Source organism: Lethenteron reissneri, chromosome 69 (assembly GCF_015708825.2).
Source record: "Lethenteron reissneri isolate LAM-NWPU_2019-01 chromosome 69, ASM1570882v1, whole genome shotgun sequence".
Lineage (NCBI taxonomy): Eukaryota > Metazoa > Chordata > Hyperoartia > Petromyzontiformes > Petromyzontidae > Lethenteron > Lethenteron reissneri.
The window spans coordinates 11,167,918-11,228,646 of NC_083847.1; the positions used below are offsets into that span (position 1 = coordinate 11,167,918).

The window sequence follows — 60,729 nt, forward strand, 5'->3', positions numbered from 1 at the left end:
GTCGTGGAACTACCCACCACACAAGGGATTATGCTGCAAAGTTCTGTAGTTGAACCTGTGTCAACAACAGACAACCACTACAGAAGGGAACCCCTCATTGAAAGTACCCCTAGCATCCCTGTCGAACAGTACCAGTATAATAGACAGGACCACAGAACTTGTTTCATCAGGAAAGTGTTCCATTACAGGCGGACACATACAAATTGAACACGGTGTCTGCTGTACAAACTGAACTGGCATATGTTTTTTGTAAAGTCCATAGATGCTGAAAGATGCCAATACCAAGCTGGACAGGTATAATATGTGGTGGTCAAGGTTGACACCAAGTTGACACAGGTCACACAGGTCACACAAGCTAGGGGAGGTACGTACCGGTCTGGACCGTCCGGACCGGCAGGGACGAGAGGTGGTTGGAACCGCTCTGAGGGGGGGGGGGAGAGCCAGGGCCCCGAGACACCCCCGCCCCTCAGAGAGAGGGATATATAAGACGGCTCCCGGAGAGCGGAGGGGGTCCATCTCACCAGAAGCTGAAGGAGGTGCGGGGAGATCCTGGACCCCAAGCCTCGAGGATGCCGCCCCGCTGGGACTGAGTGGGCTGAGTACTGTAGGCTAGGGAAGGAGAGTAATTGAGTACTGTAGGCTAGGGGGAGAGTACTTGAGTAGCTGTAGCTAGGGAAGGAGAGTAATGAAATAGAGCCGGAGGCTGTACCTCCCTAGGTTGTGTGGTTGGGGTCTGTTCCCCAGTGAGTCCGGAGGACTAGTTGTATTGGAATAAAAGCGTGTGGCCTCTACGAAGTCTCTGTCTCATTCAAAATACTACACATACATACCTCAAGGTGATGGCACTCTGCAAAAGTCAGCACTGTATTATCTTCCAGTCATTGAGGCTTCACCGACAGAGATGTTCAACAGTAAACACAATTCTGAAGCGAAGTGTCCAAATTATAATCAGCTAGAACTGGACCTATAGTGTTAGTTTTTGACAAAAGCTATATGCCAAAGCTCAGCAAATCCCTGGAAAGATGATGACTTTACTCAGCGTAAAGCGATTAGACTAGGTGAATTTCACACATGCATGTCCTACCTGAGCATTCTAGGAAAAAGGTTTGGAGATGCAGGACTGCAAGACATACTCATTGAGTCCAAAGTTGTTGCCCAGGATCCAGTGGTCATCATTACAACCGCAGCATGAGGGCACACAAACTTCTGTATGATAGTCTGCAACGCATGAGACTCCTCACCTTCTTAGATTCTCTGCCACAAGAGGATATGGATTCATCAATGAGATCAAATGTGCATTCCCGAAACAGAACAATGGTTGTTTTGTGTGTAAATGAGATATTTGACTAAATGTGTTCGAAATATGAAGACTTTGTTAAAAGAAGAAGTGCAGAAAACCCAATGTTTGCCTTCTGGAGTTCATACATCGACATGGTACAGATACTCCTATTTGTGAGAGCAACACGAGAATCAGATTGGCAGCTTCACCTGTCAACAGTGCGCTTGATGGTGGCATGGTTTTTTGTGTACAATCGTGTAAATTATGCTAGGTATTTATCTTCTTACTGGCTGGAAATGATCAATTTGCCCCTCACACATCCTTTTGCCACAGTGAGCTCAGTGTTAAAGGCCAGTGGACTGTCCAACGTCAAAGTGTCCATGGATTTGCCTCGATTGCTTGTGACCAGGCCATTGAGCAAACATGCAACAGAGATTCCAAGACAAAGGGTGGTTGGACAGGGTTAACACAGAATCGGGCTGAAGTATATCGCTGGATATTATTCTTAGGTTTTTTTCGGTAAAGTCACGTAGGTAAAAAACATTAAAAAGCAAAATAAAATAAAATAAAAATCACGACGTTTCGGAGGCAACACAAGCTTCCGTCTTCAGGTGGTACCGTCACAGCCACGACAGCTGTATCAAGTAAATGAGAGATTGCAGAAGCTACCACTCCGTTTATATAATGGTTGGAGAAGGTGGTGGGGCAAGGGCCGCATACTTTTATTAATTTGGTAAGGTGAGGCTTAAGACTAAGAATAGACTGCATAACAAAGGCTGAGCCTTTGTTATGGAGAGGTGCGGTTTGTGACTCAACCTGTAACAGGGAGACCACCACTAGACATGGTAAAACTGTGATGGTTGTCTGTCAAATAAGATTGGCAAATAAGTGTAGTTAATCTGTTTTGCATGGTTAATCACATCTTTCCAATGATTACTCAGTTTGTAACCATCATCACGGTTGAAATTATGTCTGTGTTTGTATATTTGTATGGCTTCGTGTACAAACCTTTGATGGTAGCCAGGAGGTTTGCAGAGAACCTTGGTCTCGGAAAATACAATTTCATGAGAGCCCACCGAGTTGTAGCAATGATCGGCAACGGCCGAAGAATCAGTTCTGCCGTGTTTCAGATCTGACTTGTGCTCGCGGACACGATCAGAAACATGACGTTTCGTTTCTCCAATGTAGCAATCACCACAAATGCAACTCAATTTGTCGACTCCAGGATACTACTGTATAAGTCAGGAACGACATCCTTCACAGATGGAATCAAATCACGGATTTTATGCACTGTACTGAATCGGACTTGGATCTTATGTTTGTTTAGAATTTTGGAGATCGTTTTGGTCACGCCTGCTATGTATGGCAACGTGATAGTTTTGGTCGGAGTTTCATGTGGCTGTTTCTGTATGGTGGAAGAAACAGCTTGACGGATAGTGCGGTCAGAGTATCCGTTCATCCTGAGGGCCCGATGTACCTGACATGGTGCTCTGGTCCCGTTCGCTCAAGAAGGTCTTCATCATTGAGCTCACAGTACCCTGGGAGGACTCAGTAGATGAGGCTTATGAGCGAAAACATCTGCGCTATGCCGATCTAGCTGCCGAAGCACGGCATCATGGCTGGAACACAGAAGTCCGACCAGTGGAGGTGGGCTGCAGAGGTTTTGTGGCAACATCTACAACCAGACTGCTTAGAGACCTGGGAATTAAGGGCCAGAGCCAGCGTTCGGCAATCAGAGCTGTATCGGAGGCGGCAGAAGGCAGCAGTCAGTGGCTCTGGATGAAGAGGAAAGACCCCAGCTGGGCCCCAAAGTGAGAGGGCCAGGAGGTATGCAGTCACCATGGGATGTTGGCTATCAACAACAAGGCAACTCCTATGACTAATTGGGAATGGGACGCAAGCGTAGGATTGATCACCCTGTCGCTGGCCGCCTTTGGGGAGGGTGTATAGTATGAAAGGCCGAAACACCCTAGGACCAAAGGTTCACTACTGACGATGCGCTCCCCAAATTTCACCAGGCTCACTGTTCATGAACTCTTGGAAGTGCTTGCACAAAGGATAGTAACATCTCATCCTGTGTTCTTTGGAATCTGAATATCTGGACTTGTCCAGTGACTGCTGAGAAAGATCAGCTGACAACAGGGGAAAGTCCTTGTGGCGGCACGGAGAGACGGCTGACAGGAGGGAATAGACCCCACTGGGACAGTCATGGGTTAGCTTCCCATTTCTGTAGTTTCCCATGCTTCGCAGTATGTTGGAAACACCCGCTTAGCTACAGAAAGTCAACATACGAGAATACCCCTAGAGTCTGCGAGAGCGGGGGCGGAAGATGACTCATCGACTGACAACATGGTAACGACTGGACCGGAAACGACTACGAGTAATGAGAGCACAGCACAAGAGAACACCACAGCAACTGTCACAAGTTCCGCTGCAACAGCAGGCCACAAACAGATGCAGGTATGTGTCTGTGGTTGGAGGAAAGTTACATCACACCATGGGTTGAGGATCCACCAGGGGAAGAAGGGGTGTTTGGGTAAAGAGAGACAGAGGCCTCGCATTGATTACTTTCTGCGAAAGCGATCAAATCAGTCGAATGAAGCACAGCAACTGGACGCAAACCATAGTTTGCAGTGCATCAGTACCACTGTCATGGAGGACGTAAACTCAAGCACCGAAGTAACAACTGAGGTGGAACCAACAACAGGAGTGGAACTCACCCAGCCTCCCAGACCTGCAGTCGAGAGGAGACTACCAGGGCACAGACCGTATGTGAAGTGGCCTGGCGCCAGTGACAAGAAGTTGTGGGAAACAGTGAATACTGACCTTACCTTGACCCTCGAGAAACTTCGAGGCACAGTGGAGAAGAAGTTGGAGAGGATGGGGGACATCATCTATGAGTACGGGGCAGAAAGCTTTGGAGTGCAAGAAAAAGGCGGGAGAAAGGTTCCAACCCCCACCAGTTTCCAGGAGGCACACAGAAATCAGCGCCTCGTTCAAGAAAGGAGACAGCTTAAGAAACAGTGGAAAAGCCTCTGAAGTGGAAAAGGAGGGCATAGAGGCACTTCAGGCTGACATCAAAACCCGGTTGGCATCCCCCGTAGAGCAGAGAACCTACGGAACGCAGAAGGAAGAAAGAACAAACTAGAACTCGATTCTATAAAGATCCCTTCAAGTTCCTTAAAAGTCTCTTCACGAAGGAAAAAAAGTGGAGTTCTAAAACAACAAAGAAAGACCTAGAAGAGCACCTGAGAACAACAAACTTTGACTCAAAGCGACATGAACATCTGGCCATCCCTCAGATATCCCACCATTGAACCCCCGGAACATCATATTGAGACCAGCCCTCCGACATGGAAAGAGATGGAAAACACAGTTCGAAGGGCAAGAACAGCATCAGCCCCGGGGCCAAATGGAGTCCCGTACAAAGTGTATACGAACGCACCAGACGTCCTGAGGTTCCTCTGGAGGCTTATGGGAATAGCTTGGAAAAAAAGATAATACCCAAAGTGTGGCGTAGGGCAGGCAGGGTCCTGATCCCTAAGGAGAAGGATGCAGTGAACATCAGCCAATTCCGCCCAATCTCCTTACTGAATGTCGAGGGTAAAATCTTCTTTAGGGTCATTGCCCAGAGGATGGCCGAGTACCTGCAAGGAATGCGTACGTCGATACATCTGTACAGAAGGCAGAATATCAGGGTTCTCTGGCTGCTTGGAACATTCCAGCATGATCTGGCAGCCAGATCCAAATGGCCAAGGTGGAGAAAAGGGACCTCCATGTAGTCCTTCCTCGACCTCGCCAATGCATTTGGCTCTGTGCCCCATGAACTCCTGTGTCTGCCTTCAGATTTTTCCACATACCGGACACCATCACAACCCTGGTGAAGTCGTACTTTCAGGATCTGCAGTTCTGCTTCACCACCTCAGAGTTCACACCACCTCATGGCAATGCCTGAATGTAGGTATATGGCGGGATGTACCATTTCTCCATTGGCATTCATAATGGCATGGAGGTTATCATCAGATCCTCAAAATGGGTTTGCTGGTGGACAGCGAGTCGACTCTGGTTGTCGCCTCCCTCCACTCAGAGCCTACATGGACGACATTACACATTGACCACCACTGTCCCATGCACCAGGAGACTGCTCAGAAAACTCGAGGAGAACATCAGCTGGGGCCCGTATGAAGATTAAACCATCCAAGTCACGCAGCATCTCGATTGTGAAGGAGTACTCTGTGACCTGAAAATTCTTCATCGGAGATGACCAAATCCCAACAGTGTCTGAGCAGCCGGTAAAAAAGCCTTGGAAGGTGGTAGATTCAAGCCTGAATGACAAAGACAGGTGCAACAGCTGCGCAAAGAATCAGTAGTAGCCTCAGTCCATCGACAACACCCAGCTACCTGAAAGTTAAAGGCTGGTGTCTGCAGTTTGGTCTCCTACCCGGGTGTTGTGGCCCCTAGCAGTGTATGAGGTTCCAATCTCAACAGTGGAGAAGATGGAAAGAGGAGTCACGAGGCTACTTAAAGAAGTGGCTCGGAGTTCCACGATGCCTTACCACCATAGGCCTCTATGGAGATGGTGTCCTCAAGCTGCCCCTCACCAGTCTAACCGAGGAATTCAAGTGTGCAAAAACCAGGCTCCAGATGACACTGAATGAATCTCGAGACCCAGTGTGAGCAACAACGCGCCGACCTTGGCAACTGGGCGCAAATGGAGGCCAGGAAAAGCAGATCCAGGAGGCAACAGCAGCCCTCAGACATGCTGACATTGTGGGTCATGTTCAGCAAGGGAGAGGAGGCCTTGGGCTAACTAGCCGTGCTGCTTGGAGTAAGGCCACTGCACCAGAGCGGCGGAAGATGGTAGTGCAGGAAGTACGCCATCAGGAGGAGGCTGCAAGGTGGGCCAAGGCAGTCTCTCTTGCTAAACAGGGACAGTGGACTCGATGGACAGTGTGGAGAAGAGGAAGATCAGCTGAAGGATCTGTGGGCCATGGAAGCGAGGCGGTTGAGCTTTTCCATCAGAGCAACATATGACGTCCTTCCAACACCAGTTAATCTTCACCAATGGTATGGTGAAGATCCGGACTGTGCCCTCTGTTCCATGCAGCCAACCTCAGGCACATTCTCACAGGGTGTAAAACAAGCCTCACCCAAGGACGCTACACTTGCGTCACAACCAAGTCCTTAAAAACCTTGCTCCGCCCTGGAGGACAAGCGAACTGCCACTAACTCCCTACCACCCCCAGCAGCATCACACCCCTTACGGACGACCTTTGTCCGCGAAGGGGCTAAACCACCAAAGAGCGGCTCTACACCAATAGAGCGAGACCAGCTGCGCTTGGCCCGCGACTGGAAAATGCTAGCTGACATTGGCCGCAACTTGTGTTTCCTCCGGAGATCGCAACCACCACCCTAAGACCTGACATGGTGCTCTGGTCCTGTTCGCTCAAGAAGGTCTTCATCATTGAGCTCACAGTACCCTGGGAGGACTCAGTAGATGAGGCTTATGAGCGAAAACATCTGCGCTATGCTGATCTAGCTGCTGAGCACGGCATCATGGCTGGAACACAGAAGTCCGACCAGTGGAGGTGGGCTGCAGAGGTTTGTGGCAACATCTACAACCAGACTGCTTAGAGACCTGGGAATTAAGGGCCAGAGCCAGCGTCGGCAATCAGAGCTGTATCGGAGGCGGCAGAAGGCAGCAGTCAGTGGCTCTGGATGAAGAGGAAAGACCCCAGCTGGGCCCCAAAGTGAGAGGGCCAGGAGGTATGCAGTCACCAATGCTTGACTCAGGGGATGAGGACGCCCCTGCCATGCATAGTCCCATGGGATGTTGGCTATAACAACAAGGCAACTCCTATGACTAATTGGGAATGGGACGCAAGCGTAGGATTGATCACCCTGTCGCTGGCCGCCTTTGGGGAGGGTGTATAGTATGAAAGGCCGAAACACCCTAGGAACCAAAGGTTCACTACTGACGATGCGCTCCCCAAATTCACCAGGCTCACCTGTTCATGAACTCTTGGAAGTGCTTGCACAAAGGATAATAACATCTCATCCTGTGTTCTTTGGAATCAAAATCCGTGATTTATTCCATCTGTGAAGGATGTCGTTCCTGACTTATACAGTAGTATCCTGGAGTCTACAAATTGAGTTGCATTTGTGGTGATTGCTACATTGGAGAAACGAAACGTCATGTTTCTGATCGTGTCCGCGAGCACAAGTCAGATCTGAAACACGGCAGAACTGATTCTTCGGCCGTTGCCGATCATTGCTACAACTCGGTGGGCTCTCATGAAATTGTATTTTCCGAGACCAAGGTTCTCTGCAAACCGCCTGGCTACCATCAAAGGTTTGTACACGAAGCCATACAAAATATACAAAACACAGACATAATTCAACCGTGATGACGGTTACAAACGGAGTAATCATTGGAAAGATGTGATTAACCATGCAAAAAATATATAACTACACTGATTTGCCAATCTTATTTGACAGACAACCATCAGTTTTACCATGTCTAGTGTGGTCTCCCTGTTACAGGATTGAGTCACAACCGCACCTCTCCATAACAAGGCTCAGCCTTTGTTATGGACAAAGGCGTCAGCCTTTGTCCATAACAAAGGCTCAGCCTTTGTTATGGACAAAGGCTCAGCCTTTGTTTATGCAGTCTATTCTTAGTCTTAAGCCTCACCTTCCAATTATAAAAGTATTCGGCCCTTGCCCCACCACCTTCTCCAACCATTATATAAACGGAGTGGTAGCTTCTGTAATCTCTCATTTACTTGATACAGCTGTCGTGGCTGTGACGGTACCACCTGAAGACGGAAGCTTGTGTTGCCTCCGAAATGTCGTGATTTTTATTTTTTATTTTATTTACTTTACTTTTTAATGTTTTTACTTTACGTGACTTTACCGGAAAAAAAACCTAAGATATGAATCATTGCAGTCACGAAAGCTTCAAATCTAGAATCGCTGGATATTGTCGCAACATGAAAGGGCTGCCATCGCAAGACAATGTGAGGCAATGGCAGGTAAATCTCCCGATATAATGAAACGAAAAGACCTTGACAGCACACGAATTCATGCTGATGAAAGGGCTGTGACCAGAATAATTTCCACCCTAGATTCCAGCTGAATCCTTTTGACACACACCAAGATGGCATTGTGTGTCTTAGCTCTGGGACAGTAGCAGCTGAAGAAATCATGTGGGATTTTCTCGCAGCTCTGGAAAAGGGGGAAAATGTTGTCAAAGAGTTTATGGACCAAAGACTGTTATCACCATCAGTTGACATATTTTCTCCCATCAAAACACAAAAACTGAAGGCCTTTAGTGACCAAGCAAAGACAAAGAAGAAATCTACAGCAGGCAAGGAAGTGATTCTACGTGCCGACAAGAAACTATTCTCCAGATTACTCGTCATAGGTCAAAGTAGAAAAATTGACCTGCGGGAAATTCTGTCTTACTCCTTGGGAACTGTGTCATATCCTTTAGGCAGTGCTGATGGTTCACTTGCTAAAACAAACAAATCAACTCTTATGGATTTATTGGAAACCAAAGGTGGAGACTGTTAAGTTGACAAAGTTCCGACAGATGGAGCTATTCTCTTTGATGGCATGGCAGTCATTCAAGCCATTCGGTCAATACCAAGTACCTTTGGGGAGCTTGCAGAGACCATACTGCAGTACATAGTCAAACTTGCTCTGAAACACAACTGTACACGGATAGACTTTGTGATTGACCAGTATCCAAAATGAGTATTAAAAACCTAGAACGTTTCGATTTAAAGCTTTCGTGACTGCAGGGATTCATCTTCTTGGTTCTTTCGGTAAAGTCACGTAGAAGGGAAGTAATAAAATAATAAAAATAAAACATAATAAAATAATTCTCATGACGTTTCGGCCACAACGCAAGCAGCCGTCCTCAGGTGAAGACCAGGTCTGTCGGGGAGACAGCGTCTGAATGGAACGGTCACGTACAGCTGGTGGTGGTACACAACTGGTGAAAATTTATGGACGGGATCAGAAGACACCAACACAATGGAAAAAGTTTCTATCAGATGTGTGGCGAGAGGCTGATCTTACCATTGTGGGAAAGGACTTAAGCTTGTACATAGCACATGGAGACCTGTGTCATACTCTCAGTGCTGTTGAAGATCTGACATGTGATCATGAAGAATGTGACACCGGGGTGTTTTTACATGCACAACATGCTGCACAGGAACATCAAACTGTCGTCATCAAGAGCCCTGATACTGATGTGGCAGTGATTGCTTTAAATCTGCAGCCAGATTTACCATGTAGGTTGTATTTTTTCACGGGGGTTGGCAACAAAACAAGGCTCATTGATACTCTTAGTTATTTCGGTAAAGTCACGTAGGTAAAAATTAAATAAAAATTAATAAAAAATAAAAACAATAAAATTACCTGTCACAGCAAAAAATCTGTGACAGTTTCACCTAAAGACGGAAGCTTGTGTTGCCTCCGAAACGTCGTGATTTTATTGTTTTTTATTAATTTTAATTTCATTTTTACCTACGTGACTTTACCGAAAGAACTTAGAGTATGAATCATTGCAGTCACGAAAGCTTCAAATCTAGAATTAAGGCGCATTGACTTAGCTAAGGTGTCGTCAGCTCTTGGCACAAGTGTCTGTTTGGCACTTATTGGGATCCATACCTTCTCAGGTTGTGACTCTACAAGTGCTTTTTATGGCAAAGGCAAAAGAAAGGCATTTTCTGTTGCTTGTGAGAAAGAGGAATATCGGACTGCTTTTACAAATCTGGGTAGCAATTTTAACCTAGACCAGTCTACCTTTGAGCTACTTTGCACATATGTGTGCCACCTGTATGGCCAGTCATCTGCCGAAAATGTGAACGATGCAAGATATAAAGTATTCTGTATGGCTTCGTCAGCTTTTCCATAACTATCCATGCCCCCGACAAGTGACACCCTGTACCAACACTGCAAAAGGGCAAACTACCAAGCAGCCATAATGAGACATTATCTGAAAAGGCATAATGTTTGCCCCTTCACCCGTTGGCAATAGATGGCACCTCGATGATGGTGAGTTAACAGTGACCTGGTTGACTAGAAATCCTACCCCTGAAAGTGTGTTGCAGGCAGTCCACTGCAGTTTGCAAGCATAGCAAATGTGAGACTGGAAGATGTTCCTGTATGTCTGCAAGACTGTCTTGTACTGATTTATGTCGGTGTCAAAGTTGTGCAAATGTTTCACAGGAACAGAAGACCTACATGGGATGATGGCTCTGATAGTGATAGGGATGATACCGATGAGCAAATATGCGCTGTTATAATTTAAGGTGATTTTGAGCTGTAAAGAATCTGTGGTAGAATTGTATTTTTTTTTGGCAGCATTCCAAAACAAGGGGACAGTGTAGCATTTCGAGTCATTTCAGCCAACTTGGGCCAAAGTGTGCTTATATTTGTATCTTTCTGTGATTACACAGTATTACACAGTACCTACTGTGATGTACAAAACATCACAGTTTTGCTAAATTTAAAATGTTTGTTTAATTTTGCTTAGTGCCAATCCATGAAGCTGAAGCATATTTTCTACAAATGTGCCATATTTCATGGTCTACATTCACACTTGAGTATATAATGCACCAAAACCTGTCTCAATTGTTTAGGTACATGTATAAGTGTCAGTTTGAGAGATATTTGGTGTTGCTAAAATGTATATAAATAAAGTTACAAACAAAACCAGCAGTATAAGATTTTCGTTTTTTCCAATTCACAATTATATACATTTATGGATTTTGAAAAAAAAACTGCAGGGTATTTTGCGGAGAACTTTTAACAGTCGAAAATGGTTTTGTCTATGAAAAATTCATTTAAAAAGTAGTTCCCAGGTGTGGGAACGAAAATCATTTTCTAGCCACTTTTTCCTAGTTCACCTTACGGCCTAATAAAGCAGATCAGCAGACACGACATCTTTTATTTATCGATCTCTCCACAAAACAAAGCAATGTTTTACAGAAACTATAACTAGCAACAGACTTCTGACAGTGCGTCATTGATTCAGTGCAAGCCACCTGTGGACCCTAATTGGTGCGCAGCGTCTCAACAGCAGCCGGGCTTGCTTCAACTGATAGCTTCAAACATCCAGATGTTAATCAGTAAGGAGTATTTCTAGTCCTAGTTAGACGAAATTTGTGTCAACACATAATACCAAATTATAATTCGTTTTGTAGAGAATGTATCTCCTCTTCGTGTAACTTTTAAGTGGTATGCCTTGTAATTGATGAATGATCAGAGTGTGTTCCCTATTTCAAAGACAATCAGTTGCTCCAGAGGGAGATGCTTCCTGAAATCACAAAAACCCCTTTGACCTGTATCACAAGAACAACGGGTCTCACCTGAGTTATCTGTAAAGGTTACTTCCAAAACACACTCTTTGTCCTAACATCACTTATTCAATGTTTGACCCTTATAGACAAAAGGTTACATGTACGCACACCATCAGACAAGTATTCATTCAAAATTATTGACAGGCATATTAACAAAATTGAATTACTGCACTGAAATATACTGCATTAGGTTACATCCGATTAACAAGAAGCTAATTTAAAAAATATGCACCGTCTACTTAACAGTGTATGTACAACATACTAATGCATCATTCAAATTAAGTCGGCCATTGCATGCTGGCATCTGAGTCAAAATTTAGCAACTTCTAAACATTACCTACAAACTCCACAACTAAGATGCCACATCAACCATTTCCCCCGACTGACAGGCTCTTGTCCACATGCAGGCCGCTGCTACTTGGGATGCTCTTCGAGTGTTTGAGACTAAATACGATACAACACTCAGAATTGCTGAGGCGATTAAGCAAGCACCATATAAATGCAATTATGATAACATAGCGAATGCTTGGGAGCTTATTGGCTCTCGCTCCTGGTTAGAGATCTACCCAATCCACAGGTCCACAAAGACTGGCCGCTCTTCTTCTGCAGATTGAATCTAGGAACCGAGTGTTCAACTTCACATTCTTGTCATTAAAGGCCTGTGACAAAGGTGCATCTATTGGAGCGACATCGTCTCTGGCTTATATATCTACCGGGTCTCCATTTGACTTGGTATTGTCTCGGAGGAAGTCCACCCACACCTCCACTTCCACAAACTGCTGGGAGTTTCCTCGTTCTGCCTCACAGTCAGAATTCTCCTCCTGCTTCACGTTGCCTCCATCGATGCGAAGGTCCGATTTTGGAGTTGAATCTTCATCTTCACATTTTACCTTCACTTCTTCGCTCTTCACCATCACTTCTTCACATTTCACCTTCACCTCTTCATGTTTCACCTCAATACCTTTAAAAGTGTCCAAGCTGGAATTTTCTTCCGGTTCTTGTTTGATGAGGGGTGGGCTCATTGCAGCACTTTGACTTTCACAAGCTGATTTCAGACTCCACTCCTGGTGGATCTTCTGATGCTTGTGTGTTCTCTGGTGTACATGAAGATTTGATGACTGTGCAAACGCCATCCCGCACGGAGTGCACCTGAAGGGTTTTTTCTCCCGTGTGTGTTCTCTGGTGTATTACAAGAGTAGATGAATGTGCAAACGCTTTCCCACACACACTGCACTTGAAGGGTTTCTCTCCCGTGTGTGTTCTCTGGTGTTCTACAAGAGTAGATGAATCTGAAAACGCCTTCCCACACACACTGCACTTGAAGGGTTTCTCTCCCGTGTGTGTTCTCTGGTGTTCTACAAGATCAGATGAATGTGCAAATGCCTTCCCACACACACTGCACTTGAAGGGGTTCTCTCCCGTGTGTGTTCTCTGGTGTGCCTCAAGAGCAGATGAAAGTGCAAACGCCTTCCCACACACACTGCACTTGAAGGTTTCTCTACCATGTGTGTTCTCTGGTGTTCTACAAGAGTAGATGACTGTGCAAACGCCTTCCCACATATACTGCACTTGAAAGGTTTCTCTCCCGTGTGTGTTCTCTGGTGTTCTACAAGAGTAGATGACTTTGCAAACGCCTTCCCACACACACTGCACTTGAAGGGTTTCTCTCCCGTGTGTGTTCTCTGGTGTTCTACAAGAGCAGATGACTGTGCAAACGCCTTCCCACACACACTGCACTTGAAGGGTTTTTCTCCCGTGTGTGTTCTCTGGTGTGTTACAAGAGTAGATGAATGTGCAAACGCCTTCCCACACACACTGCACTTGAAGGGTTTCTCTCCCGTGTGTGTTCTCTGGTGTTTTACAAGAGCAGATGACTGTGCAAACGCCTTCCCACACACACTGCACTTGAAGGGTTTTTCTCCCGTGTGTGTTCTCTGGTGCTGTGTCAAATTTCCAGGATGATCCGTGCTGTATGAACACCGGTCGCATTGTTGCCTTGTCCGCACCGAGCTGCGCCGAGTGCCTTTGCTCCATCAGACCAATTCTGCAGAGGAAGCGACAGAGGAAGCGTCAGTTGCAGACAGAAAAAAATATATCCACACCATCTACACGTCAGTATCGAGGCACAGAGGAATGCATATACACAGTCACACGTGACTTACACGTCTATACTTATTTATATATTCATGATATGGTGAAAAAGTTTCCCAAATTCATCACACGGGCTGTTATGGCACACAATGAGAGGGCAAATGGTCACAAATTTCGGCTGTCTGGCTACAAAAGGAATATTTATGAAAGCTAAATTCAGTTGACATAGCAAAAGGTGTTGAAAATAATATTATTTGTGTTATGCAGAAATGCATAAATTAATGTTCAATCACAACTTAGAGGTGTGTTGTATATACAGACCTTTTCCAAAAATTTATATGAAAAATAATTCGACCCATTTTTTTTTATCCTTAAATAATAAATAAATGAAACCAACACTCAACTCCGCTACCCCTCAAGCCACACCAAGCATCTGGAGGTAAAAAAAAAGCATTAAACAACAAACTTCGGGTCAAAGAGGGGTTAGGGACTATCTGGAAATCTCCAGGCTGGCAGATGACCACATGACATGACCTCCCCGGACGTTTTGGACAGTTCACAAACAAATCTCCAGAGCACATAGCAGAGACAAACGGACGTTACAACTCGCATTTTCTTTAACGGTAAAAGTTTGAAACTCGGCAAAAAGAACAAATCGACGTTATAGACTGCAGTCTATATTAGTAGCTTTATTATTACTTATTTTATTTCACCCTTATTCAACTCGTATATCATTTTGTATTGTATCTTTCTATCCATGTGTAATAAAGGACTCTTTCACTGTGTCTGTCTCCGTTGTCCTTTATTCGGGTTCTTACAACTTGTCCCACACGGCCCTCGCTCAGAGCCTCCCCGCTTGGCAGCTCGACAGCTGCCGTCGCTCCCGTAGCCTTTCTCCACTCCGATGCAGCTCCGCTGCAGGTTTCCTTGTGCAGTCCTTCAGCTGCTCTCACTGCAGCTCCACCGCTGCTCCCCGTTCCTCCCGTGCCCGGTCACCGCTGGCCGACGGTGCCGAGTCTCACCGCGTGGCGATCTCGCCACTCTCCACTCTCCGCCCTGCGTGGCCTCACCCTGTCTCTATTCCCATACTCTCCTCCCATCTCTTCCGGTTCTCTCCCTTAAGAGCTTACCCCTCTCTCTCATGTGACCTAACCCCTCCCCCCGTGACGTCATATCCGCGAGGCCGTTTACGCCCGCATTACACCACCCTCCCCCGTAGAGAAAATTCCAGCCGTCCTCGGATGAACAACAACAACAAGTAATGCGAGCGACCACAACCATCATACATGCGAGGACAACGAAGCATACAATAACATAACAATAACAACAAGAACACGAACAGTATAAATCAACGAAACGTAATGGACTTCGACCGCGTGCGGGTCGCCGGCCCGTCCCGGACAGGCGGCGGCCCTCCTGCAGACCGGGAACGTGACGGGGTTTTAAGAGCGACAGGATCAAATCCTCCTGTCGCTATTGGAGGCCCGCCAACGTCCCGGTCCCGTATCCCTGAAGGCCCAGAGTCCGGGGTGTCCCGCAATTGTGTCTGCGGTGGGGTCGGAAGGGCGGCGGAGCTCAGTGTCCCTGCAGCCGTGGTGGGCACACCCCGAGCAGAGTCCCCTGTCTCCTGCAGTGTCACGGCCGGCTTGTCTGTGAAAGGCACGACAGGCGCTCTTGCAGGGTCAACAGGCACAGGCAAGGGTGAGTCGGCAGCAACAGACCCTGACAAGGCAACATCAGGAGATGACGCATCCGTTCGAGGGGCCACATATGGTTTCAAGCGAGACGTGTGAACGTACCAACGCCGAGATCCAAACCGAACGCGTGCAGACTGTGGGTTGGGAACCTCGATGAGGCGAACAGGCCCTTGCCATGGTTTATATAATTTAGGAGAGGTCCCTGGCCGCACCTGTGGGCAATGCAGCCAGGCCATGTCCCCCACCTTCCAGGGGCACTCCCCCTTAGAGCGTCGAGCGCACCGTTCGTTCCGGGCCTGGGCTTTGGCCGTAGCCATGCAGGCCCCTTCCCGCGCCTCAGTGACACGGCGAACGGTGTCCTGAATGTAATCAGGAAGAGGCTTAGTAGGTCCCCTCACTCCTGTTCCCAACTGCACATCCATCGGCGGCACGTTTTCGCGACCGTACATAAGGAAAAACGGCGAATATCCTGTAGCCGCATGCGGCGTCATCCGGTATGCCGAGAGTACCCCAGGGATATGCAAATCCCAATCTGATTGTTTTTCACTCACCGTGTGACACAGCATGGCGGACAAAGTCCGATTTAGCCGTTCGACCATACCATCCGTCTGTGGGTGGTAGGGAGATGTCCGTATCTTTTTAGTTCCCAGAGCCGCGCACACTTCCCCCAACAATTTAAAAGAAAAATTTCGGCCTTGATCTGTGAGGAGCCTCTCCGGCGCCCCCTTGTCCATAACGTACCCAAATAGAAAGGCGTCTGTAATGGACGCCGCCGACTGGTCGGGCAAGGGCCAGGCCATCGGCCAGCGGGAGAGGTACTCCACCCCAACTAGCAAATATTTATTACCCTTAGCGGATGGCGGGAAGGGTCCCAAAATATCTAATGCCACCAGTTCATTAACTCGAGACACCTGAATAGACTGTATCGGCGGCACATATGGGTGTTTAGGCGGCTTCCGTCGGGCACAATCGGGACACGCGCGAACGTGACCGACGACATCTGTTGTCATGCCGTGCCAAAAGTAATCTCGCTGCAACGTCAATAGGGTCTTCTGCACCCCCAGATGTAAGAGCGTGTCGCAATGCAGAGTCCTAATCAGTTCGTACCGCAAGGATGCCGGTACAACCAGACGCCAGCGTTCCTGTAACCCTTCCCTCCACATCAGCAGACCATTGCGGAGAACGGTTTCCGGTGAACCCCCCCGAACCCGGTCCCCCACTCTCCTTCGCAGCCCGATTCCGTAAGGTCACCAATGAATCGTCCAGCATTTGTTCCCGAATCCACACAGCCCTTGGAAGATTCAAAACCCCATCAGCCGGTCCCGGCCCCATTGGAGCCTCAAGCACCTCGACCGCCAACGCAACAGGCTGAGGGGGATGCTGGATCGGCGCACAACTATGCGTCCCGGACGCGCACGCGCAAGGGGATCGCTGCAGCAACCTAGAGAGCGCGTCCGCATTTGCGTGACGCACCCCCTTCCGATGGTGAATTTGAAAGGAGAATTCTTGCAGCGTGTCCAACCACCGCGCCAGCTGGCCAGATGGTTGGTCCACCTTGAGAGCATACTGCAAGGCCACATGATCCGTGCGCACAATAAACGAACGGCCGTAGAGATACGGTCGAAATTGGCGGAGAAAGTAAACAATAGCCAAAAGTTCTCGGCGAGTGACGCAGTAGCGGGTTTCTGCGGGAGACAAAACCCGGCTACCGTACGCCACCACGCGCTCCACACCGCCTTTGGACTGAGACAACACGGCCCCAATGCCCGTGTCACTCGCGTCCGTATCCAGAATGAAGGGGTGATCAAAATCTGGATAATCCAACGTCGGCGCCGTAGCCAACCGATCGCGCAGGCCTTGAAACGCCGCCTCCTCTGGCGGTCCCCAAGCAAATTTCCGTCCTTTACCCATAAGGAGGTGCAAGGGCCTCGCGATCGTCGCAAAATTAGATACAAACCTACGATAATATGAGGCAAACCCCAAAAACCGACGCACATCCCCCACCGTGGCCGGGGTTGGCCAGTCACGGACGCACGCTTTCTTGTCCGGATCCGTGGCAACCCCGTCAACACTAACGATATGTCCCAAATAGCGCACGGACCATTGCAGTAGGTGACATTTCTTAGGTTTGAATTTCAAATTAGCGGAACGCATCCTGGCGAACACCGCCTCCAACCTCAGTAAATGTTGAAGACGATAATATCGTCTAAATATATCAGACATGTCTCCCACTGCAAGCCCGTTAATACCAGTTCCATCAACCTCTGAAATGTGGCGGGGGCAGCATTCAACCCCATCGGAAGACAATTAAATTGAAATAACCCCTGCGGCGTACGGAAAGCAGTCTTTTCCCGCGAGAACTCGTCAAGGGGAAGCTGCCAGAATCCCGAAGAGAGATCTAGCGTCGAAAAGAACTTCGCCCCCGACAAGGCATCGAGGGAGTCGTCCATACGCGGCAAGGGGTACGCATCTGCCACGGACACTTTATTCAATTTCCGAAAATCCACACAAAATCGCAATTTCCCGTCTTTCTTTTTAACCAAGACAACAGGCACGCCCCATGGGCTGTTAGATGGAGATATTATGTCCGCAGCCAACATGTCATCCACTGCCCCTCGAACATGATCTCGCTCCGCCGGACTCATCCGATGCGAGTTCAACCGAATAGGGGCAGCGTCCCCTGTGTCAATATGATGAAAAAGCAATGAGGTGCGTCCCAAGTCCAAATCGTTTGAGCTAAACACGTCAGAATAACTCAACAATAACTTACGAAGCGCGCAACGTTGGTCCCCGGAAAGGGAAGGATTTTCCCCGCACAATTCGGCGATCCAGCGATTATCTGCGGCTCCAGGGCCCGAAACACCGGCAACCATGACCTGGCTGCCCAGATAATCCTGGGCCGTAAACGCCGTAGTGGCATGTGCCACAACCGTACCAGCTGGCACACACACGTTTTCGGTACTCCCATTAAGCAACTGCAAAAATGGCTGCTGGTCCGGCCGGACAATAGTTTGCGCCCCGACGAGCGCCAATCCGCCCGTTATGGTGGCGGACGGCGACAACAAAACCCCAAATGCACCTTCACGACAGGCACAGGTTTCCGATATCGCAAAGGGATAAGCATCTGTGAGCCAGGTGGAATGTCCACAGATACCTCGGACAGCGCCTGCACCTGGCCGACCGGAGCAGATCGCCCCCAGGGCGACGGCAGAAATGTAATTTTACGACCCCCCGGTAATTCAATACAATTTTCATTAATTCTAATTAGAATGGGCATTTTGGCCAGAAAATCAGTTCCCAACAAACAAGGAACCGCAAGGGACCTCGAAATTAACACAATTCCCGAGGCCGACACTCCCCCGATAGATATATTGGCGTCCACCTGGCCCACAATGCCCATACTACCCCCGTTCGCCGCGACGCAGGAATCGTAAACCGGATGCACGGCCTCTGGTGGGATGCCCAACAGATGGAAAATTACATCCGATATAATGGTCGCGGACGCCCCGGAGTCCACTAAAATACGCACGTCAACCCCCTGTATAGAACCAGGTATAGTGGACGAACCAGTAGCGGCCGCGACGACCCGCCCTGCCAATTTACGCCACTGCGTTACCGAGCGACATGGCCCAGTCAAAGGCCTCTCGTTATTAACAACACCCGGATTGCGCGACAATGGTGATGAATGAGGTGTCAAGCCTTGCCGGGTGTCTGGTGCGCACCGACTTGCCTATCCTGGAGGATCCTTCCACGGCGCGTCCGCTGTCGAGGCCTCCCGCTGGGGCGGACCTGGGATACGGGCCAGCAGTCCCTGGCGTAATGGCCCTTACGACCGCAGCGGAAGCAGTCGATGTCGTTACGCCGCGCCGCAGGCCCCCCGTCCCGACGCTCCCGCGTCGGCGGCGCAGATCGCGGCCCCGGTCTACTGCGGGCTGACCACTGAGCAGAGGCGGATGTCAGCTCCTGCGGGCACCCCCCGTCAGGAACGTACACCGCCTTCTTGGGATCCCAACCCACGGCACCTCCCTCGATGATGGGCCCCCCCGTCCACGCCGTGACTTGCTTCCAACGGCGCAGATTGAACTGGGCATCCAGACATTTAGCGGCCGCCCGGGATGTCAGCTTTTCGTGGCCGCACACCGGCATAGGGATCCCCAAATCCCGAGACAGCTCGAGCATTTATCCCAAAATGAGGGGTTCGAGTAGGTCAGGCTCCGTCTCCGGGTATGCGGCCATGGCTAACTCCAAGACAGCACCCCTGTATGCCACCGGCGACTCCTCGGGTGCTCGCTGGCGTTGAACAAACCGGCGATGAGCATCATCCGGTGGCTCGTATGCATCTGCCATCTCGTCGAAAACTCCTCTCAACGTTTTCTTCTTCTCGGCCTTTATAGAACGGAAGAATCGCACCGACTCGTCGTCGAGAAGAGTTGGTAGAACCGCCAATGCCTCAGCGTCAGTCCACCTTGCAGAGTGCACCGCCGCCAAAAATCTGCAGGCAAAAGCACTCCAATCGCCACCGATGGAGAATTCTTTAACGGTTGTGAGATGACGACTGCGACTCCTTGTTGCGCCGTCCTCAGCAGATGACTCATCACGCGGCATATTCAAAATGGCGTCGCATCGCAACGTGTCCAAGATGGCGGCTCCCCGCCATGGAGAGCGCAAGATGGCGGCTTCCCGCCGTTCTTCCCCTGCCACGCCCAAGATGGCGTCTTCGTGCCGCGTGGCAGATGGCGCTGACAGCGCAGGCAAGGCGGCGGCCTGCAGACCACCATCGGCCCTCCCCGACGCCATCCTCGGCGTGACGAGCTCGCACAATTGCGCCAGCACGATTTTCAAGGTCTCCAGCTGCGCCGCCATCTGTCTCCATCGTAAGTCCGCGTCCTCCGGCGCGGACGGGTCCACCGACGCGGCGACATCTTGTACACCCGGACCCGTACTCGTTCCCGCACGGATCTCCTCTTCCATCGCAGGCAGGTCCACCGCCTGAGGAAGGTCGTCGTCGTCGGATGATGTAGCAGATGATGGCACAGGAATATTCTTTCTTCTGAGCTGTTTTGACATGCCGTTTCACTTCTGACACCAGTGTAATAAAGGACTCTTTCACTGTGTCTGTCTCCGTTGTCCTTTATTCGGGTTCTTACAACTTGTCCCACACGGCCCTCGCTCAGAGCCTCCCCGCTTGGCAGCTCGACAGCTGCCGTCGCTCCCGTAGCCTTTCTCCACTCCGATGCAGCTCCGCTGTAGGTTTCCTGGTGCAGTCCTTCAGCTGCTCTCACGGCAGCTCCACCGCTGCTCCCCGTTCCTCCCATGCCCGGTCACCGCTGGCCGACGGTGTCGAGTCTCACCGTGTGGCGATCTCGCCACTCTCCACTCTCCGCCCTGCGTGGCTTCACCCTGTCTCTATTCCCATACTCTCCTCCCGTCTCTTCCGGTTCTCTCCCTTAAGAGCTTACCCTTCTCTCTCACGTGACCTAACCCCTCCCCCCGTGACGTCATATCCGCGAGGCCGTTTACGCCTGCATTACACATGTAACTTCACCAAGAGAACCAGGGAATGTGTATTCTGGTAGTCAAGAAAATGAGGGCTTGGTTATATCTCCAGCCTCAGGATATCAAAATATAATTCTAAATAAAACACCGATCCCTGGTGACACAGGCTTACAACAAAGCTTGGCAAAACCCTCGGAATAATAGTAACAACGAGGGGCATTACGAATCTTTGTTAAACATGAACCAAATGATAACCACGAGATATTAGACCATGGGTCACTCACAAGAGATACAAGAAATAGGTCCAACACACACAAGACCAGATCATATATATTCCATGGAATCAAAGCCTCCCCGGCCACCTTTGTCTTACAACAATTTGACACAAACACATGGCAGCCATAAATACGTATCAAGGGTGTCTGGCCTCGAGATAACAAACACTACGAAGGGGGGGGGGGGGATGCAAACAAGCATAAACTTAGACGGAAAACAGCCCGTCCGGGGTCATCAAGGGAAGGGGGGGGGCATTCAGGAGCGGCCGCGGAGAGAGGACGGTGACAGAGGGCATCTGTTTTTTTCTCTAGCAAGAGACGCACAGAGAGGGGAGGGAATTTCAGATATAACCAACGACACAGAACATGCAATTCAGTCTTGCAAAGGGGCAAACTCCGGGGCATGGCCTCGAGATCAACCATGGGTGTCATGTCTCGTGGAGAGAAGGGACGATGTGTTGTTAAGAGCTGAGTTCGGCATGAACTGACAAGAGTATCGCTGAAAGTTTATTCTACATTCATCCTGTTTTGAGTCGCTTGTGGAATGGAGGGTTTGCGATAAGTTGTATTGCACCAAGCTATCAGAGTTGTGTAAGAGGTGTGCTAATACAATTTACAAGTTTTGAGAGTCAGTGATCCAGCCAGCGATGAGCAGCTCACAGCAGGAGCCCTCTTGGAAGAAGGGCGGAGAGCACGAAAGTTGAGCAACGACAAGGCGAAGCCCCGAAGTGAGGGCGGGAGAGGCAAAACTGAATGCCAGTGCAAAACTGGCAGCTGCACGCCAAGGGCGAAGGAGAGAGAACGGAGCAGTGGAAAGAGCCTGACCCAGTGCAAGCCCTGAAGTAAGGGCAGGTGTCTGTGTGAAGCTGGCAGCTGCACGATCAAGGAGAGAGCAAGAGAGAGTGACGAGCGGCGACAAGCAATCAACCTGGAGAAAGGGTGGAAAGCGGCAAGCATCGACCAAGCGAGCATCGCACAGGACCAGCAGCAGAGGACAAGCTGCAAGCGCAATCGTGCATCGCCAGAGAGCACGGAGCAGGAGAGAGAGCGCACAACCAGCGCCACCAAGCAAGAGTGTCGGCACCGGTAACCAGCGGACGAGCGATGAGAGCCATCGTGCATCGCCAGAGAGAACGGAGCAGTGGAAAGAGCCTGAGTCAGCGCAGCCCTAAAGTAAGGGCGGGTGTCTGTGTGAAGCTGGCAGCTGCATGATCAAGGAGAGAGCACGGAGCAGTGGAAAGAGCCTGACCAGCCACCCGTGAGCAAGAGTGTCAGCGCCAGCGAGAGCGCCGTCGGTTCGACCCACACACACACCGACCAGCACCAGCTGGGAACCAAGGCAAGAGTGAGGAGCGGCGACCAGCAGACAAGCTGCGCACGCTATCTGACGACGGAATCATCGCGCACCGCCGACGGCAAGCATCGCGCCAACTCAACCAGCAGTGGAGACAGCTGCAACGCCAAGAGGAAGAGCGCCGTGTGTTTAATACACACACACGTACACACAGCTACACACACACACACACGCCGTCCCAGCGGTCCTGCTGGGAATCCGAGGTATTTTCAGCACAAGGAACGCCGTATAGCGTAATCCGCCAAGTCAACAAGTGGCAAAGAAGACACATGCACACAACACACATATCGGGACGAATAAGATGAAAAGCATTTACTGCCCGTTGAGTTACGTGGATACGGTCGTTCAGAAGTATTCGTTGATTGCATAATCTTGCCAATGAATTAATTGACGTATACTTTTGCTTTCGGGAAATGTTTCTTTATTGCCGTTCGTATGAATATCGTCTCATGCATGTTTAAGGACGTTTTCCTATCGCCGTATATGCTCGCGTTACTGTGAGGAATTAATCGAATGTTCTGTTACCCAGTTGACAACGTAATCATTGAGGGTTAAATGTACGGATCAATCAGAACATCTCCAGGGGTACTGTGTTGACAATTCCAAGCATAAGAGTTCGAATATTAGAGTATTATGTTTTTGGTTTAAATTTAAATTGCTTAACACAAAAGAGTCCGAGTGGTGCCTTCCTAAGTTCATGCATAATAATCTCAATTATGAGAACTGTATCCTGCGGTGAGATTTTAATTTGAAGACCTGACACAAAACACGAAGACATAATCAGTAAATGTTAAAACGAGAATAATTGTATTATCCCGATTCATAATACGACCCTAGACAACGAAGATAAGCATAATTATCATAACTGCATACATTAGCATAAGTGTATACATTTGCATAACTTTATATGATCACCTCCCTAATTAGCATAATTTCGGGTAATTACTGATTTTTCCTATTTTCATTTAATTTGGATTATCTTTTATTAATTTTTCAAGACCCAACATATACAACAGGTATGAAGCCAGCCAGGCTCACGATGTCCTTGAATGCTGGGATGAACAGATCTGACTTCAGCTGCATGTGTGTGATGTGTTAACTTCTTGACTGTTTCCATTCTTACAAAGAGTTCCAGAGGAAAACAAAAATAATCTATTGCTTTGATATAACCTCCGTGTTCAAGAGAGTTAATAGACTTTACTGCAAACACAAACTTGACACTGTCATGCACTGGCATGGTTCACAGGTGGTGGTGTGTCCAGACACACGCCTGGCCACCTTCATCCCCTCAGTATTAATGCTTCCTCACTCCACCAAGTAATTCATTGAGGATCAATCAACATCGCCGAGGCTGCGTGTCTCTCTCTCCCTCTCTCCCCGTGGTCGCGTAGATTTCCCTCCGGATCCCCCGGTTGTCCCCATCTCCACATGCAGAGAGTGAACACCGCCACGCGTCTAGAGTGAACACTGCCACGCGTCCAGAGTGAACACCGCTACGCGTCCAGAGTGAACACCTCCACGCGTCCAGAGTGAACACCGCCACGCGTCCAGAGTGAACACCTCCACGCGTCTAGAGTGAACACCGCCACGCGTCCAGAGTGAACACCTCCACGCGTCTAGAATGAACACCTCCACGCGTCTAGAATGAACACCTCCATGCGTCTAGAGTGAACACCTCCACGTGTCTAGAGTGAACACCACCACACGTCCAGAGTGAACACCGCCACGCGTCTAGAGTGAACACCACCACACGTCCAGAGTGAACACCGCCACGCGTCTAGAGTGAACACCTCCACGCGTCTAGAGTGAACACCGCCACGCGTCCAGAGTGAACACCGCCACGCGTCCAGAGTGAACACCGCCACGCGTCCAGAGTGAACACCTCCACACGTCCAGAGTGAACACCGCCACGCGTCTAGAGTGAACACCTCCACGCGTCTAGAGTGAACACCGCCACGCGTCCAGAGTGAACACCGCCACGCGTCCAGAGTGAACACCTCCACGCGTCTAGAGTGAACACCTCCACGCGTCTAGAATGAACACCTCCATGCGTCTAGAGTGAACACCTCCACGTGTCTAGAGTGAACACCACCACACGTCCAGAGTGAACACCTCCACGCGTCCAGAGTGAACACCGCCACGCGTCCAGAGTGAACACCGCCACGTGTCTAGAGTGAACACCACCACACGTCCAGAGTGAACACCGCCACGCGTCCAGAGTGAACACCTCCACGCGTCCAGAGTGAACACCGCCACGCGTCCAGAGTGAACACCGCCACGCGTCTAGAGTGAACACCTCCACGCGTCTAGAGTGAACACCTCCACGCGTCTAGAATGAACACCTCCACGCGTCTAGAGTGAACACCTCCACGCGTCTAGAATGAACACCTCCACGCGTCCAGAGTGAACACCTCCACGCGTCTAGAGTGAACACCTCCACGCGTCTAGAATGAACACCTCCACGCGTCTAGAGTGAACACCGCCACGCTGTTGACGAGCCTTACGAGAGAGAGAGCGAGGCTCTACCTCGGTACACAACAACAACCACCACAACCACAACCACCACCGCCACAACAACTACCAGCACCACAACAACCACCACCACCACAACAACCACCACCACAACAACCACCACCACAACCACCGCAACCGCGATGAGAATTTCTCACCTCGGATTTCAGTGCACAGGCGGAGCGGCAACTTCCTGGTCCCTCGCGACGTCACGCGGCAGCAGGTGGCATGACGTCACTTGCGGGGTATGATGACACTCCCCTCCCACAATGAACGGCTCTCAACTCGCGACGACTTTCACGATTGCATCATGTTAATGAACCGCCAGTTACCGGGCGTGGCTTTGCCCAAATAAGGATTGGCACTGGGACAGATATCGGCAGCGGCCGAACGGAGGTGACGTCACGTTCAAGAGCGCGGTGGTCGGGGTAGGTGACATAACGTCACTAGCGAGGCACACCTCCTCCTGGCGTTTGACGCCGATGAGGTCACGCTGCGCGGTGACGTCAGAGTGCGGGGTCAGAGTTCAAGTTTGTTGACAGAAGGGGAAAGGCAGTGTCGACTCGTCCTCAAACGAGTACCCGGTGCGGTGTGTCAACATCGCCACTAGGGAGACAAAGGCGGCCGGGCGTGGTGCTGGCCACCCACCACCCCCTCGTGTGCCGTGACGACCTCCATCGGTGCTGCTCGCTATGAGCAGCACTTTGTAGATGTTGTGGCTTAGCTCTCCAACACATCGCTGGCGACACGATGACATTTTCACGTCCGTAAAAAGAAAATCGCCATACTAACCGATGCCGTTTTTTGGCAAAATTGTCCCAATTTTCCTAGCTTTATTTTTCAACGAAAAGTGCATTCCTTGGTTGTGTTTAGCCTGAGTAGCCTATATATTACGTTAAAAAGTGGGGAATTTCATGCATGAAATTTTCGAATATCAAAAAGTTAATCGGCATACTGTGCCGATTTTAGGCCAAATAAGCCCAACTTTCACAGCTTTATTTTTGGGCGAAAGTTAATTCCTCTATTGTATTTACCCGTAGTATGCTATGTATTAGATTAAAAGTGGAACATTTTATGATGAAATATTCACGTCCCATTATAGAAAACCTATGCCGTTTTTGGCCAATAATGGCCATATTTTTACAGCTTCATTTTTCAACAAAAGTGCAATCCTCGGGTGTGCTTAGCCTTAGTATCCTATATATTACGTAAAAAAGTAGTACAAAGGCTCTGACATGGCTGTCTTTGATAATTGTTTTTTTACCCTTTCATCTGGCAAGAAAACTGACACCTTTTTTACAAGGAGTCATGTTTGCATAGACCACAATACCTGCAGTCATAATGCAAACAAAAAACATAACTCTGATAATGTATGCAACTGTCCTTAAAGTTGATTGGTCCACACCCGAGACAGCTTTCCTTAGAGCCTAGTCTCACATGGTGTTGGTGCACCTTTTGGCGTCATGTGGTCCAACACCATGTGAGACTAGGCTCTAAGGAAAGCTGTCAGGTGTGGACCAATCAACTTTAAGGACAGTGCATACATCAGAGTTATGTTTTTTGTTTGCATTATGACTGCAGGTATTGTGGTCTATGCAAACATGACTCCCTGTAAAAAAGGTGTCAGTTTTCTTGCCAGATGAAAGGGTAAAAAAACAATTATAATTTTTTTACTGGCAAATGAGGTTACAATTGTGTAAATGGCTGTCTTTGCCTTACAAAACAGACGGGCAAAGTATGCATGACCCAAAACCTTTTTTCCAACATACATCAGCAACAATGAGGCCATTTGTTGAATTTTTGACTTCCCCATCCATGACCGTCCCCCCACAGTCATTCATTTGGCACTTGACCTCCAAAATGGTCAACGCATCTACGTCACCAAAGGAAATGCCCAACAACAGGCCCTGTCCAAGTGACCCATTTGCTGCCAACCTACTTTACCATTAAGTTCCCTCCTACTATACATGGACTGCTAAAAAATTTGAAGCGAAGTGCTGCTGACGGTGAATCGGATGCCTTAGGACGAGTCTACACAGTTCATCCCAACAATCAGCAGTGCTACTTTCTCCCAATGCTTCTCCATGTTGCCAAACGGCACAACTCTTTCCAAGACCTATAAACAATGTTGTCTGTCAAACATACAGGGAAGCTTGCAATGTTCGTGCAATTCTTGCGCATGATCACCATATTCATAAAGCTATGACAGAAGCTTCTGTTGGTCAGTCCCCTTTCCAACTGACATTGCTCTTCTGCACAAATCTTCAAGTTTGCAGCCCATCTAACCCCATGGGACTCTGGCAAAAATACAAAGAGGGCATGAGTGAGGACATCCTCCACGGAGCTCAATAACAAAATACAAACCTGGACGACAACTTTTCTGATGTCATCTTCAAACAGGCCCTCATCCTCCTTCATGACAAACTGCACTCCATTGCTGGAAAATACTTCACGTCTATGGGACTACCAACACCTTACAGCAGACATGGGCAAAGTACGGCCCGCGGGCCGTATACGGCCCGTTGGGCTTTTTAATCCGGCCCGCTGAACTTATCCAAATATTATTATTATTATCTCATATATAAAAGTCTCCGCGCGCTCGCGCTTGTGGGGGATTTGGCTCTCGGACGATGGGCTGAACGTAGAAAAAATTTGACGGGCGACACGCCCCGTCCGTAAACTTTAAAGTAGTTTAATTAACGCATTTGTGCCGTTTCTATTATTAATTACTTACTTATTGCGCTCCGTCGACCCTACCAAGTGACGCCAATTGCGTGGGGGGGCGGACCCTGCCAAGTCATGCGCGTTCGCTTGAGCTCACGGGGGACATTTTATTTTACGCGTTTAACATGGAATAGATATCCACATCACGCTGTCGATTTCTCTTCACAGTGTGATGTCCTCTTCCCCCCCCCCCCACCCCAATGCGTGCAGTTACTGATATAAAGTCCTTACATATTAATTTCATATTATTAAAGCGGTTTCATAGTATTATTCTGGCGAGGGCGGGGGTAGCGGCCCAGCTCGCAGCCTGGCAATGTCTCACCTCCTCCGGCTTGCCAATCTAGGCGAGACCGCGGGCTCTGCACGGGACGAGGCGTCACCACGCCAATGTAAAGTACAATTTTATTCAATCTTTCGCTAAGAACTCAGGTTTATTGTTTACTATTATTAAAAAAATACGTTTACAAATATTACAATGATAATGTGTGTGTGCACATAAGAACTCTGCTTCATTCTGTACTATTATGAAACTAATAAGTTGCCTAATACACTATTACTATTATAATTTTCGTGTGCAGAAACTACATGCGTGTGCCTAAAGTCGATGTCTGTGTGTGTGAGTCCATATGTGTTTGTGTGCGTGTAAGTCGATGGGTTTCTATGTGTGTGGGTCCATGTCTGTGTGTAAGTCCATGTGTGTCTGTCTTTTTCAAACGGACAACGCCCCGTGTGTGTGTACGTACAAGTGTTTGTGTGTGTGTGTCAGTCCATTTGTGTGCGTATCTGTCGCTGTGTGTGTTAGTCCACATGTGTGTGTTAGTCCATACGTGTGTGTTTCACTCGATGTGTGAAAGTCAATGCGTGTGTGTGAGTCGATGTTTGTGCATGGCTCCATCTGAGTGTGTAAGTCAATGCGCGTTTGTGTGTCTGTGTGTCAGTCGATGTGTGTGTGTTAATCCATGTGTGTGTATCTAAAGTAGATGTCTGTGTGTCACAGTCCATATGTCTATTAGTGTGTATAGGGCAATGTGTGTGTCAGTCTATGTATGTGTGTGTAAGTCCATGTGTTTGAGTCGATATGTCTGTGTGTGTCAGTCCATGGCTGTCTGTGTTAGTCGCTTTGTGTGCATGGCTCCATGTCAGTCAGTGTAAGTCCATTTCTTTGCGTGTCTGTAGGTCCATGTGTGAGTGAATGTATGTGCGTTATTGACCTGCTCAAGGCCTATGATACCATCAGTAGGCCTGGCCTCTGGGTTGTTCTTCATGATTTCGGAGTCCCTGAAACTTTGCTCATGATCCTTAAGGACCTTCATGATGGTGAGCGGCCCCGCGTCAAACTACATGGCCGTCAGTCACAGCCATTCCCTCTACACCTTACGGTGTGACAGGGAAGTCCTCTGGCTCCACATTATTCAACATATCTTTTGACCACGTAGTTCGTGAAGCCTTCAATGGCTGTTCCCGAGGAATTACCATATGGTATATACCTCCCATTGTATATGGTATATACAATGGGAGGCTGATCGATGCCCAGGTGCGGTCAAGGGATGCCTCCCTATTGCTCAACCAAGTTATGTATGCCGATGCTCTGGTGATTGCTGCTCACTGCGGCTGAACCTGGAGCTTGCCACGAAGAGGTGGGGCCTTACCATCAGCCCCACCAAAACTAAGCACCTGCCTGGGTATTTTGTACCATGGAACAATCCACCCCCACAACTCACAATTGGTGATGCGGTAGTTGTGGAGAGATTGCCAAGATTCCCATACCTGGCCAGTGTGCTCATGACCAGCTCCAGTTTAACAGCAGAGGTCTCACTCCAAATCAGTCGAGCGCCATTATCTTTTCATCAGCTGCGTTATGCTGTGTGGAAGCTACCTGATCTTCCGCTCCGCATGAAGCTCCAGGTCTTCTCGGCCACGGCAATTCCCTCCCTTCTCTACGCTTGCGAAACGTGCACCCCCCTAATGGAACATCTTCGCCAGTTAGAAACATTTAGGCTGGCCTGCTAACGATCCCTTCCTGGATTTAACCATATATGTGTGTGTGTGTGCGTCTAAGTTGATGTGTTTCTATGTGTGTGGGTCAATGTCTGTGTGTAAGTCCATGTGTGTATCTTCGTTTTTTGCCCGAGCAACGCCATGTACTTACCGCTAGTTATCAAATAAAATGTTACCTTCCTCCTGTAATGCCCCCATTTCCCCAGTAGATGGCGCACCTCGAACAACAGAGAAAACTAACATTGCCGCATCAAGGTTGAGAATCGTTCAACAAGATGATTGTTTCGTCTGCTACATCAGTCGGTCGATTCTGAGAGAGAGAGAATATTCGTATGAGCAATTCATGTTTCTATTGAAAGTAAGTTAACAGTAATATTTGGGTACAGTATTGTTTTTGGAAGCATTCACCGTAATATCGTATGAACGTTTACTTCACCGCAATCATCGTATGAATGATGCGAGAAGAGATTAACGGGTTCTTATGTTAGCGATTTACGTACTCGGCGCTTTCGCTCTCTAAATTACGGCTTGAATGAGGGGGAGGGGTATGACTACACTCACAAAATTAATATCTTACTAGGAATTTTATATAACAAAAGTTATTTACATAACTGTTACGCCTTTGTGTAATTCAACAAAATAAACAAAACTTAACTCCGAGTTCTCTCCGAATTTCACGAGTCCATTCTAGACCCCATAGTTTTTTAAAGAGTTTTATGCACAAAAAACATAACTAAAGTTTGAAAAATCATTAATTATACAAACTTTTCAATAATTTCCTTCTTCACTTCGATTTAAATTTTCTTTAAAACCTTCTCACCAACATAACCACTCATTACCACTTTCTCCGAAGGCAAGTTTGCAAAAGAATGCATGGTACAGACAGCAGACATCTTGTGTCTGGAGATCAAAAGCAAATTAGAAAAAGTAAGTTTATCACGCAGGACTGTGACTCGCCGTGTGGAACTTATTGATAAAAATATAGCCAGTCAATTAAACAAAAAGTCTGATTCCTTTGAATTATATTCACTAGCACTGGATGAAAGTACGGACGTAAAAGACACTGCTCAGCTCCTCATTTTTATCCGAGGCATTGACGACAGTTTTGCGATAACAGAGGAGTTTTGACCATGGAGTCCCTGAAAGGAACAACGCGGGGAGAGTACTTGTATAACCAGGTATCTGCTGTCATCGAAAGAATGAAGCTACCTTGGAGTAAACTTGTCAATGTCACAACGGATGGATCGCCAAATTTAACTGGAAAAAATGTTGGGCTGCTGAAAAGAATCCAGGATAAAGTGAAAGAGGAAAACCCTGTCCAGGATCTTATTTTCCTTCACTGCATCATCCATCAGGAATCCCTGTGTAAGTCTGTATTGCAGCTTAATCATGTCGTGAATCCAGTCTTAAAACTTGTGAACTTTATACGAGCAAGGGGACTTCAGCACCGTCAGTTTATTACGTTCCTGGAGGAAACTGATGCGGATCGTACCACTCTCGTGTCCGCTGGTTAAGTTTGGGGAAAGAGTTACAACGAGTGTGGGAGCTGAAAGAGGACATCATCGCATTTTTGGAGTTGATGGGGAAATCTGACGAATTCCCTGAGCTAAGCGACAAGAACTGGCTTAGTGACTTTGCGTTTGTTGTGGACATTTTCACACATGAATGAGCTGAATGTGAAACTGCAGGGGAAAGATCAGTTTGTTCACGACATGTACAAACATGTGAAAGCCTTCAAATCCAAGCTCACTTTGTTCTCCGGACAAATTGCGAACAAATCTTTTGCTAATTTCTCCACACTTGCCATGCAGGAAGAGCCACCGTGAAACGCAAAAAAATACAGCAAATCGCTTGAGGACCTGCACGGAGAATTCTGCCGTAGGTTCTCTGATTTCGAAAACATTGAACAGTCACTTCAGCTGGTGTCCTGTCCCCTGTCACAAGACCCTGAAACAGCACCACAGTAGCTGCAGTTGGAACTGATAGATCTTCAGTCTGACTCAGTCCTAAAGGAGAAGTTAAACTGAATTACTTTTATGCTTTACTTAAAAGAGCCACGTTTCCAAACCTCCGGAGGACTGCACAGAAGATACTGACTTTGTTTGGCTCGACATGTGTGTGAGCAGACATTCAGCGTCATGAACGCCAACAAAGCCCATCACAGATAAAAGTTAACGGATCAGCACCTCACATCTATCCTGAGAATTGCCACAACCAAAATAACTCCAGACTTGGATGCACTGGCAAAAATGGGAGATCAACAACACTGTTCCCACTGAAACTGAAAGTGATGATGTGTTGCTGCAGCGAGGTTAGAGCCAAATCTCCGACACACAGCCTGCGTGGCTGCTCTAACCTGTTAATGTAGATAATAAACAAGTTCAAGTGAGGTAATTGGTTTGGCGCAGGCCTCAGATGTTTTCATGATGTTTGATCAGTCACGTTACGACATGTTTTTGTATTGTTCATGTTCGTGCAATTTGTTAAATTGCCTTGCAAATAAATGCTTTGCTACCTGTTAAAGGCCAAATCCTTTCATGTAATGATTTTTACATGTCGTTTATATTAGTGCACACAAACACTCTATCCATCTGTTCCTAGCCCAGCCCCTCTGTCAAATTTTAGAACCCATTGTGGCTCGCGAGTCAAAAAGTTTGCCCACCCCTGCCCTACAGGGACAACCTGCATGCCCTTGTTCAAGAGAACTTACGTGAAATATGATATTATGCTCGACATATTCTTAAATTTAGTTAGGAAAATTAACCAAAGCTGATGGATGCATAAATAGAAGCTTGGAAGACATTGAGACTACAAATCGAGTCATTTTTATCATTGCTGCACCTGCCAGTACTGGGAAGACCTTTGTTTTGAAACTGCTCCTCGCAAAGGCTCGCCAGAGAGAGAAAATTGCTCTAGCTGTGGCATCATCGGGTATTGCTGTGTAAGTCGATGTGTGTGTGAGTCGATGTGTGTGTGTATTTGAGTCCATATGTGTGTGTGTTTATGTCCATGTGTGTGTGTGTGTGTAAGTCGGAGTGTCTGTCTTTTTTGCCCAGGCAATGCCAGATGTATGTGTGTGTACGTCGATGTGTGTGTAAGTCCAAGTGTGCATATTAGTCTATGTGTCAGTCGCTGTGTGTTAGTCCATGTGTGTGCTAGTCCATAGGTGCTCGCTAACAGCACTTGCCCCTACAGTCTGTTAAGGCTATACGGGGGATCTTTGTTAGTTCATATTTGTGTAAGTCAATGTGTTTGTGAGTCGATATGTGTGTATAACTCCATGTGTGTGTATCTAAAGTCCATGTCTGTGCGAGTCCATATGTGTGGAGGCCAATGTGTGCGAGTCTCTGTGTGGAGTAATATGGGGATGTGACCTCATGCTCGCTGTTCAGTGCGATGACGTCATGCACGCTGGGTGAGGCGATGACGCCACATCTCCTCTCGATACTTAAGGGGGACTGCGTGACGGACGCGGGGTTACTGTGGGAACCCGGGATAGAGAGCGGTTGAAGAGCCAGCCAGGGGTAGAGCTCAGGGAGTCTGAAGAGAAGCCGGCCGTATTGATAGAAGGTGCTGCTCTCCCTGGTCGGTCGGTGTTGGCTGAACCCCCGATCTGACTCGAGAGAGAGAGTGCTGGAGCTAGCCGAGCTAGGAACAGACAGAGTGAAGGTTCGTGTGAACAACCCCTACCCCTGGGAAAGTTATCCAAAACCCTTAATAAATAACTGGCGCAAGCCCTTAACTGAAGACCTGCCTCCGTGTCGTCATTTGCACCTCAACATATGTATGTGTGTGAGTCCATGTGTGTGTGTAAGTTGATGTGTGTGCATGGGTCCATGTGTGTAAGTCCATGTGTGTGTCTCTTAGTCGATGTGTTTTAATCCGTATGTGTGCTTAGGTCCATGTGTGCGAGTCTACGTGTGTGTGTTCGAGTCGCTGTATGTGTGTACGTCGATTTGCGTGTGTAACTCCATGTGTATCTGAAGCGAATGTCTGTGTGTAAGTAGATGTGTTTGTGTGTGTGGGTCGATGTTTGTGTGTCTAAGTCCATGTGTGTGTGTGTGTGTCTCTTCGCCCGGGCAACGCCGGATACTTTCCGCTAGTACTCTTATATAAGCGCACTTCATCTGTGATGAACCCTGCACTTTCCGTCGTATTTAAGCACACTACTTTAACTGTGATGAACGCTGCACTTTCCATCATTTTCATGCAGGGGGCGCTGTAAACCTACTCGCCCCCTGCATGAATGACGGAGGAGCAGGGACAGACGTTCGATCGCGTTGGAATCGATCTGCAGACGGCGGTCTTCTCGCACGGCCAGCTCTGTCGCCTTATCTCCATCCCGCGAACCCAACCAGGTGAAAGTACGCATCGTACCGAACCCCAGTAAGGCCATCTACTTAACGACTAGAGAAAATTCACACAAAATGTCGTTTTCAATGAAGTCTTCCAGATGTAAAATGATATAAGCTTTTATTGAAGAAACAATTCAAAACATAATACAATTCAAAGTTGTTTCATTTTAAAACTTCAAAACGGAGCATCAGGAGCTTGCGTGGATGCGTCGTTTGTGTGCAATTTTTTTCGTGACTTTCCTGGCCGAAAGTCGTAAATGGTTGTGAGGGGCTCTGCAGGCGGTCCAGCTTGCTTCAACCCATGGTTGTTAACATCCAGACGTTAATCGGCAAGGACCATTTCTTGTCCTAGTTCGCCAACATATAATACGTCATGCAAAATTCTAATGAGTGTTGTTGTGGAGAATGTATCTACTAGATGTGCTCTGCCTTGAAACCAAATACAAATCTGTACCAAAAATGCATTCCAAATGTGCTCTTAAAATTACCTCCTTGCTATGAAGCAGATCAAGCAGACACATCTTTCATTTATTGATCTCTCCACGAAACAAAGGAATATTTTACACAAACTATAACTAGCAGACTTCTGGGAGTGCGTCATTGATTCAGTGCAAACCACCTGTGGACCCTTATTGGTGCACAGCGTCTCAACAGCAGCCGGGCTTGCTTCAACCGATAGTTACGGACATCCAGATGTTAATCAGCAAGGGGCATTTCTAGTCCGAATTAGACGAAATTTGTGTCAACACGTAATACCAAATTATAATTCGTGTTGTAGAGAATGTACCTTCTCTACGTGTAACTTTTAAGTGGTATGCCTTGTAACTGATGAATGATCTGAGTGTGCTCCATATTTCAAAGACAATGAGTTGCTCCAGAGGCAGATGCTTTGTGAAAACACAAAAATACCCTTTGACCTGTATCACAAGAACAACGGGTTTCACCTGAGTTATCTGTACAGGTTACTTCCAAAACACACACTAACATTACTTATTCAATGTTTGACCCTTATAGACAAAATGTTACATGTGTAGTGTTGTAAATGACGGAATACACTTCTTAAGGCACACACTGTTTATTGTCTACTTAACACAGTCCCTAACACACAAGGGGTATACGGTCCCCTTACCCGTTACCCTGAGGAGGTACAGCCTCCGGACTTGGCAGGAGCTATCACAATCTCCCTGCTAACCTAGCGTCCTCCGGCTGGAACCGAGAGGAGGCTCACTGACCCACCGCTAGCTCGGTGGGTCCCCGACCTCTGGCCGCTCAGGACCTTCGCCCTCACAAAAGCGGGAAGGCTGGGAGCCAGGGTCCTGCCTACCCAGGACCTATTCTCCCTTCACCACTGGTGACACTGAGCCTCAGCCCTCACAAGGGCTGGAAGGCTTGGTCCAGGGTCCTAGCTGTCATCAGCCGGCTTGAGTCTTCGTGTAGGCAGAAATGCCCAGAGCTCTCAGCGCTCTGACCTTTATACTGGTTCGTGGCTGGGCTTATCCAATCCCAGGTCACTTTGTGGAACCTTCTGATTGGTCCTTCCCAATCTGGCGTTTGGATCCTACATTACCTCATTTGACCCTGACCGTTTACCGAGTGGGAAAACTGTGTTTCGATCCGCTCTCACCTCTCCCTGACCCCGTTTTCCGAGGGAGGTGGCGCTCTCTCGCAGGTCGCCGAACAGTGAGTAGTTATTACCATTACACATGTACGCACACAGACAAGTATTCATTAAAAATTATTGAGTCATTTTATCAAAATGTAATTACTGCACTGAAATATGCTGTATCAGGTTACATCATATTAACAAGCTATTTTAAAAAATACTGTTTGCTTAACAGTGTATGTACAACATACTTTTGCGCCATTCAAAGCGAGTAGGCCATTGCATGCTGGTGTCTGGGTCAAAATTTAGCAAATTCTAAACATTACCTACAAACTACACAACTGAGATGCCACATCAACCATCGCCCCCTACTGACAGGCTCTTGTCCACATGCAGGCCGGTAAAGGGCCACCACCTTGTGCCACACAGGGGCAGCTGCTACTTGGGGATGCTCTTCGAGTGTTAGAAATGAGATACGATACAAAACTCAAAATCGTCGAGGCGATTAAGCAAGCACCATATAAATGTAATTATGATAACGTAGTGAATGCTTGGGAGCTTATTGGTTCTCGCTCCTGGTTAGAGATCTACCCAACTCACAGGTCCACAAAGACTGGCCGCTCTTACCCTGTAGGTTTAACCTAGGAATTGTGTTCAACTTCACATTCTTGTCATTAAAGGTCTGCGACAAAGGTGCATCTATTGCAGCGACAAAGGTGCATCTATTGGAGCGACATCGTCTCAAGCTTATACATCTACCGGGTCTCCAATTGACTTTGTATTGTCTCGGAGGAAGTCCACCCACACCTCCACTTCCACAAACTGCTGGGAGTTGCCACACTCTGCCTCACAGTCAGAATTCTGCTCCTGCTTCACGTTGCCTCCATCGATGTGAAAGTCCGATTTTGGAGTTGAATCTTCATCTTCACTTTTTACCTTCACTTCTTCGCTCTTCCTCACTTCTTCACATTTCACCTCCTCATATTTCACATTGATACCTTTAAAAGTGTCCAAGCCGGGATTTTCTTCCGGTTCTTGTTTGATAAGGGATGGGATCATTACGGTACTTTGATTTTCACAAGCTGATTTCAGACTCCACTCCTTGTGGATCTTCTGATGCTTGTGTGTTCTCTGGTGTTTTTGAAGATTTGGTGAACATGCAAATGCCTTCCCGCACGGAGTGCACCTGAAAGGTTTGTCTCCCGTGTGTGTTCTCTGGTGTCTTTCAAGAGCAGATGACTGTGCAAACGCCTTCCCACACACACTGCACCTGAAGGGTTTTTCTCCCGTGTGTGTTCTCTGGTGTACATGAAGATTTGATGAATCTGAAAACGCCTTCCCGCACAGAGTGCACTTGAAGGGTTTCTCTCCCGTGTGAGTTCTCTGATGTGTTACAAGAGTAGATAAATCTGAAAACGCCTTCCCGCACGGAGTGCACTTGAAAGGTTTCTCTCCCGTATGAGTTCTCTGGTGTGTTACAAGAGTAGATGAATCTGAAAACGCCTTCCCACACACACTGCACTTGAAGGGTTTCTCTCCCGTGTGTGTTCTCTGGTGTTTTTTAAGAGTAGATGAATAGGCAAACGCCTTGCCACACACACTGCACTTGAAGGGTTTCTCTCCCGTGTGTGTTCTCTGGTGTGTTACAAAAGCAGATGACTGTGCAAACGCCTTCCCACACACAGTGCACTTGAAGGGTTTCTCTCCTGTGTGAGTTCTCTGGTGCCGTGTCAAATTTCCAGTATGATCCGTGCTGTATGCACACCGGTCGCATTGTTGCCTTGTTGTACCGAGCTGCGCCGAGTGCCTTTGCTCCATCGGACAAATTCGGCAGATGAAGCGACAGAGGAAGTGTCAGCTGCAGACAGAAAAAAATATCCACACAGAGGAATGCATATATACACAGTAACATGTCACTTACACGTCTATACTTATTCATATATTCAAGATATAGTGAAAAGGTTTACCAAATTCATCACAGGGGCTGTTATAGCACACAATGAGAGGGTGAATTATCATAAACATGCCTGGAAGCCTGAGAATCTTCAAAATGAATGTTAACTCAAAACTCCGAGCACACAATTTCGCTATATGGCTACAAAAGGAATATTTATAAAAGCTAAATTCAGTTTACATGAGTCTCGATTTAAAGCTTTCGTGACTGCAGGGATTCATCTTCTTGGTTATTTCGGTAAAGTTACGTACAAGGGAAATAATAGCTCTGTTCTTCACCTGAGGATGGCTGCTTGTGTTGTGGCCGAAACGTTGTGATAATTTTATTTTATTATGTTAATTTTTATTATTTTATTATTTCCCTTCTACATGACTTTAACGAAAGAACCAAGAAGATCAGTTGACATAGCAAAAGGTGTTGAAAATAATACTATTTGTGTTATGCAGAAATGCATAAATTAATGTTCAATCGCAACTTAGAGGTGTGAAGCCAGCCAGGCTCAGATGTCCTTGAATGCTGGGATGAACAGATCTGACTTCAGCTACATGTGTGTGCTGTGTTAACTTCTTGACTGTTTCCGTTTATATAAAGAGTTCCAGAGGAAAACAAAAATAAACTATCTTTGTAATATAACCTCCGTGTTCAATAGAGTTAATAGACTTTAGTGCAAACACAAACTTTACACTGTCACACACTGGCATGGTTCACAGGTGGTGTTGTGTCCAGACCCATGCCTAGCCACCTTCATCTGCTCAGTATTAATGCTTTCAGACTCCACAAAGTTATTCATTGAGAATCAATCAACATCGCCAAGGCTGTGTGTCTCTCTCTCTCCCCGTAGTGAGATGTGAACTACCTCTCTTGGCATACAGGAAGTCATGGGTTCAATCGCGACCCTGACGCCTGCTTTATATTTGTAGTTTTACGTGTCTCCCCCCGCGGTCGCGTGGATTTCCTCCAGATCCCCCGGTTGTCCCCACTCCACATGCAGAGAGTGAACACCACCACGCATCCAGAGTGAACACCGCCACACATCCAGAGTGAACACCGCCACACGTCCAGAGTGAACACCACCATGCGTCCAGAATGAACACTGCCACCCGTCCAGAGTGAACACCACCACGCGTCTAGAGCGAACACCGCCACGCGTCCAGAGTGAACACCGCCACACATCCAGAGTGAACACCGCCACGCGTCCAGAGTGAACACCGCCACGCGTCTAGAGTGAACACCGCCACGCGTCTAGAGTGAACACCACCACGCGTCCAGAGTGAACACCACCATGCGTCCAGAGTGAACACCGCCACCCGTCCAGAGAGAACACCACCACGCATCTAGAGTGAACACCACCACGCGTCCAGAGTGAACACCACCACGCGTCCAGAGTGAACACCACCACGCGTCCAGAGTGAACACCGCCATGCTGTTGACGAGCCTCACCTTGTTGTTGTTGTTGTTGTGGGCAGGTCACTTCTGAAAACAAGAGCGGTATAGCAGCTCAAGCGGGCTTGGGCTGGTAAAAATAAAAACTGTATTAATATTTAAAGTAAAACAAAGGTACAAAGTGGCGATCTGGGTCAAGACAAATTAAACTTAAACGAGAGAATTGAAGCAAACGCGATCAGGCGACGGCAGGAGGCAAGGCCCCGTGTTGTAAAGTTCCAACCTGGACATCGCTTCCATGCTCGCTGCTACTCAATTGACATCCCTACGAGATTTAAAGCTTTCGTGACTGCAGGGATTCATCTTCTTGGTTCTTTCGGTAAAGTCACGTAAAAGGGAAGTAATAAAATAATAAAAATAAAACATAATAAAATAATTCTCACGACGTTTCGGCCACAACGCAAGCAGCCGTCCTCAGGTGAAGACCAGGTCTGTCGGGGAGACAGCGTCTGAATGGAACGGTCACGTAGAATGAAACACCACCACGCTTGGAGCGTATATTTAAGCTGGGTTGGAAGGGGGGGAAGGGCGCCTTGACAAAATAATTTGCATATCAAGAGGAATTTAGCATATTTATGGAAATGCGTAGGAGGTGGGCGGGGGGTTTCAAAGTCATATTATGCCCGTGCATTATGAAGGATTAGCAGCATCAAAGGGAGGGGATAGAGGTAGCATTAATAAAGGGAAGGAATGTTAATAGTATGTAGCTGCAGTAACTAAACAACCACGTCAAAAAACTAAAGTATAAACTACATAGTATCATCAGTATACTAAATATACTCTCCAATAAGCTGAGCTACTAACAGTAAGTAATACATTACAAATCTATGTCGCAAAAAATATAATATGCTTCCAGCTAAACTTTTTTCCCTTACATTCACACGGGTCTAATCCCGTACTATATGCTGCCATAGACAAACCCAACGTTAAATTATATACAGTATTACTATACACCACCCTATACCTTAGAATAATAGATAGTGTAATATTACACTATGTATTATTCTATCCGCCCTATTGTATATCACACTGCTGTATATTCACTATACAATTACGATACTATATATTGCCTTATACATTGTATTAAACATTACAATTTTATACTATTTATTATTATACAATCTGCTATACACTATACCATTGACCGTCGAGTGAAAGATACTAAGAGGAAGCAACGAAATATGTCAATGGAAGAGTGGTGTAGGGAGACTTGCAGCGGAGCAAAGAATCCATTCCCTGCGGAGAATACAAGATATATAGTCATGCCAGTGAGTGGACTGCGGTCTGAAAGTCATCGTAAACGTGAACACAATCAGTTAAGATCCGATATGCAAATTCTTTTGTCAAGGCGCCCTTCCCCCCCTTACCCAGCTTAAATATACGCTCCAAGCGTGGTGGCGTTTCATTCAGACGCTGTCTCCCCAACAGACCTGGTCTTCACCTGAGGACGGCTGCTTGCGTTGTGGCCGAAACGTCGTGAGAATTATTTTATTATGTTTTATTTTTATTATTTTATTACTTCCCTTCTACGTGACTTTACCGAAAGAACCAAGAAGATGAATCCCTACGAGAGAGACAGCGAGGCTCTACCTCGGTAAACAACAACCACCACCACAACCACCACCACAACAACCACAACCACAATAACCACCACCACTGCAACCACCACCACTACAACCACAACAACCACCACCGCAACCACCACAACCGCAACCACCACCGCAACCACCACAACCACCACCACAACCACCACCACCCTAACCACCGCAACCACCACCACCGCAACCACCACCACCGCAACCACCACCGCAACCACCACCACAACCACCACTACAACAACCACCACCACCGCGATGAGAATTTCTCACCTCGGATTTCAGTTCACGCGCAGAGCGGCAGATTCCTGTTACCTCGCGACGTCACGCGGCAGCAGCAGGTGACATGACGTCACTTGCTGGGTACAAGACACTCCCCTCCCACAACGAGCGGCTCTTTAACTTAAAAAAATGATGTTACTGGTACCGTCCTAAATAAGGATTGGCACTTGAACAGATATCGGCAGCAGCCGAGCGGAAGTGACGTCACGCCCAAGAGCGCGGTGGTAGATGACATGACGTCACTAGAGGTACACATCCCCCTGTCGTTTGATGCCGATGAGGTCACGCTGAGCGGTGACGTCAGAGAGCGGGGTCAGAGTTCAAGTTTGTTGACAGAAGGGGAGCGGCAGTGTCGTGGTGAGCGCTGCGCTCTGCACCGACCAGCCGAGTTCCATTCCCGCTCGTGGCCAACACCGCCAGTGACGACTTTCTGAGCCGATCCTGAGCCTCCCCTACGTCGACTCAGCCTCAAACGAGAACCCGGTTCGGTGTGTCAAGATCGCCACTAGGGAGACAAAGGCGGCCGGGCGTGGTGCTGGCCACCCACCCCCTCGTGTGCCGTTAACAGCACATGCCCCAACATTCTGTGCAGGCTATACGGGGGTCTTTGTGTTAGGTGCTCACTAGCAGCACTTGCCCCTACAGTCTGTTAAGGCTATACGGGGGATCTTTGTCTATGTGTTGGAAGCAAGTTTGAGTGGCGTGTAGTCGTGGGAGTTGAACGGGCGCCTGCTGCTACTGACAGTCGTTGACTCCGGTGGGACAGACGCTGATAGACACACAGACACAGACAAGACAGGTGGACAGATACAGACATGAGGAACAGAGAGACAGAGACGACATAGACACAGAGACAGGCAGAGAGAGACACACAGAGGCGAACAGAGACACAGACGGATAGAGAGATGTTGAATCGAACTCGCTGAACTCGCTCCATTGAAAGAGTTTCCTCGATCTTTGCCCATCCCCGGAAGTCGTTCTAGTTTCTATTTATTTCATTGTGTGTGGTGTGAACGTGTAAGCAATGTGGGATATCGATGTACACGGACATAAACAAGATCAGCAGACAAGACGTCTTTCATCCTCTTTGGCTCTTACGGTAAAGTCACGTAGGTAGAAAAAATAAAATAATAAATAAATCACGTTTCGATCGCAACACGAGCGGTCATCTTCAGGCGAAAACATCCAGACATTGCCGCGGCAGAAGTCACGCTCGTGTTGCGATCAAAACGTCGTGATTTTTTTTACCTACGTGACTTTACCGTAAGAACCAAAGAGGATGAAAGACATCTTGTCTGCTGATCTTGTCACGTAGGTAGAAAAAATAAAATAATAAATAAATCACGTTTCGATCGCAACACGAGCGGTCATTCTCAGGCGAAAACATCCAGACATTGCCGCGGCAGAAGTCACGTGAGCTACGGCACGTGACAAAGTTAAGATGACCCCCACCGGGGCTCGCCTCGCTCAGCTGAGCATTGTTTTAATGCGGTAGGCTCACGGGAAATTGATTTATGTAACACGAAGGTACTTTGAAAACCCACTGGCTATACTCTTTTATATAAGTGTTGTGTCCTTAACCACACGGGGACGTCTGGTTGAGGCAACGCGTTTATTATAACTCTTTTGAACTCGGCTCTACACACGACTGTAACACGAAGGGGTACGGCCCCTTCCACCCGATAGCCTACGGGAGTTACAGCCTCCCTTCTATCGCAGCCTGCACACTCCGGGCTCTGCTACCCACAGGTCCCTTAGCCCGGCGTTAAGGAAGACTGGACGACCCGTCCCAGCCAGGGTACGGGAGTTCACCTCTGGTCCGCTACAACCCGGCTCTAACAAGAGCCTCGGTTAAGGGTACCCGGGTGCTGGTCCAGTCTTCAGATGTCTTCAGAGGGCCGGCCTTTTATCCCCAGGTCGGGGTCACCCCTCCCCTCCTGACCCCCCCCCCCCCCTGTCCCAGAACCTTCTGAAAGATCTTATCTTAAGGGGCCTTAGGGACGGGTGGGGGTCAGGGGTGTTAGTCTCTGGTCACGGTGGGGGGCCGGGGGTTTAACCTTTGGTCAACCCCTACGCACCTCGCTCTCTCGGCTGCCCCCTGTTGACCCGTGAACGTGGTGGCAGGTCAGCTTACAGCGCCTTGTTATGGCGCTTACGCACAACTTCGTGACGAACGCTGCACGTTCCGTCGCTTTCATGCAGGGGGCACTGCAAACCTACATGCCCCCTGCATGAATGACAGAGGCGCAGGGACAGATGTTCGATCGCGTTGGAATCGATCTGCAGACGGCGGTCTTCTCGCACGGCCAGCTCTGTCGCCTCATCTCGATCCCACGATCCCAACCAGGTGAAAGTCCGCATCGAACCGCACACCCAGCAAGGCCATCTACTTAACGACGAGAGAAAATTCACACGAAATGTCGTCTTCAATGAATAAGCTTTTAATGAAGAAATACAATTATCTAATTAAAAACAATATTCAATTCAAAGTTGTTTCATTTTGAAATTTCAAAACGGAGCATCGGGAGCTTGCGTGGATGCGTCATTCGTGTGCAATTTTTTTTGTGAGGGGCACCGCAGGCGGTCAGGCTTGATTCAACCCATGGTTGTGAACATCCAGACGTTAATCAGCAAGGACCATTTCTCGTCCTAATTCGACAAAATCTACGTCAACACATAATACAAAATTATAATTCGTGTTGTAGAGAATGTATCTCCTCTACGTGTAGCTTTTGAGTGGTATGCCGTGTAACTGATTTCAAAGACAATGAGTTGCTCCAGAGGGAGATGCTTCGTGAAATCACAAAAATACCCTTTGACCTGTATCACAAGAACAAGGAGTCTCACCTGGGTTATCTGGACAGGTTACTTCCAAAATATACACTTTGTCCTAACATGACTTATTCAATGTTTGACCCTTATAGACAAAAGGTTACATGTGTAATAAAAGACTCCGTCAGGCACTGCTGGTCTCCGATTGTCTTTTATTCAGGTTCTTCTTCGCACCCCGCTGGTCTCCTCCTCGGACCAGCATTGTCTCGCACGGCCCCACACATGCTCCCTCTCGCGCTCCCTCTCGCGCTCCCTCTCGCGCTCCCTCTCGCGCTCCCTCTCGCGCTCCCTCTCGCGCTCCCTCTCGCGCTCCCTCTCGCGTGCCACGCACGCTCCCTCTCGCGTGCCACGCACGCTCCCTCTCGCGTGCCACGCACGCTCCCTCTCGCGTGCCACTGTTGTATATGTTGGGTATGAAAATTTGTTATGTTGTATGCGTACGTGGGTGAATTATTATGTTGTATGTGTGGGTTATGAATATTCAGTGGAAATAATAATAATTAAATGAAATTTGGCCAAATGTGTAATTATCCGGAAATATGTTAATTTATGTAATTACGCACATTTTAATTATGCCAATTCGAGAGGTAATCGTATTAATTATGCGAGTGGGTGTAATTATGATAACGCAAGTCGTTATGATAACCAGACCCCGGTTCACCCCGTTATCGCTTTAACATTTACTGAGTATGTATTAGTGTGTTTATTAAGGTCACCAAGTTCAAATCTCAACGCAGAAGCAGATCTTATGCATAGATTTCAGGAAAGAATCACACAACCACTTCTGTATTGATCAATTTATTACTAATTCAACCTTAACTATGATATAGTATGCGAACTCTCAATCCCTGAACGTCAATACGGCATCAATACAGTATCATCAACGATTGTCTGATTTCACTTTGACAACGGCACATGGATCCCGCATAACGCGATGGTTGTTAGTGAGAGAGAGAGTCGTTAAAACATGCAAATACTATGCTAAGAAAACCTTAACGTTAATGAATGATTATACTCAATATTGTTCACGCAGTACCGCACTCCTTATTGATCATACGCAACCCTTATCACGTTGTTAACACCTTGGGTCACGGAACAGTTGAATATTCTGTAGAGGATGCGAGTACGTGCGGCGATTATGACTGAAAGATACTTGAAAGATTATACGGCGATAAACAAAAACACAATCAAAACAGTTATTATTCTTAAAGGCACCAATCTCAACAGATACATCGGCAGGTTATCTCAGAACGGCTCGGAGTAAGGGCCTGCGACGGTGCTCCTTTTCCGAAGATCGTTATCTTATACCAAGTTTACTAATTGGGGACCAGATCACCTGATAAGGATCCGGTGGGCCACCACTCCCCACGTGAGCGTGGCTCGGCGGAAGGAGGTGCCAAGAATCAGTTCGTATTGATGGATCTGTTGGGAATTTATGCGATTAAGAGTACAGCCCACTAAATATTAAAGATAAAAATTAAGAATACTCTTATAAACGACGGATGGCCACCACTCGGTCTCGTTGTGATGCCTTCCCAGCCACGGATGACTTATGGGTTCGAGTGTGTTTGAGTGGTAAGAGTTGTCTTGAATAGTCAGTGTTCGGAGTCGATTCTTTATGTCAAACAGACGCCTGGTGGTCGTGTGGTGAGGGGGCGGTGCGCGTCATACGTATCAGGCGCTCTCCTGTCACCGTGGTGAATTGGCTCGGATGGCTGTTGATACGCTGTCGCAGTTCGGAACCCGGTCGGTAGGTGGCGCCCACAACTCGCTCGTAGCGTGCAGCGTTGGATCGTCGCCAAGTCGCGACGCTCACCACCGGCGGCAGCGGAGATCTCCGGCGGCAGCAGAGATTGACGAGCTGAAGATGAGTCGAGCCGACCCGCTGGTCGCAGCTCGCTCCTGAGTCGACCCTCCCGGTCGAGCTCGCTCCTGGGTCGACCCGCTGGTCGCCCTCGCTCCTGAGTCGACTCTCTGGTCGCACTCCTGAGTGGACCCGCTCTGGTCGCACTCGTTCCTGAGTCGACCCTCCCGGTCGAGCTTCTGAGTGGACCCTCCCGTCGCACTCCTGCTGAGTCGACCCTCCCGGTCGAGCTTCTGAGTGGACCCTCCCGTCGCACTCCTGCTGAGTCGACCCTCCCGGTCGAGCTTCTGAGTGGACCCTCCCGTCGCACTCGTTCCTGAGTCGACCCTCCCGGTCGAGCTTCTGAGTGGACCCTCCCGTCGCACTCCTGCTGAGTCGACCCTCCCGGTCGAGCTTCTGAGTGGACCCTCCCGTCGCACTCCTGCTGAGTCGACCCTCCCGGTCGAGCTTCTGAGTGGACCCTCCCGTCGCACTGGTTTCCAATGTTCAGGATCCGTTCCTTTATGCTGAAAAATCCCCCTGGATCCCGCCCACAAGGCGGGGCTTCCGATTTTTGCTGTGTCAGGATCTGTCCGTAGGCAGGTGTGTCCATGTGTGTGTCCGTATGTCCTTGTGTGCATCACTGACGGTATATTCCGTTGTCAACTCCCTCCATAAAACCCACGAGCAAACAACCAGATGTTACAAATTGTCTCGAAGTCGTCTCTCTGTCTGGGTGCAATTTATCTCTTGTCTGGCCTTCTTCATGAACCCAAAACACAGACGTTACAAATCGTCTCATAGGCGTCTTTGTTCGTGTTGCACAACCTGGAGGGGGGCAACACTCTCTCCGACCCGGCGCACAAAGAAATGGTTAAAAGTTTTAAGTTAACATTTGTCCCTTACTATTTCACAGTTATGATTCTGTATGTAACCTAAGGTCTGTCGTTTCCCATCGTGGTGCTTGACTCAAGTGTAGGTTTCCCCGAGCGTATACACACTCCTATCCCGCGCTGCGGGGATACAAAGACGGCCGGGATCTCCCTTTCTCTCCGACCCTGGGTTTAACATCGTTTTTTTTTTATTATGTATTATATTCGACCTGGTTGTGATTCATCCCGTTATCCTGGCTTTTCATAAGTTTTACTTTGTCTTTTCATGCATATACTTATTACTATTAATTTATTCCCGATATCTTAGGTTAAGGGGTAAGTTTCTTGATCCTAGGAATTCGTATTCCTTGGTGCCTGGATGGTTATATAAGCGGAATATAGTTTACGGTGAATAGCGTTAACATTGATGTTATGTGCGATATTATGTATTGTGATGTCTTTAACTTAACTTGTTTGTCAGGGCTTTACTGACACGAAGTTGCATTCCATAGCCCGCAGTCTTTGCCCCACCCTATCTCTGCTCGCCGTTGTTGTTGCCTGCCGTTAATTCAAGGCCTCATTAATTTCCGTCACCCCTGAGTAGGTGAGGGCGGTTGAACCTTGGAGTCAGTTCTGGTTTTTGTCTGCCTGCTTCTTCTTGTGTCCCCTGACCCCGGGAGTTATTATTCTACTTTATGGCCTGTCGAAGCCCCACTCGCTGTTGCTGGGCTGGTGTTGTTCCCGGCTTTTTGCTTACGTTTGCAGTTCGCCGTGCTCTTGATTTCCTTCCCTCTTCAACCTTATATTGACTATTCGCTCCTGTCTGGGTGCGATTCAATTTTGACTTAGGAAGGTTCTGATTGTCATATGCTTCGGGTCGAATTGTATAGAAAGTATTGAAGTATGGAAATAACATTTCATATTGACTTAATAATGGTGATGGTTCAGTAGGCGTAACTTGTGGCCTGGTTTAATTGGAGTGGGTGTGAATATCGATAACTTTAGCCTACCCTGTTGTTAAATTCCGACTTTAACGTTACTTTAATAGCAATACAGAATAATTGAGCTTTTTGTCTTAACTAGGCGAATGCGAACTTCTGGTGACCCCCGCAGCCGTGTTGTTCAGCTGGGTCTTGTGCCTTGAGAGATATACAACCCTCTTTTAAATCACCTCTCCCCCTGTCCACCTTCTGCTCTGGGAGTGTTTATTCTTGATTCCAGGTCCAAGGCCCCCTCACATCCAGACGCGCAGGGTTGTTTACATCAGCTCCCCCCCTGTGCACGTGTTCTAACTAGCTCGGAATTCCTGAACACACAATCAGTGATGATTCCTGGCTTTCTGTGGTTGTGATTTAGACAAAGGCGCCTCTGTTTCTTCCATTGCCTTTGAGTCGACACTGCCCTATTATTTGCCCATGTGCTGAGGTCATAGAATTCGTTTTGACTTCAGTAATATTAACATTCAGTATTGGATTAGCAAATGGGCAATGGTTCATTGATGTAGCTCGCAGCCTGGTCTCCAGTTTGAGCGAGCGCGAGGATCGATAATTTAGCCTACTCTGTTGTTGAATTTCGAATTTTGACGTTACTTTAAAACCATGCAGGATGATTGGGCTTTTGCCTTAACTATGTCTGGCTGACACTCCCACTGTCTCTGCCGCCTGCACGGGTGACATGTGCCCGTTCATCAGGCCTTATCTTCCCTTGAAGCAACGTTGTAAATTCTGCCATCCTAGCCCTCCTCCGGTTCATTACTTAACAACACCTGGTGTTTTGCAGTTTGCTGCGCTTGGTGTGTTTCACTCATTAAAAAAAACAAGTAAAAAGATAATATATAAAAATCATCAAATATTATTAATCTCAATTATGGAAGAAGGGTTAGTATACAACATTCCGCCCTTTTAAAAATGACCAGTGGTCAAATGGCCACGGGTTATTTTTAAAAAAAATGTATACCCTTCTTCCATCATGAACCATCGATTGTCCTCAAGTTTTGCTGCTATTCCTTACAACGCGCGCGTACGTGTCACAACTTAACATGGTTATTTTGAATTGAGCAAAGAAAATTAAACAAGCGCTAAACATCGATATTGCGTTACATCGGTTCTGACACATCATGACTCCGACGAATATTCATTTTTGTTTTTGTTAAATCCTGGGAAACGCTAGGTAGCGGTTTCGAACGCATTTATGCGTTACTTTCCTCATGTTGCCTCGTTCACCACTTATCACTTCGATAATTCGATCACGGTTTTCGGGGTTCGTTTTTGTAGTTTCTTCTCTCACTCTCTGTGTCGTGGGAGTGTGTGGTGAAAAATTGTGCTGCACATAACCAGAATTCGCGCACCCGACCCACTTTGACCCTTGGTTCGAGGCATTCGCTCTCTCTGCGATTACATGCACATTTGCCGAGTCCGTGTGTCGATTTAATTCTGTCCCTCGTAATGTTGCCCTCTTTGTTTTTACTAGTGTGTTGGATTTCAACACCATTCCCGATACGTCATGGACATTCGTCTCCATTTTAGCACTCCGATCCACATAATTTTTGGTTTCCCTTGGATATTTTCCATTCAAAGGCTCATGCCTGCGCTCCTCAGGGCGTGTCCCTGCTGTCTGTTTTTGTACTGTCCGATCACGCTTCAATGCAACCCTGTCCTTGTATTCGATCCGCGCGTCATTTACGGGAGCACTGTCCACGTTTTTGCCCGCCCTGTCACTTGCAGCCTGCCTGTATTTCACATTGAGCGCCGGGTTTAACACCTCGGCGGGTGTGGCGCGTATGGGCGGCCCGCTCTCAATCACTGTGGATGGTTCATCACGTATTTGGACCGTATTCTGTGTTATTCCTCTATTCCCTCCTGGTATAGCCGGTGGAGGAATTGGTCGGAATTGTATCGATTGTGTTTGACCTCCCATCCTGCGATTCTCGTGAATGTTCGCATCCATACCTCCGCGGTATGTGTAACACCTTCCCGCTAGGTGGTTATCTTCCCATCTCTGTGCGTAATTTGAACCTTGCGTGTGTCGTGGGATGGGGTGTTGATATGGTTCTGTTCTGAACCTCCCCCTCCTACGATTCTCCTGCACCCTTGGCCCAGTGTTTTTCCCATTTGGGTGCCAAATTTTTCCTGGATTGTTACTTCGCCATCCCTGTGGGTAATCTTGACCTTGCGCATGTCGGGGCATGGGGTGTTGGTATGGTTCTATTCTGAACCTCCCCCTCCTGCGATTCTCCTGAATGTTCGGCTTTGTGCCGCTCTCATTCTCGTGCCAACCTCTCTCTGGGTTATTTTGCCATGTGTGCGTGCGTTTCTGCTGCTCTCTGCATGGTGGGACTGCTCGGTGATTTTTATTCCTCTCTGAGAGGCTGGGTTCCTCATCCCTCTCCCTGTGTTCTGGATCCGAATTATGATTCTTAGCTCTGTATAACCATGCCATGTACGCCTTGCTCTCTATGCGGCGTAAGGATGCGGTTTCTGGATTCAAAACCATTCTCACCCTTTCTGTAATCTCTGGGCTCAAGGATTCAAAAAACATTATTTTGAACATTTTATCCCCTTCGTGGTATTGATTCACATCGCCTGCGTAATACGCTCTTTTAAATTGGACGAGGTAGTCACGTGGATCTTGGTCCATGCCCTGGGTCATCGATTTTACAGCATAAAACCCCTCAGTGAGTGTCGAATATTCTCCAAACTTTCGAATCACTGCCAGGCTCAATTGTTTAAAATCATTTCTAACCTTGTGTGGTAGTGACTTTACCCATGGAATAGATTCTTTATGTAAGGTCCGTTTCAACAAACTCGCTTTTTCATCCCGTCTCCTCAGCCCTCTAATCATTGCCTCCTCTTCCACTGTCGCGATATGTGTGTGGATATCCATAGTCTTATTGTGGGGGTCAAAATCGGGAATTCTGACTAGAGCCTTGTCCATCAACTTAAGGGTTTTACTGGTGAACAGGTATTCCGAAAGTTGATTGCTGACAGCGTCATCATCAAACAAGTTATCATCAGGCAATCTGTCACTTTGGTCTGTGCTGTGTCTCCTGTGTTTAAGTGGTGTGCATTTTCTGTGTGCGCGCCCAGGGCCGTGTCGCTCGTGTTGCCATTTCCCTTCAGTTTTTGCCTCTGCCCTTAGTGTACCATGTCCTGGCGATTTTACTTTAACTTTTGTGCGATCAATCCCTGGACTCTGTCCACGTACCCAAGAGAGTGATTTGATGTTACTTCCATATTTATTTTGTGGCTCAACGTCTGTGAGTTTCGCTGGTGTCGCGAGCTTTGACTTCTCCTCCCTCTCGAGGGCGTCTGCTGCTTCAATTTGTTGTTCTATTTGTTCTTCTATTGTAAGGACTCTTCCCTCTTGGTTTGGATCTAGGGCCTTCGTGGTTTCGGGCGGCTCAATTGAAAGTTCCTTTTGCGTTACTATCGGTTGAGTTGCCTTGGCTTCATCCGAGGGTAATACGCTCTTGCCCTTGGGTTCTCCTTCATCAGTTTGCAGTTCGTCGGTTTGGCCTCCAGGGGGCGGTATATACTCCATGAGGGGACGGTCTTTCGGTGATACTGACTCTAAGTCGGCTTCCTTTCGGACTTCTCTCAGTCTGTTAGTCATTAGCTGAGTGATTCGAATTCCTGCGGGGAGCTTGTCTTCGTTCCTGATTGTCGTTGATAGGTCGTCGAGCTCTTGTGTTATCACTTGGATTCCCGTGGAGTCTCTCATAACGTCTTCATCTTCTGAGTCCCTTTGTTTCTCCGGCATTGACTGTGCCCAAATTTGTCGGGATTCAAGGTTCACAATGGGTTTCAGGCGATTCAGTAGTTCGATCCCAAAAATCAGTTCTTTACCTGGGTATTGTACGACATATAGGGGATGGTTCATGTTGATTTTGTTGAACGTCAACTTCGTCATAACTTTGCCCAAAGGTCGCATGTGGGTCCCTTCACATCCTGAGTAGGTAAGTTTACTTGGCATCATTTGTAGTGTTTCATTCTTCCTCTGGAGGGCAGTCTGGAGTTCGTCAAATAATTCTCTGGATATCATGGATATTTCTGCTCCAGTATCACAAAGGCCCTGGCTGGTCAGGGTGTCTTGCAGTATTACTTCCACGTGGACTCGTCCGACTGGTCCTACGGGAATCAATTCCCCCAGATGGTACCCTTTTCCCTCTGGTACCACTTCGGTGATTGCTTCGAGGCTTCTTGTCTTCTCTACGTTCACTTGGGCTACCTTTGCTCTGGGTGTGTCCTCCTCCTGTGTGGGTATAGTTGGTATTCTTCCCTTCGCTACTTGCATGGAAGTCTTCATACTCCCTAGGAGCTCTTTTTCCATCCTAATGTGGTGAGCATATCGATTCCTGTTAGCTAACGGCGGTCTATGCTCTATTGCTGGTGGAGGCGGCAGTAGGGGACGATATGGTGACTGGTTTGGTGGGCGTCGGCCTCCGCGGGGTAGGTGTGGCCCGTCACTCTCTCTTCCTCGTCCATAATTCCAGCCTCCGCCCTCTTCTGAATTCCATGGTGGTGGCGGCTGTGGGTGCCAAGTTCCTCTGGCCTCGTTCCTCCCCCCACGTGGAACGTTATTCAGCGTGTTGTGGACGGGTGTCGATTCTATTGGGTTAGGCGCCCTCTCCTGGGGGAATTCATGTCTACCCCATGTGGCGCTAATATTATTCCTTGGAGATTCGCTTCCCTCCAGATCGAGGCATTCTTTATCTCTGGTGACGATGTGGGTTTTGGCTATGCCAGTGGTTTTCCGTCCGTTCACCCAGGCCGTGTGGGCCTTGCTTTCAATCTGGCGTAGGGAGGCAGTCTCGGGGTCCAACATCATTCCTACTATTCTCACTATTTCAGGTCTCAATGATTGGAAGAACATCACTTTTAAGACTGTCTTATCTCCCTGGGCATTGTCCACGTCCCCTGCGTAATATGCTTTCTTAAGGCGTAGGAGATAATCTCGTGGGTCTTCGTCTACACGCTGGGTCATCAACTTTGCCGCGTTCAATCCTTCGGATAGTGTGGAGTATTCCCCAAATCTCTTAACTACTGCTCGGCTCAATTGTTTAAAGTCACTCTTCACCCTATTTGGCAGGGAGGCTACCCATGGTCTGGCGGGTTCATGTAGGCTCCTTGATAATAAACATGCCTTTTCTGCTGATTTACCCAGACCCCGGATCTTAGCCTCCTGTTCTACTGTAGTTATGTGAGTGTGGATATCCCTGTTTTTGTTATGTGGATCGAAATAGGGAATTCTCACGAGTGCTTTGTCCATTAGTTTTAGTGTCTTACTGTTAAAAGTGTGTTGTTCGTCATCAGTGGTGTCGGTTCCTGAGGAGTGCTCCCTTGAGCTACCCTTGTCTCCACTATCACTGTTGTCATGTGTCCCGTGTCTGTGTCGTGATCTCCCTCTGTCCGAGGATTCGTATCTGTCCCGTTGCTTGTGTCTCTTGTTTTCCTTATGTGGGTCTTGTGATTCGTGCTTGTGGGTTGGTGTGCGTGATCTCCTTGAGCGGTGTCTATGTGGTGAGTGTTTTTGTCCTCGACCTTCATGCTGCCTACTACGTGTGTGGTGCCTGCTAGGTGAGGTGTTGAATTTATGTTTGTCTCGTGCTTCATGGTTATCGGGATTCCTGTCTCTGGGATTTTTGGTGCGGGTGGTTTTGCGTGGGTGATTTTTACATGTCATGCGTCCCTCTGGTGAGCTCTCTCTGGTACCCATGTCGTGTTGGTCATTGTCAGAGGAGTCAGTGTTAGATGAGCCGTCACCATCACGGTGGCTCTGCTTAACATAACTTTTGTAGTGCCTTTTGCACCTGTTACGTGGGTCAACTTGGCTCGGTGATTTCTGCTTATCCCATGGCTCATGCTTGTGTGATGTGCGTCTCTCTGGTGAGCTCCTGTTATCCGTGTCGTGTTGGTCATTGTCAGAGAAGTCAGTGTCAGATGAGCCGTCACCATCACGATGGCTCTGCTTAACATCACTTTTGTAGTGCCTTTTGCACCTGTTACGTGGGTCAATTTGGCTCGGTGATTCCTGCTTATCCCATGGCTCCTGCTTGTGTGATGTGCGTCTCTCTGGTGAGCTCTTGTTACGTGTGTCGTGTTGGTCGTGTTTGTGCGAGGTGCGTTTCTCTGGTGAGCTGTCTCTGTCATCTGCATCATGTCGGTCATACTTGCGTAGCGTGCGTCTGCCTGGTGTTCTGTTTATGTCATGTTTCCCGTCTTGCACCAGCTCCGCCCTTTCCCGCTCTATCATTACAGTGTATCCTGATGACTTAGGGTTAATTATTTGTCTCTCTCTAACGTTGGGGTGGTCGGCCTCATGTTTTCCCGTTTGTATTATTATTTCCTCTTCTCTCTCCTCGATTTGCGAGGGTGTTACTTTATCAAAATTGCTTTGCATAGTAGCCACACTCATTGTGGGATCTGGCCCTGGGCTACGTCCCCGTGGCTCGGAGTGTGGTAAATTGTTACTCCCGTATGTGTTCTGTGTATCAACGTCTGGGTGTTTCACTGGTGCATTTAGTGCGGATTCTTTCTCTCTCACGAGGGCGTGCAGACGCTCTACCTGCACCATTAAGGACAGTTTCTCTTGTCTCTCCCTTTCAAATTTTTCCTCATTCCATAATCTTTCTCTGTCTGTCTGTGCGATGAGATACGAGTCTACCCTCGCTATTTCTGCAATTTTTACGTCACGTTTGGCTTTGCCACATTTCATCACGTCCTTAAGTAGTTTCCTTCTATGGGCCTTAACATCTTCTGTATGGCTCCCCTCCCATATATCTCTCTGCTCCGTCTGCTGGCTAGCAGTCCGTCCAGTACGTTTTAACACAAATTCCCGATATTGTTTTTCCATAGATTCCATCTCCTCCTCAGAGGTCCACTCTGTATCAGTGTTATGCGTTGGTGTGTCAAACTCAGAATGTTGTGGATCCTGTGCCATCTCTATTATGTAGTGTGGTTAATAGACTTAAGAGTGTATCTTAATTCTAACATCTCATGTGCGTCGTGAGTTACTCTAGAATTCCCTTTCAGAGCACATATAAACAATTGTATCACAGGATGCGTCAGTTTAACTCGAGCAAATAATCTCAGCCCAGCTGTCTTTGTTACTCTGCTACTCTGGTATTTCCCTTCAGAGCGCGTTTTGTTTGTATACCCCCGTTTACAATCACAAGGCAACGTTAGTTCACAACACTTTGATTAACACATCAGTGATTCGTTCCTGAATTCATGCATAACTGTCTGCGAGAGATCCCGGAAGACGAGCCCCCATTATGTTGTATATGTTGGGTATGAAAATTTGTTATGTTGTATGCGTACGTGGGTGAATTATTATGTTGTATGTGTGGGTTATGAATATTCAGTGGAAATAATAATAATTAAATGAAATTTGGCCAAATGTGTAATTATCCGGAAATATGTTAATTTATGTAATTACGCACATTTTAATTATGCCAATTCGAGAGGTAATCGTATTAATTATGCGAGTGGGTGTAATTATGATAACGCAAGTCGTTATGATAACCAGACCCCGGTTCACCCCGTTATCGCTTTAACATTTACTGAGTATGTATTAGTGTGTTTATTAAGGTCACCAAGTTCAAATCTCAACGCAGAAGCAGATCTTATGCATAGATTTCAGGAAAGAATCACACAACCACTTCTGTATTGATCAATTTATTACTAATTCAACCTTAACTATGATATAGTATGCGAACTCTCAATCCCTGAACGTCAATACGGCATCAATACAGTATCATCAACGATTGTCTGATTTCACTTTGACAACGGCACATGGATCCCGCATAACGCGATGGTTGTTAGTGAGAGAGAGAGTCGTTAAAACATGCAAATACTATGCTAAGAAAACCTTAACGTTAATGAATGATTATACTCAATATTGTTCACGCAGTACCGCACTCCTTATTGATCATACGCAACCCTTATCACGTTGTTAACACCTTGGGTCACGGAACAGTTGAATATTCTGTAGAGGATGCGAGTACGTGCGGCGATTATGACTGAAAGATACTTGAAAGATTATACGGCGATAAACAAAAACACAATCAAAACAGTTATTATTCTTAAAGGCACCAATCTCAACAGATACATCGGCAGGTTATCTCAGAACGGCTCGGAGTAAGGGCCTGCGACGGTGCTCCTTTTCCGAAGATCGTTATCTTATACCAAGTTTACTAATTGGGGACCAGATCACCTGATAAGGATCCGGTGGGCCACCACTCCCCACGTGAGCGTGGCTCGGCGGAAGGAGGTGCCAAGAATCAGTTCGTATTGATGGATCTGTTGGGAATTTATGCGATTAAGAGTACAGCCCACTAAATATTAAAGATAAAAATTAAGAATACTCTTATAAACGACGGATGGCCACCACTCGGTCTCGTTGTGATGCCTTCCCAGCCACGGATGACTTATGGGTTCGAGTGTGTTTGAGTGGTAAGAGTTGTCTTGAATAGTCAGTGTTCGGAGTCGATTCTTTATGTCAAACAGACGCCTGGTGGTCGTGTGGTGAGGGGGCGGTGCGCGTCATACGTATCAGGCGCTCTCCTGTCACCGTGGTGAATTGGCTCGGATGGCTGTTGATACGCTGTCGCAGTTCGGAACCCGGTCGGTAGGTGGCGCCCACAACTCGCTCGTAGCGTGCAGCGTTGGATCGTCGCCAAGTCGCGACGCTCACCACCGGCGGCAGCGGAGATCTCCGGCGGCAGCAGAGATTGACGAGCTGAAGATGAGTCGAGCCGACCCGCTGGTCGCAGCTCGCTCCTGAGTCGACCCTCCCGGTCGAGCTCGCTCCTGGGTCGACCCGCTGGTCGCCCTCGCTCCTGAGTCGACTCTCTGGTCGCACTCCTGAGTGGACCCGCTCTGGTCGCACTCGTTCCTGAGTCGACCCTCCCGGTCGAGCTTCTGAGTGGACCCTCCCGTCGCACTCCTGCTGAGTCGACCCTCCCGGTCGAGCTTCTGAGTGGACCCTCCCGTCGCACTCCTGCTGAGTCGACCCTCCCGGTCGAGCTTCTGAGTGGACCCTCCCGTCGCACTCGTTCCTGAGTCGACCCTCCCGGTCGAGCTTCTGAGTGGACCCTCCCGTCGCACTCCTGCTGAGTCGACCCTCCCGGTCGAGCTTCTGAGTGGACCCTCCCGTCGCACTCCTGCTGAGTCGACCCTCCCGGTCGAGCTTCTGAGTGGACCCTCCCGTCGCACTGGTTTCCAATGTTCAGGATCCGTTCCTTTATGCTGAAAAATCCCCCTGGATCCCGCCCACAAGGCGGGGCTTCCGATTTTTGCTGTGTCAGGATCTGTCCGTAGGCAGGTGTGTCCATGTGTGTGTCCGTATGTCCTTGTGTGCATCACTGACGGTATATTCCGTTGTCAACTCCCTCCATAAAACCCACGAGCAAACAACCAGATGTTACAAATTGTCTCGAAGTCGTCTCTCTGTCTGGGTGCAATTTATCTCTTGTCTGGCCTTCTTCATGAACCCAAAACACAGACGTTACAAATCGTCTCATAGGCGTCTTTGTTCGTGTTGCACAACCTGGAGGGGGGCAACACTCTCTCCGACCCGGCGCACAAAGAAATGGTTAAAAGTTTTAAGTTAACATTTGTCCCTTACTATTTCACAGTTATGATTCTGTATGTAACCTAAGGTCTGTCGTTTCCCATCGTGGTGCTTGACTCAAGTGTAGGTTTCCCCGAGCGTATACACACTCCTATCCCGCGCTGCGGGGATACAAAGACGGCCGGGATCTCCCTTTCTCTCCGACCCTGGGTTTAACATCGTTTTTTTTTATTATGTATTATATTCGACCTGGTTGTGATTCATCCCGTTATCCTGGCTTTTCATAAGTTTTACTTTGTCTTTTCATGCATATACTTATTACTATTAATTTATTCCCGATATCTTAGGTTAAGGGGTAAGTTTCTTGATCCTAGGAATTCGTATTCCTTGGTGCCTGGATGGTTATATAAGCGGAATATAGTTTACGGTGAATAGCGTTAACATTGATGTTATGTGCGATATTATGTATTGTGATGTCTTTAACTTAACTTGTTTGTCAGGGCTTTACTGACACGAAGTTGCATTCCATAGCCCGCAGTCTTTGCCCCACCCTATCTCTGCTCGCCGTTGTTGTTGCCTGCCGTTAATTCAAGGCCTCATTAATTTCCGTCACCCCTGAGTAGGTGAGGGCGGTTGAACCTTGGAGTCAGTTCTGGTTTTTGTCTGCCTGCTTCTTCTTGTGTCCCCTGACCCCGGGAGTTATTATTCTACTTTATGGCCTGTCGAAGCCCCACTCGCTGTTGCTGGGCTGGTGTTGTTCCCGGCTTTTTGCTTACGTTTGCAGTTCGCCGTGCTCTTGATTTCCTTCCCTCTTCAACCTTATATTGACTATTCGCTCCTGTCTGGGTGCGATTCAATTTTGACTTAGGAAGGTTCTGATTGTCATATGCTTCGGGTCGAATTGTATAGAAAGTATTGAAGTATGGAAATAACATTTCATATTGACTTAATAATGGTGATGGTTCAGTAGGCGTAACTTGTGGCCTGGTTTAATTGGAGTGGGTGTGAATATCGATAACTTTAGCCTACCCTGTTGTTAAATTCCGACTTTAACGTTACTTTAATAGCAATACAGAATAATTGAGCTTTTTGTCTTAACTAGGCGAATGCGAACTTCTGGTGACCCCCGCAGCCGTGTTGTTCAGCTGGGTCTTGTGCCTTGAGAGATATACAACCCTCTTTTAAATCACCTCTCCCCCTGTCCACCTTCTGCTCTGGGAGTGTTTATTCTTGATTCCAGGTCCAAGGCCCCCTCACATCCAGACGCGCAGGGTTGTTTACATCAGCTCCCCCCCTGTGCACGTGTTCTAACTAGCTCGGAATTCCTGAACACACAATCAGTGATGATTCCTGGCTTTCTGTGGTTGTGATTTAGACAAAGGCGCCTCTGTTTCTTCCATTGCCTTTGAGTCGACACTGCCCTATTATTTGCCCATGTGCTGAGGTCATAGAATTCGTTTTGACTTCAGTAATATTAACATTCAGTATTGGATTAGCAAATGGGCAATGGTTCATTGATGTAGCTCGCAGCCTGGTCTCCAGTTTGAGCGAGCGCGAGGATCGATAATTTAGCCTACTCTGTTGTTGAATTTCGAATTTTGACGTTACTTTAAAACCATGCAGGATGATTGGGCTTTTGCCTTAACTATGTCTGGCTGACACTCCCACTGTCTCTGCCGCCTGCACGGGTGACATGTGCCCGTTCATCAGGCCTTATCTTCCCTTGAAGCAACGTTGTAAATTCTGCCATCCTAGCCCTCCTCCGGTTCATTACTTAACAACACCTGGTGTTTTGCAGTTTGCTGCGCTTGGTGTGTTTCACTCATAAAAAAAAACAAGTAAAAAGATAATATATAAAAATCATCAAATATTATTAATCTCAATTATGGAAGAAGGGTTAGTATACAACACCACGCACGCTCCCTCTCGCGTGCCACGCACGCTCCCTCTCGCGTGCCACGCACGCTCCCTCTCGCGTGCCACGCACGCTCCCTCTCGCGTGCCACGCACGCTCCCTCTCGCGTGCCACGCACGCTCCGCCGTTAGCTCCTATACTCCCGCACTCCGCACACCGCTGGCCGACGGCGTGCTGAGGTCCTTCGGCCACGTGGCCGATGGCGCAGATCTCTCTCTCACCACCCAACGTGGCTCAGACTCTTAACTTCCCCGACTGCCCCAATCTCTTCCGGGCTCCCACTTATATCCAATCCCCCCACGTGACCCTGACTCCCATACTAACCCGCTGGCTCTGCCCCAATTCACCTCGCCTCCCATTGGAGCCGAGGTGAACAGTGGCCCCTCCCACAAGCCCTGCAGGCCAGGCTCCGCCCGCCAATACCCCGGGCTGTGTGATTGGACCAGAGCCCAGCAACAACCTCATTTACGCACACCATCAGACAAGTATTCATTCTAAAACACGTTCCTTCGGAGTGGGCAGGTAGGAACTTGGTTGGACAGCGCATTCGTGCGATCCGTGTTGGATACCGTAGTCATGTTGGAGGTTGTAGCTGTTACTATTGCATCTGATGATGTTTGTTGATTTATTGCTGTAGGTCTTTAAGTTCATGCTGCTGCTGCAGCAGGTTGCGCCTGTGCTGTGACGCCACCTCCTGCGTGTACCACGCGCGCCAATCCACCTGACCTGGTCTTTGAACGGCCACGATGTTGTCGTAATGGCGCACCAGGTGCATGATGTTGAGCAGGGCATAGACGCCGCAGTCGAGAAAGGTCACCTGCGGGCGTTGCACCGGGGAAACCCGGGGCAGCACGTTGGCCACCTCGACAGGACCGTCTTGCATGAAACAAATGGCGTTCCCCGTTGAGTGGCTGGCCCTTATCAAGATGTCAATATTGAAGGCTCGGGCGGGTAAAATCGCTCCCTGTATAAGATTCAAATACTGTCAATAATAGCTGTATTATAATAAAATACTGTCAATTATCCATTTTCACACTCACGATGTATGTATCATGTCAGAATAATGTATAAATAAGAAATGCCAAATCTATTTTTTTCAAATTAAGAAATGGCAACCTCGTGTCTTACCCACAAATGTAGCAACTACCCAAAACGTTGAGTAGGCACGTAAAATAAATTCATCAACTGAAATTGATTATGCTCCTGACAAATAAACAAGTCACGTGAGATTAGATTATTTACAATGCATGTACATTACATGCCAATGTTCATCATCATCATCAGCCATGCTCAATCTACTGCTGGGAGAAAAGGTTCCCCAATATTTTCCCCGATATTGTCACCATCCCTCATGATCTTGTGATCCACCCAGCTCATGCGCATGAGATGATCTCATTGCTTCATCTCTGTGGTGGTTATTTTCTCACACGTGTTTTCTCCATCGGTTGACATTCCATCCCAAGTTCTGTCCACTTGCTATTATCCCTTTAAGTCACGATGTGTCTTGGCCAAGCCTAATTAAAACTCTACTTGCATTTTTGCAATGTTGCATTGAGGAGAAAGTAAAGTAACCAAAAAATAACTGTATGAATTAAAATAGAGATGGTCAAAATGAAAAAATAATAATAATGAAATAATGACTGTAAATCTATCACAATAATTGAA

General features: G+C 47.9%; 1 pseudogene; it reads right to left on the minus strand.

Moving 5' to 3' along the window:
• Positions 1 to 12,687: 12,687 nt before the first annotated feature.
• LOC133360455 (zinc finger protein OZF-like) lies at positions 12,688 to 42,116 on the minus strand (annotated as a pseudogene).
• Positions 42,117 to 60,729: the final 18,613 nt, after the last annotated feature.